We start from the raw sequence: 72,089 nt of genomic DNA on the forward strand, positions 1-72,089 counted from the left end.
AAAAAACAGAATTTAGTACTATAAAATTTAAATTTTAATGGCCTGCATTAAAAACAGCTATTCAGCCCAATAGACAAGACAGCAAACAGAAATCCCTTAAGTTAAAAACATAATCATGTGTGGACCTAATAATTCATTGTGCTTCTGTGAGCAATTGGTATAAGGTATGTCCAACAACTCACCACAAAGGAAGAAAGGCTCAGGCTGAGCCTTCAGCTAGGGGAGCGGATATCACCATTTTTTTGAAGAGCTGGCACTCATTCATTGAGAGAATTCTTGATTAAAAGTAACTTTATTGGAGTACCATAATCGCCTTATGTGTTTTGTGTTCAGAGCCACTTAATCATAGGCCCACTGGTACCTTTCAGACCATGATATCTTCATATTTTCTGGTTGTGATATTGGTGTGTAGAGCATTGTGCCTGAGTGGATCGAGCACTACACATTAGAACTGCTTTCGGGTAATCTAATCCTACTCCCATGTAACTGGAGGAGTCCCAAGCTGGACTTGGATTTCTTACTATTAAGAACTATTGTGATATCTACTGGGAGCTGCTATCTTGCAACCTCCCCATTGTTCTGCTGAATGGCTGCTGGGAGGGGGGGGTATCACTCCAACTTGCAGCTCAGCAGTAAAGTGTGACTGAAGTTTATCAGAGCACAGGTCACATGGCTAGGGCACCCTGGGAAATGAAGAACATGGCTAGCTCCATTGGAAAAACAGATTACAATGCAGGGTTCTGCTGGAAAAGCTTTATTAAATTATGTGTTTTTAAAAAAAAACAATTTTTCCCATGGCAATATTCCTTTAAGTTCAACCTCTTAAGAAAAAGTTAATCCTAAATAAATTCTGAATGATCCAGAGGATCATTTGCATCAAAATAGAAAGTCCTCTTTTTTTTTAGTTTTTAAGTTTTTTTAAGTATTCTTAAAACGCTTTCTAATAACTGCCAAAAGTATCGTCCATTTCAACCACTTCAGGAATAGAATGCCATAAATTCATGGATCTTAAGGTGGCCATACACGAGGCGATTTCGCTCGTTGTGCGATGAACGATTATATCGACAAACGATCGTATGGCGATCGAGTTCCCATACGATATGCCATCCACGGGCAACGATAATTCGGGAAAGATTTTGTCGCATCATTATCGTAAAATACCTACGATCGTACATCTACGTACGATCGATGTCGTTGCTGGCAATCGTGACATGCACAGAGAACAATCCTTGAAAGACAAATGTCTGACACTCACACAAACTGGCAGATTTTATCGTTAAACGACCAAAATTTTTAAACCTGGCCGATCGATTTTGGGGACGATAATGTCAGCTCGTTTAGTGGGCCGACGATCGTTCGTACACCACCAACTATACGATAACTTAAAGGAAAAAGAAAGGTAAAGTCACTTGGGGGTGCCAAAATGTTAGGCACCCCCAAGTGACTTTAACCGCCTACCTTTTACCCCGGGCTGGTGCCGCTGTCAGGAGAAAACAGCACCAGCCCGGGGTAGCTGCCGGCGCTTCCTCCTTCCGGCTTCACTGCGCGCGCATGCGCAGTAGAGTGAAAAGCCGAACTTAAACATTTAAGTCGGCTTTTTCGCTCTACTGTGCATGCCCGGCCACCGGCAGTTTAGGAAGTGGAAGGCGGAAGGAGGAAGTGCTGCGCTCCAGGTGCCCCGGGCTGGTGCTATTTTCTCCTAACAGGGGCACCAGCCCGGGGTACAAGGTAAGCGGTTAAAGTCACTTGGGGGTGCTTAACATTTTGGCACCCCCAAGTGACTTTGCCTTTCCTTCCCCTTTAACGATAGCATCGGATCGTTCGGGAATCGGTCGTTTGTAAGTAAAAAATCGGTCCGTGTATGGCCACCTTTACTCTTTTACTTTTAGGTTAGATCTCTTTTCTAATCATCTCAAGTGATTCCCTTGTGTCCTTTGAAAAGGGCTACTAAGTAATAAGGCATCATAGACTTGTGGCATCTAAGAAAAAGAAACTATCAACCACATTTGTAACCAAAATATTTAATTTTTAATGAACCCACACGCTCAACCCATATCTTTTTACTGTTGACATACTGAAAACATTTTTGGAATTTGTTATTGCGGCTGAAGTAATCAATTCCTTAAATTAACAATCTTGACCACTGCATTCCACCACTTGTTATAATATTTATAGGTCACAGTTATACTTGATTTTTGCAAATCAGACAAAACTTTACTGTTCCTTTGTTTTGTTAGGAACTGTAATTTCCAAATTTTGGTACCAAGCATCGTTTTATTGCATTATTGTCATTTTTAGTTCATGACTAAATGGTAAACAATATTGCAATCTGAATTATTATATAACTGATCATAACTCAAATGTTATGCAATAGCACTTATGGTACGGTTATGGTATGCAATAGAAAAAGGTTCCACCAGCACACCCTTACCTCCTCCAATATTTAGTACTTGGTGCACGGCCCAGAGAGTTGGCGCTCCCAACAAAGTCCAATGAAAAATTTCCAGCCAGTACAACAAGTATGGTGCAAGCGGGGCTTAGCCCCTGCGTGTTTATTCAAGACAGCAACGTTTCTTGTCTTGAATAAACACGCAGGGGCTAAGCCCCGCTTGCACCATACTTGTTGTGCTGGCTGGAAATTTTTCATTGGACGGTTATGGTATGGTTTGCACACTTTCATGAGTTTGGGCCACTAGCCATGTTCCTAATATGTGATTCCCAAATAATAGCTTTTTGTGTTACTGCCTTACTGCTCTTCATGCATTATTTTGGCTTTTTATGAAGAGTATATTTATATTATTGTGCAAATAAATATGTATACATACTGACATTTATCAGTGGCTCATTCATAGTACTAGGAAAATAAATATTTGCTGCATAAGTCAGCTCAGATCTTTATTTCAACCTTAGTTTGGATTCTACTTGCAGAAAGCAGGTGTGAGGGCTTGAATGTTAAGTTCACAATGCAAAGGATTCAATGACCTTTACTGTCTGCTTGTATACATTTATCATGCCTAATTAGTGAAATCAAACCATGGGGGGAAAAGCATGGCCAACAAATATTACTGCTTATTTACTGTGTTATGTTTAATAAAGACTAGGTCAACATCCTTAATGGGCTGCTTGACCATTTCCCATTACATATACATAGTTTCAATTACTCAGGTCACTCATTGTTTTGATAACATTGACTTTTTTACAGTATTGTCAGCCAAATGTATTTAAGGATGAAACTATTAGAAACACAATTGGTGAATTAATGTCATGAGGACTGCTGCTGGCAGCTCATCAATGTTTTATATGCCACTCAGACAAATGAAACATAAGCCACCCTGAACAAGGGGACCTTTTGACACTTCAAAGGAAACCCCTATGGGTGGTTTCTTCTTGAAGCCTAACTAAACTGGCTCGATCTCCCCAGCTGGAAACTGCCAATGTCTCATTAACCCCTAAACAGGCCCTGCATGAGATTTTCTTTTCAGCTATAATTATGCCACGCACTCCTGTTATGCTGTACTGAATTGCAACACTGACACTGACACATAATAAACATCAGCCCTAATTGAAAAGCAGATTAGACTCTTGTGTTAATTAGCCAAAAAGCCCGCCTACTTGCATGCATTATGATTGCCTCTTAAATACTGAGGGTGATGAAATCCCTCAGAAAGATAAGACATACTTAATTGCAATAACCTGCAAATTAAGTTTAATTTACTTTAAATTTACCGGTTTAGCAGCCTCATTTGAGGGTGTTAATGTTGTAGCAAATTAATTATCTGAATTAGTCATGCCTGGTGGAGTTTTTAGCAGCATACCTCGTGTAGGCTATTAATAACAGGTAAATAAGCTGAATTATCATCTGAGTTACTATTCGAATACAGTAAATTCAGGTATGAAAAAAAAATGAACAAAGTGGCAGAACCAGCACCTATTACATTCTTATGGCACTAAGATTTGTATGCATAGTCAAAAAAAAGAAGCATCATTTTTGGTGAGATTAATTTTTTCTGGCAATGTTAGAATCCATTAAATGGGTTCTTCAGAAATTACTTTAGTATTAACACAAAGATGACAAAAGGATTGGAAATTGAATCGCTTTGCTCTGGTAGTCTAATTTGTGGTTTAGAACAAGCCAGACAGAGAGACTGGTTTGCTTAACCGCTGTCTATGCTCTGGTCTTGAAAGTTGTCAGAAAATGATTAGACGCACTACATGGAAAGCTCACTTTAATATAAAACCAAGCAAGTTAGATAGCAGTGCTAAGATTCATGAAAATCTATGTAGAAGAAAGGTTAAAAAATACTTCTAATCCAAACGTATACTGACTCAATCTATTTGTCAAAGACTGAGGGTTGTTGGGAATACAGTGTATGTTGCATATTTTCTAGTGAGTCTATGCATATTAATAGCAACACCTTTTGTAATGGACAAGCATTAATAAAACATAATATACTCCTAAGTTCATAGAATCAGAGTTGAAATTCATTCCGAAGGCTCTGTGCTGTTCATGAAAGTAAAGAGTCATTTCAGTGGGCCAATAAAGTTGGAAAACACAATCTTTTGGGATGGTGAGTTCAGGCACCAATGATGCCTTAGGACAATAGGAAAGGTTGAAGACTGCAACTGTCTAATGAAATTAAAGCTCAATCTAGAAAACAAATCTGCAAAGTGAAAAGGTGGGGGGTGATTGGTAAAGTAGGAGATAGAACCCGAAATTATAAAAATATATTAAAGAGGGAGAGATAAAATGAATGTGAAAGGAGAAGAAAGGGGAAAAGGACAAAACTCGAAGGGGTTGTCAATTTGGGATAGGAGAAAAAAAGGGGCAAAAAGACTGGAAAACAACAGAATATTAAAGAAATCAAAACAAAGAAAGGAGAATAGGACTGGTAAAGTGAAGGAAAGGAATGGGACAGGAGGAGTAGAGAAGGCAGAAGTATGCATAGAAGGAAACTAGGTAAGTGGGTAGGTCTGTATGATATTTGTTTTAGGTTTACTACTACGTATGAAATACAGTTCTTTGGATACCACACTTTGTTTTTGTACATCTTGCTTTAAGTACAACCATGGCTTTCAATTGTATGCCATCTTTTATTTACCCCCTTACCTTATAGAGCTTGCCATATTGCCTCTGTCATGATACACTGAATTAACACATTCCCATATATCAATTTGTGACATCACTATGTGCTTCATTTTTGAATGTTGGCATGTCTGGTTGGATGCCAATCTAGTGAGAAACAAATACAAGCATAAATACTGTGATTATGACTGGTTTTACTGTCAGCAATTGATTACCAATTTTCACAGGGAGGGAATTTTTCAAGGTGCAGAGCAGGGTGCAAAGTGAAGATATATATGTACATACATAGATACAAGGTAATAGACAACCCCCTACTTCCATCTTCATAGATTACTTCTTCACACTCCAACATCCTAAACTTTTTTTACTTGCTGCACCTATCCATTTCCTCCCCCATCCAATTAGACATTTGCAGAACCTTTAGCACTTCAAACATTCACCTCAAACCTACCTCTTCATAGAAAAGTAAAGCCTCATCAACTTTACCACCTTCCTAACCCCTTACCCATCTCTTACACACATTTATGGTTTAATACTGGTTTACCAACTTTCACTATGCTGTCAATATCTATATCACCGTACAGTACAATTGCAAACAGGGCATGTTCCTATTGTTTCTTAGAATGAAACTCACATGGAAACACTTCTTTTTAAAATATTAATGTACATAAAAAGTTACTTATAGGCCATATTTTTTGTAAGTGATTGTTACTTGAAGTTCCTAAACCTGACTGTTTTGCCAACCCGTCTGTCCCTTTTCAACCTGTTTCTTATGCTAACAGACTACAGCAGCACAAATACAGCAGCCTCCTTGTAGGTGAACTTGGGGGATCTAATAGATGAAGCATCAAGCATATACTTTTAAGGCAAAATTAAAAATAGCATGCAAAGACAATGTTATGATGGATGTAAAAAAAATGTTTAATTTCTGGTGTCAGTATCCCTTTAACACTATGCAATTGTAACAATATGTATCTGCTTTGCCTTTCTATCTCCTAAATCTGTAAAGCACTATGAGAGGATGACACTATATAAATAATGACTAGAATGTTTAAGTAAAAATTTGAAAAGATTAGCCTTCTCAATAACAAGGTCTTTTGTTAAAAAGCACAAACTCAATATCATTCTCCCTCAGTAGATCAACAATAGAGACCTAGATAGTGTTTCACAAGGTTACACATATACATTTTCACTTTGGGTGCCAGGGGTGGGACAGAGTTATAATCTACACCAGTGATCCTCAACCAGTGGCTCAAGGGCAACATGTTGCTCCCCAACCCCTTGGATGTTGCTCTCAGTGCCCCCAAACCAGGTAGTTTTTTTTAAATTCCTGACTTGGTGTCAAGTTTTGGTTGAATAAAAACAAGATTTATTACCAAATAAAGCCTCCAGTAAGCTGATAGTGTGCATAGAGTCTGCCTAATAGCCAATCTTAGCCCTTATTTGGCACCTCCATGAACTTTTATGATGCTTGTGTTACTCTCCAAGTCTTTTTACATTTGACTGTGGCTCACAAATAAGATTGGGGACCCCTGGTCTACTCCATGCAATTAAGCATACTAAGCACAACCTTACTGGGCAATACCCAGTTCTATAAATTATTAGTGTTTACTTTATGTTATCTAGAAATGCCTTGCCATTCACTTTCTAGTCTATGATTATCAGTTTTATGAGAACTAGTGCCTAGGATTCACCATCCCTATTGCCTGCTTAGCTGTATCGCTTAACTATCATAGAACTATCTATAAGAAATTGCATACTTTATTTGCACCCTACAAAAACTTAGCTAACTCTAATTTTTTGCTCACACAGGTTCATCTTGCAAAAGCTGTACCCCAAAATTCCCATAAGATCTTGCTGATCTGGCTCCAAAATATTGACTTAACATTTCAACAATTCTTCTAAAATGCTTATTGTATTATCAGTAAATCTTTCATTGATGTTCTGATTGTTAAGGCCCAGCTTTGTTCTTTTACCACACTCTGCAACATTTCTACCCCTTTTTTACTTCCCTCCATCTTTCCCTAGTTTTTAAAACATAACATTGTGGCTTTTAAGGCATTCCTGCTTGTTGCATGTCGGTCACACAGTCCTTAAGTAACTTTTTAAAACTGATATTGGTAACATTATTAAAGGATGGGGAATACAATTGACCAAATAAATGACAGGCGTTCTTTAAATCATTGTCTATACCGAATCCCGAAAGGGAAAAAATCATATTGGAAACGAAAATTTTGCAACTTTTTCATCGCCGTCGTGATTTTTTGTATTTGTCGCAACTTTTTCGTCGCCGTCGCGACTTTATCGTATTTTGCGCAACAATTTTGTCAGCGTCGCGATTTTTTCGTATTGAGCGATAGTAAATGGCGGAAAAGACAATCCGATTTTTTTGCGACAGTGACGAAAAAGTAGCGGAAAATATACGAAAAAGTTGCGATAGCAATGAAAAAATCGTGGGACATACGAAAAAGTCGCAACGGCGACGATAAAGTCACAAAAATACCAATCATTACGAAAAAACACATTCGGACACCTTCGGACTATTCGTGGATTAGTAAATCTCCCCCTAAGTATACTTTAAAAACGAAAAATAGAAAGAAACAGAATATAAACAGGCAATAATATATTTGTATTAAACACACATGAAGACTATTGATGTTTCATAATTGGCCATGGTCAAGATGATATTACTCTTTAATGTCTGTTCATTAGGTTAATGTACAAGTCAATAGAAACAAGAAAGTTCCTATTTCTGCACTTTAAACCTACACTCAGCAGAACATGTTTAGATTTGGGAATATTTTTGTCTATAGTTATTTTAAAGCAAATCTTATTTTAATATGCATAGTTTACAAATTACAATCATCTGTTAAATGCTTATATTGACTTAAAAAAACATAAAGTAATAGGAACAGATGCATCATGCATGTAACTTTAAATTCTATGAAACAGAAAGACAAGGGAGAATATAGCAATACTTGGCTAGAAATACAGCATTTTCTGCAGCCAGTTCTTTATATATAGAACTTATTTTCCAATATACTTTGGATTGCTCAGACTGTCAAATTACTTCCCAGACCTGTGCATGGGTCTTCATTCCCAACTTGATTAAAAAATAAGGTTTAATATTCTATTCTGATATTAAGCCAGAAATATGCTGAAAATAAAAACATCTAAAACCTTTCTTCAGGCTGAATGAATACAAATCAGTCCTAAATATACAGTAGCTATCAACCTGACCACAACTGTTTCATTTTACAGAGCGTTAATTAAGAAAAACAATCTTAAGGCCAGTCCAAAAAGCTAAATGTTAAGGATGCTTTTAAACAATAAAATGCATTCTCTTGCTAAACTCACAACTGTCAGGCTTCATTCAAACTAACGGCCCCTGACAGCCCTGATGCTCTTAAAAACTTGGGTATAGCTTTTGTGGTTGCAAACTTGTGTGTTAAAGCATGAAAGTGCTGTATTTTATTCTGGTAAAGTGAAAAATGCTGTTCAGCACCATCACACAGTGTGCACCAGTGGAACTCCTGCTACATAAATGATGCTTAATATGACACTTATGAAGTCAGGGTAATCAAAAAGATCTGTATGTTCTGATAGCTTTCAAGTTATTTGAGATATGAAAGTAAGAATGAAAGAAAGAAAACTTTGCTGTATCAGTTAAACCTGTCTTACTAAAGAATACAGTAATGAAAATTTGTAAGCATTTGGTTAAAGGTACAATAGCAATAAAGTACAGGTTTACCTTCTATAAAAAGAGATGCCATAAGATCTGATTGTAAAATTGCATGCTTTCAAAGGGTAGCAAATATCTTGAACTTAAATATTCAGAGCATAAGAAAAAAAGCGTTAGAAGGACTACCTCATTATGCTCTAACCAGCCTATTGGAAATATTCAGACTTAACGAGGTGTGCAGGCACTAATACAACAGTCATGGTGTTATGAAGAAATCTCTGTCCCCCCAAAACAGTAAATCCAGGCAAGGGTGTCAATGTTTTTTCCTGACAGTTCTGTATTTGGCTAGGGGTGTCTCAAAAAAAGACAAATCCCGAACAGAATCCTGGATTCAGTGCATCCCTAATATAGTGTAAGGAAAGACCAATACTAGCTGACTGTAGGAATCCCCCATTAGAACTGCTTTCATATAACCTATTGTTTCTCCTACTCCCATGTAACTGGAGGAGTCCCAAGCTGGATTTAAATTCCTTATTATTGAGTGCTATTCTGATATGTACTGGGAGCTGCTATCTTGCTGCCTTCCCATTGTTCTGCTGATCGGCTGCTCAGCAGTAAAGTGTAACTGAAATTTATCAGAGCATAGGTCACATGGCTGTGGCACCCTGGGAAATGAAGAATATGGCTAGCCCCATGTGAAATTTCAAAATAAATATAAAAATAACCTGTTTGTGTGGGAAAAACAGATTTCAATGCAGGATTCTGCTGGAGAAGCTCTATTAACTGATGCTTTTATGCTGTATATGTATATTTATGATTCCACAATTGCAGCACACCTTCTTATAGGCTAAATCCGTGGCGCAAGTGTCCATCCACAACCACAGACATACTGTATGTGGTATACTTTTAGAAAAAATAGAAAAAAGACACAGCACTCAACACATGCAGTTAATGTATATTGTGTTAATTATATAACCCTGTGGAGTTATCCAGAATGCTCGGAACATGGTTTTTTTTTGGATAAGGAATCTTTCTGTAATTTGGTTCCCCATACCTTATGTCTACTAAAAAAATCATTTAAACATTAAATAAACTCAATAAAAAAAAAGTCATTGCTTATTGCTTAGTTACCATCAAGTACAATGTACTGTTTTATTATTACTGAGAAAAGGGAAATAATTTTTAAAAATTTAATTATTTGATTAAAATGGAGATTATGGGAGATGGCCTTCCTGTAATTCAGGAGTGACCTCTTACCAGCTAAAGCCAAAAACCACTACTCACTATTAATACTTCTTGATCTTTCAGCTGTTTTTGACACTGTGGATCACCTTCTTCTTCTCAAGTCCCTCCACTCTCTTAAACTTTGTGTCCCCCGAAAGGTTGTTCTTGAACCCAATTGTATCCTCTTATGCGATTAAACTAATTGGGATCCAATAGTACATCTCCTTCTATATGAAACCAATGGAAAAGACTGAAACTCATCAATATATGGATATTCTGATCTAAAGGTTTACACAAAAAAGATGCAACCATGTGGATTTGTACTTCGAACTGCGTAGCAAAAAGCATATGGGGTTTCTTGTCTGTATCAAACACTCCTCTGTCACCTGTCACCTACTCGCCTAATGTCGTGCCATATTTGATTCTCTCCCTCATTTGTAACATATTCCCCATAGCATCCAATCACTTACTAATCTCTTGACCCTGAAAAATTGGCATTGACTTTTTTACGTGTGGGATTAAAGTTAGTATAATGGAGCAAGTGGTTGTGAACCTTGGGCCTAGAATAAAGCTGCTGTAGTAAAAAAAACCTTTCTCCTTCACCACTAATACAACTAAAAAATGTATTGATGTCTGGTGTGAAGTCATGGTATATGTTAGTGATCCCCAACCAATGACTTGCAAGCAACATGCTGCTCTCCGCCCCCTTTGATGTTGCTCCCAGTTGCTTGTGGGGCTCACCAAAGCTTTTTACATCTGAGTGTGGCTTACGAGTAAAAAAGGTGGGATATATATATATACACACATTCACACCATAAACGGCACTCACGGCATAAAGTCCATAGAGAAATACTTTATTGAGACTTCAGATCTACGCATTTCGATCCACAGGGGATCGTCGTCTATGGACTTTATGCTGTGAGTGCCGTTTATGGTGTGAATATGAGGTTTGAAGTGCACCCGACGTTTGATCATAACTGTTGGTGAGTGCCGATGTCTGGACTTTATATATATATATAAACAGTCCACGCGACAGCACTACACTCCAAACACCGCTGTTCTGCGGATGCCCCTGTGCACGGAATACCATATGTATACAAAAATAAAAATACATTTTTGCATATATATTTATATACATACACACACACACATACATGCCTGCCACTGGTTAGTAAAGTAATGTAACAGAAAAACTGTCAACAAATAGAAAAAAATCACTAAAGCTTACACACACATACGACACATCTGTAGTTAGCGGCAATATACAGTATGTATATATAATATTTGTTTTTAAATTTGACAAACAGTAATCAAATTTAATGAATTCACTCTGTACTTCACAAAAAAAGTGATTTAAATGAGCCCAGATGTCATTTTAAATATGTGTTGATTAACCAGCTTAGAAATACAGCGCAGATATAAAAGAGGTCAAGCTAACACCTGAAGGCTAATGTTGTTTAATGTAACAGAACGGAATCAATAAGTCTAACGCTTCCAATAAGGATGTTGCATTGTTTTGTTTAATACTTTACTAGTAAATAAGAGTGGTCTGTATTCTACTGTACACTTTATGGATTTATTATTTATGTTACAAATAAGTATTTGATCTAGAATCTGACATCAAAATAGAAGTGTACTCTCTTACTTTAAGCTTATCTCAGATTCCCTAATGAGAAACTCTCGAATGAGAAACATCCAACATTTTTCTGCAAAGAGCCCAAGCTAATACATAGAAGGAAATGAATTGATTAGATAGTGTTCTTATTGTTATTCATCACTTTATGGGGTAGGAAAAGACACACATTTAAAAAGCAGAGCCTACTTAACCATTTAACCTCAAAGTCCTTGAGAAGTCATTATTTACAAAACTTGTAATTTGTATTACAGATCTTAATTATATAGAACAGACAAATCAGCTAAATATTTGAATCCATCACAACTACACCACATTGCCACAATAAGATCCACCTAGAGGATAATGTGCACAACAGATTAGCAAAAGAAACATGTTTTCCACAACTTTGCTGCTGTGTATAATCTTTGAAGGGAGCATTTTATAAAGAAGAATTTATCCTTTATCCATAAAGAAGTAAGTTTGAGGTAAGCACATTAACATCGCTTAAAGGCCACATGAGTATGCAACATTTACAATTTGCCATATTAGATGCAGTTTAATACACTAATTTTATTTATTGCCAAAAAGCAATGGCAGCTCCAAAAATGCATGTCTTTTAAAGACCTCTCAGTATTTAAACTATGGCCAAGCACATAAACTTAACACCAACTACAAATGAGCATGATCCCAGATTAAAGTCATTACCAGATTAACAGACCCTATGCATGTAAAGCATCCACAATATGGGGTTTACCTACATGTGCTATGGTAGCTTGTCAATGTTTTTGAAAATACATGCACATATATATAACATATATACTAAATTACTTATGAAAGAGAGGACCAAGGAACCCCCCTCTTTTGTATGCTTGAAGCAGTATTATAGACACAGACTAATTTATGAGGCCATATAATAAGGGGTCCATTTACTAAACAATTTTGAGATTATTTCCTATTTTTTCTAAATGTTTTCTAACTTATAGAACATTTCAGAATGTATGAGAAAAGTTTGTTAAAACTCCACGACTTTTTCATGGTTTTTGTTAAATTTACACAAAAAATTGTATTTTGTGTAAAGACAGCAAACATTTCGGAATTCTGTAACACTTTGGTTACACTTTCCTCTGGACTATTTTTTCACCAGGTTTGATCTGTTGAAAACAGTCCTATGGATGGCTTCCAAAGCCAGACATGGAAGGCTTCAAAGCAAGAAAGGTTTTCATGGAGTTTACAAACTTTGTGACTTTCGTAACACAATTATGATATTTTCATACAACGATAAAAGCATTGTCAAGACAATTTAGAACATCAGAAATTATTGTGGTAACTCAGAATTTTTCCATATCGTATTTTAAGCCCAGAAAAAAATCGTATCTTAGTAAATTTGCTCTTATGTGTAGGGAATGTAGAGTTCAACGTCTAACTAGTGATTACATGCCTATTTGTGTTTGTACTATAAAATATATTATGTACAATTTCACTTGCAATTTGCATCCCCATTTGCACACTCTAGGTATAACTAAGAAACAAAGTCACTATGCAGAATAACACCGCTATTTGATAGAGAAGGAAAAAGATCCCAAATGCATTACTTAATTATCCAGAAATCATATTTATTTCTTTATGGTTCTTCCTTTAAAGGGTGTGTGAATTGTGTAAATGGGTATGCTTCCCAGTGATTTGCCATTCCAGTGCACTGCACACTGTAAAAATGGCCTGTAATTTAATTTTTGTTCGATTTTCATGCCTTTGGCTTTCCTACTGGGAAAAGTTGTGTGAAAATCTATTTCATTTACAAGATAGTTATTAAACCAAACAACAATAACTTGTGGTGAAATCCCTTTTTTCGTATTATTTTTTTATTTTAGCACTGTCTAATAGAATGAAATAAAAGAAAGAAAGTTTCACTATAAACCACAAAAGAAAACAATAATTAGCCACATACATAAGGCATTTACATTCCTTTTAATAAAAATATCTATTTGAGCAAAAATTCAAGAAAAATTGTAAAAAGCCAAACTAAAAAGCGGTTTTCTATATATATAGGGATTGGTTTATCAATGTTCAAATTTGAATTTTTTCTGCATTATTAATTTTTTCTGCAAAAACTCTGAATTCTGGTTTCTGAAACTCAAATGTTCCATATTTATTAAGTGCAAGAATTCATAAAAACTTGAATGTCGAATGAAAAACTTGAAACTTCGCCATCTGAAGGCTTGTGAGGTTATGTAGAAGTCAGTGGGAGCTGTCCAAGGTAAAATGTATGTGATTTTTCAAATCAAGTTGAAATTTTTTTTGAGATTTTGTAGACACATTCGGCCGAATCCAGGCTTTTTTTGGATTTGGATTTGGATTTGGTTTCGGCTGAATCCGCGGTCCCAGACAAACCAAATCCGAATCCTAATTAGAATAAATTAGCATATGCTAATTAGCATTCGGAAAGGGTTCAATTGTTAGGTAAAAAAAATGCCACGTGCTTCTTGTGCACAATTTTTAACCCCTTCTGATCCTAATTACCACATGTTAATTAGGATTCGGATTCAGAATTCGGCCGAACCCCCGAAACCACTCTGAAGGATTCGGCCGAATAACGAACCGAATCTGAAAAAAGTAGGTTTGGTTTATTCCTAATTAAAAATGATGGGTAGAATATGAATTTGATGCATTTAAGTTTTTTTCATGGTTTAATTCAATTTAGTCCTTTCTATTTGAAAAACTTTAACTATTAACTGTAAATCTTTAACTATGGGAGACTTTCAATAAAAACAAAAATTTACATTTTTAAAGATGCCTGTAAAAGAGTACAGATGCTTTTTCAGGCAGCCTGATGAATGCTGGAATGGGGTGCTTGATATCCTATTGCAATGTAAACCTATGTTAAGCTGTTTTTTGGTGCTTTCCTGTCATATTTTTGGGCTACCTAGAATGTAGCATCTAAATTGCCCCAAACAGCCCTGCGTACATTACCCTAATACCTATACAAAATTATTAATATATAATATATATAATTTACTGGTAGCCATAAGTGCATAACAGTGGCAGAACAATTGTGAAACCTCTGAAGAACTTCACAACTGACAATTCTCATCTGACACAATGAAAAGTACATATTGCAACCAGACACAAAGAAGATCATTGCATTACTTTGATTGCTGTTATGACTTTTCCCACCTCTTACTGAAAATTCATATATATATATATATATATACTGTATATATATATATATATATATATATATATATACTGTATATATGATATGGCTGGGAAATTAATTGTAAGACATTGCATGCATTACATACAATATGAAGGTAATATTCATGTAATAATAATATGAATTGCATGAAAATAATATATGTAAGGAACATGAACCTTTTAGAATTTAGAGGACTCTCTAACCACAATATTTGTTATAGAAAGAATTTTCTAAACATGTAACTAATTGCCTTGTTGCATAATCTGTATAATGTCTAAGGATCATATTGAGGCAAATGTTCTCTTTACAGATACATTAGAAACAGAATATGTGGGTTTATGGGCAGTTGCCAGCACACTTTTTTTTTTGTTCAACACAAAGGCAGGAAGAAAGACACCCCTGGGGCAAAATAAAATCCAAACAGAATATGATGCTTTTGTTACAATAAAATTAACAATGAAATCATTGATTACAGTTAATTAATCAGTCACACTGAGCAAAAGCAGGAGAGGTTTGTTAAAGAGCGATGATATGTTAACACGCTGGTGAGAAGTTTGTTTCATTGAATTATATGTTTCATCTCGCTGGGCCTTACTTAACCGTAATCTCATTTTCATGTATTAAATCTTAAAAGCACTCCTCTAGCTTTGTTTCATAGGTCACTAGGGAAATTCCATTAAGGTGCCCCAAAATAGACATGCCTGCATTATATTAATGAAAAGGAAAATCAAGGTGGTTTCCAATTGGTAGCCTAGTATGTTTTAGTGGTTTGATATGGATACTAAAGAGTTTATGATGTGACAGATGTTTCACTGCACTATTGTGAAATGAATAGATTATGAGAAGTAATTAGATGTACATTGGAATCAATGCTGTTATCATCGAGGCCTTCAGGCTATGCAGTAGATGAGAGTCATGGCAGCAGGTGGTCCAATGGCTCAGAGACAGGAAGACACACCGCAGGAGACTGAGTGACAGGTTTCACAGATCCAGGGGGTGAGAGATCTGAGCTAGTGCCTGCATTTGTAATCTTTATTCATGTATAAATAATAACAACTACACTATGACTTAGTACGCAATGTCATGGACCCTGCAACCCCTCCCCGTCAAATTTATAACATGCCTTGTTTTCTCTTGTTGAGACACAAGTAGATAGAGATGCACAGAAAGATATATGTGGGATTTTAGAATATTGTACTACTGCATAATGAAAAGGGTAGGAGAAACTTGGTAAAGCGGCTGCAATACTAGCCATGACTTTTTCATATATTTAGGGACATTGTTTATGCCCTTTGCATCAACAAAAAAAGTCTTTAGGCAAAGATATGTCTTGCAATGAAATAGTTAAAAAGGGGTGTAAAATACATTACATGTATCTAAAGCTCTGTGGGGTGCTTGCTTGTGAATGAACATTATAGCATTATGCAGCACAGTTATGGAAATGATTTTAATGGTATTTATATGTGTGTACTGTCTTAAACCTGCCACTAATTCCATAACGTACGTCATTATTTTAACCCATCTCAGACCAGTGGTAACACATTGAAGTCAATCTAAAAAATTCATATGGAGAAGTATTTCGTGCATGAAAAGTTGTGTAAAAAGACAATATCATTACACAGTACACTAACATATGGCATGGTGTTATTCTGGCAATGTATAGTGTATTCAAGTACCTATTTTATTTGTAAAAATGATCCCTAATGTTCGGTACGGATCTGTAACTGTACATAAATAAACCTTTAGGCTTTTTTCACATTACTTAATTACCCCTGCACTGTGTATATCGCTACAGGGGGTACTTCTATAGCTACATAGACTTAAGGTTTAGTCTTGCTGGAAAACTAAAAGTTGTATTATTTGCCAAAATTGATGTCTTTTGCGTTGCTTTGGAATGATATTTCGTTGAAGGAAAACTGCCCATACACTTGAACTGTTTGTTTTGCAAGGTCAACAAACAAGCAGATCTTGGCCTGAGCTGACTGTCTATGTACTGGATAAAATTAGTCTGATCTTTGGTCCAGGGGCCTACAATCCAGTCATACTGTGGCCTATGGACTCCTGTCTAGCAAGGACTACATCAATACACTGATTGGCAAGATTTCCAGCACTGCCTAAAACATACAAAGTGAATTTTAGTCCAGATGTTGATCAGACAGAGAGACTCCATTTTCAGATATCTGAGCATATTGGCTGAAGATAACTACACTCATAGGTAATACCCAGGCAGATCTTTGGATTATATAATCAAAGGGCCCTATCCTGACTTCAGAGTGGCCAGTGACATATGCCAGTGCTTCTTACAGCTAAGCAGATCTTCCATTTTGAACTATTACTCTCATGTGAATGGATTAGCAAACAAAGCAATTGTCCTGTGGCCCCACACAATATTTTTGAAAATGCTGTTTGTATAGATGTAAGTGAGACTTGCCATCATATAGTGCCTCTAAAATCCAAAAGAACGAATAGTTTCATATGTATTTATACTATGGTGTATAAAGCATATCACCCTGCAGTCTTCAAATAAAATAAACTGTACAAAGTATGCAACAGCTTTCATAATCTTGTGTCTATCATTGCTCTCTTTTGTATTTTTCCTCTGACGTTTTACCATACTTCTACTCCCATCCCACCCATTGCTGTGGTAATTATGTGAAATTGTACAGGACATTTAGCTACAGAATCTCTACACAAACAAGATATTGTATTTGTAAATGGCTGGTAAAAGTTCTATGGATTCACTTTTTTTGTTTACATTCCCATTTATACTGATCATGGGGCTTATGGATGCAGACTGAAAAGCAAATTCAACTGACTAAATAACGAAACATATAAATGTTTAATCATACATGGTTTGTAGGATTTGTTCTACTATATTAGGTGCTTACAGTCGTTTTTTTGTATTTTTATGATGAATGGGCAACTTCTTCTCTGTGTTGACATATATTGGGCTAACCACCTTGGACATACAAGTGTATATGTTAACAATTTTTTGTTACTGTTCACTTAAAATATAGCTTTACAAGAGTCAATGGATGATTTTTACTCATTAGGACAAAATATGGCTCCCCCTGAGATGAAAAAATGCAGTAACTGGTATTAGACTGGCATAGCCGATAAATCACTAGCTAGGGCCAGCACCAGTATTACAGATTTATCAGCAATGTACTTGACAGAAATTTGTAATGCATAATGTAATTACATTTTACTAAGAAACTTCCTGTTCAATGGTTAATCAGTTTTGAGATATACTATGGGGCTATTTACTATAGTGTGTAAGACAACATTACCAGTGATGTTGCTCATAGCAACTAATAAGCATGTAGATTTTAATGGTCACATACAAGTTAGAAAACAAAAGCAAAGATCTGATTGGTTGCTATGGGCAACATCACCAGTGATGTTGGCTTACACAATATGCTCGTATATACTTACTAATCTTTTACACCAAGGTCTTATCACACTCACAACAACCCTAGATATTATTGAAAATCTCAGTTACTACAGTCCTTAATCAAAACACGATAAAATTAAATATAACTAGGTTTGAGCATCTTTAAAAATGCTTACATGGGATTGGTAGTTCAGAGACATCAGACAAACCAGGTAAGTAATGATGAGACAAAGCCACTGAATGAGGTGGTGCAAAGGCCGCAGCTTGTTTATTTTAAAGCATATTAAATCAATTAAAAAAACAACTTAGAAAAACTTCTTATGAAATTAATCAGCCTCTGTTAGACTCAGCAGGCTGACCACAACATATCAAACCAAAATCTGCCATAAACAGGCCAGACTTACCATGTTTACCATTTAGCATTACTTTTCCTCAACGCCAGCTGCGACAATAATTCAATTGTGATTTTTTTTTTTTTTTTAATCTATGTATAGAAAAAAAGAAGGGTGGGAGGGAGAGATCAAGTGCAGCCCACACTTGCTCCTCAGACTTGGCGATGGAAAGGGGTAAGCCCGCGCAGCAGCGTGACTTTTAACCACTCGGGTGATTCACCCGCCGCTGCACCACCAATGCCCGCTCTCCCCAGCACTGCCGACCCCACCAGCCAATAGCGCGCCCCCCCCCTTTGCAGCCCAGACCATTAGCCCCTTCACACCAACCCCATGTGCACACAGTTGGCATACACCCCCTGCACCCTTCTAATACTGTAAAAAGAATAATTATACACTTGAAATTAGAGGAATTGCATACCAAATACCAGTTGTTGCATTCCTTGCTGTCTAATAGTGATGAGCGAACTTCCGCATTTCGCCATTGGCGAATTGTTTTGCCAAACGTCCTCAAAAATTAGCCATGGAAAAATTAGTTGCGCATCAAAAAAAGTTGCTGCAAAATAGGCATGGTCGCTGCAAAAAAAGACCGGGCAACAACAAAGTCTCACAACGACTTTTCAGGGATTTTTCGGCATTTCGCAAATTTTTCCATGAAACAAAATGGGACAGATTCGCTCATCACTACTGTTTAATGTAAAACATCTGATTTGTTTACTAGACCTAGGCAAACTTTCAGGATACAAATATTCATATTTTTAACATAATGTAGACCCCTCCCACAATTCCAGCATAACTTCAGCAGTTCTCTGAGCTGCACCACAGTAGTACTTTCAATATGACGTAAAGCGAGGGAAAGTTGCATGTAGCATTTTTAGAGTGGTGTCACTTGTAGAGCTTACTGGGTGCAAGTCTGGGCAGCTTATTTGCACTGCCTGCTGTGGGAATACTGGAGTTACTGCCAGGTCCAGCTTGATGATAGCAACATGGTTCTCCAGTGTCAATAGATACAGTTGTGCACTATTCATCAGAAGAGAAAGGATTTACGCATTGACAACCATGTGCAAATGCAGGAGCATGTTTGGCAGCAAACCTTAATAAATTGCATCAATTTATATTAAAGCACCTGCACACGGTGCATTTGTGGATGAGCTTTATAATGTTGTCCCTGACTTATTAACAAGTATCTCAATAATACACCCAAAAGTAAATAAAATGGGCAGTTGCATATAGTGAGACAAGAATTACGTCTGATAAATGTTCTATTATGTGGTCTGTGATATATTTTATTCAATTCTCTTTAAAGCGGCTTTAAAAAAGCTGTTTCAATCTCCAGTCTTGGTGAGAAGTACTCAGTATGTGCAAGTTCTCAGCCATTCGGTTAAATGTTGGAGACTGTAGCATGCTCATCTTTTATCCCGTCACAAAAGCAGAATACAAAATGTGTTCACTTTACACTAAAACAAAAAGAGGTATTTTAGTATAACTGCCTGCAGTCTACAATTAGAGGTTGCCCTACTAATTACCAATTATTATGACTCATGGAATCAGATTCCTCATTAACCATATCACTATATTGTCTGTTAGGAAAGAAATTCGCAAAAATGCTAATTTACTCAATGAGAACATTAAATGAGCTCTACCCAGGATCCTTTGAGCTCCTGCCAGGGCAATACTGTTCTCTGTCCAACACCTGCCCTGTATTTCCCCTCCAGCTGAATGTTTCATTCTGTTTCAGACTAGCATCCTAATTGACCTGCTCATGATCTCTGCCACAATTAACATATGCTTTTCAGTAATGGCTGGTTAAAGATCTCAAACTGACACGATTGACAAATTCTAATAGAGATGCTACACCCTGGGAAGACAAGTGCTTATAGTTCTTCCTCTGTGACACTTTCTTATAATTTAATCATATATTCTGAAACGAATAGCTTAATAAAGCAATCAAAACAATTTCGCTACAAACAAGATCACCCCAAACATTCCTATATTTAGAAAATGTCTAAATACATGTATAATACATGTTGTTTGGATGCTAATTAAATTAGATGCCCAAGCAGGGTAAGGCTGGGACAGGGACTTTAAAGGGATACCATCATCAGAATAAAAAGTGTTTTGTTTGCCTGAAAATAATGGGTAATGTGTAAAACAGCTCGAGAAGAAAAACATTTCTTTACTTTGGCATTGGATTTTTTAATGTTAGCATGAAGGAATATATTTATTTGGTCCTCAGATGACTGTCTCTACTTTCTTTAAAGCAAAACCCGGTATGTCCTGTATTATGGCAGGGATTCTAGATGTACTGTCAGGATCAGAGCCATACAAGAGAATTCATTACACTTTATCTACTAGGCTCATTAACATTTACAACAGTCCTGCCTAGATAATCCTGTGACTGATTTAACAATTGCCATTGGAATATATCAAAAAAGCTCAGCTGAGGCAGAGTAAATAGAAGCAAAGAATTACAAGCAAGGCAGATTTATCAAAATGTTAATTTAGAGCTTAATACATAAAAACACTCATCCACGGTCTGTTCATTCCTATGGGATTTTTAGAAGCATATTTATCAATGGGTGAAAGTTAGAACTCAAACTTAAACTCATTTGATAAATACGCTTCAAAAAATCCCAAAGGAATAAATTGAACATGGGTGAGTTTATGGGGCGTATTTATTATACTGTGTAAAACTAATTCGCCGAAAAAACGGAGTAAAAAGCTGTGTAAAATAAATGGAAATGGTCGCCATCTGAATGCCGGATATTACGCTGTTATTTTCCATAAGTTCCGGTGGAAGAACAAACACATAAAAAATTACACCGTTTTTTCGCCATTTTTACAAGGCAAAGCCTGGCGATGTGTGGCGAATTTTCTCACCATTTTTTACACCGCATAATAAATTTGCCCCTATATGTATTCAGCTCTTCACGTTTTGATAAATCTGCCCCTAAATGCTGTTATATTACATTCTCTGGAACTCAATGAAAAGTACCAGTTTAAAAATCTAGAAAAAAAAAATTATATATATTTTACTGTTTTTCAGGAACATTTTTTATTTCCATTTATTGACCATAAGCCAATTACATAAGCCAATTACAAGCTCAACAAGGGGAAATACTGATCTTCATCTGTATTCTCTGTATGGTAGGACATAATTGGCAGTAGCTAAAGTTACTATGAGATATATATATATGTGGGTAGTGATGAGCGAATCTGTCCTGTTTCCCTTCACCATAAAATTTGTGAAACAGTAAGAAATGCGGAAATTTGCTGCGAATCCATGTCTGGTGAAAAAATTCACTCATCACTATATGTGGGCATATAAGTCTTATGTATTTACGTCTCCCATAGACAATAGAACACACGGTACCCATTAACTGTACATTGGTTCAGCAGAACAGGCAAAACAGCAGACGTTCAGTTGAGGCACTTGGATTTGTATGAATGTTGAGGAGGAGCAGAAAGTGACGTGCAGTGGGGGTGAAGAGACTCGAGTGCAGCGTGCAAAAGAGGCAGCGCCATCTTGAAAGAAGAAGCGGAGCAGCGTCCCTCCCACCCGCCCTATAGGAGAGGTTATAGGTCATATGGGGGACTCACTTGGGTCCAAAATGTTTGTTGTCACAGCGGGCGGTGAAATGCTTGCCCTGGGGGCCTATGGCCATGGATTGTTATGGCTGAATAGCCGACTGGTGCTGATGCAGGCCCTTGTCGGCATGGGTCTCGCAAGACAGGTGACAAGTTGGTTGCCTGGTTCTCACTTGCCCATCTGCTCCCTACGGGGTTGGGTGGCCGGCATGCCAGGTAGCCCAGAAAGGAGTATAGCAATAGTGGTTTGGGCAAGCATTCCTTGGATATGTTAAGTTAAAACAAGTTAATACATTGATGATGTTAATATAATGTATTTTGATCTGTAAATAAAGCTGTGACCTTCTCTATCCTAAAACCTGGATGTCTTTATTGTGTCTCGGGGGGGAAAGGGTTCCAGGCATGGATATACGCGTGGTAAGTGTAAGGGTAAGTTGTGGTATGCTTCTTGTGGAGACTTGATGCTGCCCTTGTCAGAGGGACACAAGGTGCTGGGTAGAAAAAGGTCATAGATTTTATTTTACAAACTAAAAGTACAGGTTATACATTTTCTCACATTAGCCTTAAATAGAAGCCAAACAAGGCCAGATCACTGGTTTGGCACTGTCAGGTTCTTGACTTGCTATATGAAGATCCTGTCTATACAATATATCAGGAACAGATATCAGATAATATTTGTTTACCCACATAATATGTGTTTTTTTTCTTTACAAAGAGTGATGATGTCCAGCCCATCTATTTAAGCTTTAGATGCTCTCGGGAACCTGACCTCAGGGCTGACAGCTCCATAATTATTATGAGAGTGGCTTGTGTTAGTAATGCATCCTAACCCTAGAAAGGATTAAGTGTGTAACCATATATATTGTACAGAAGGATGTGATCCTTAACTCTCTGATGATGGTGTCAACAAACTAAGAGCCTTCAGAGATCAGGCCCCTGCTATTCTCTTACAGACATTGTTCTGAACCTGGAACTGCAGTTCAGTCAGTGGAGTTTGGCATTTTAGCATCTTTTCGAACCTGTATTTCCTACCCACCTTCATCGACCTACTGTATAATGATTTGAAGAAATTGTCAAAATAATTTCACTGAATGCATTTTGTCCAATTTTGACAATTAAAACACATTTCTTTAGAGAAACTGACCCTCATCTAGCAAATAATTCGCAAATCTTGAGTCTCATACCGCTTCACCTTTAAATTGTAAGCTCAAAAAGGTTGTATTTACCTCCTGTACCAATTAATTCTTGTTGTATGTTTGATGTGTACGCCCTTCTATTAAACAATGTTGGGGAATATGTTGTTGCTTAATGAATAAAATAACAATAATAATGCAATCCTAGATCAGATAGGCTAGACAGAACAAATCAGTAAGATCTGCCTTGTTTTATCACTATCCCCTTTTAGTAACTTTTAGACACTCTGCACACTTGATTATTGTCAGCTAATGGAAGTGTGAGTTTTTAGGATATAATTAGTACATGACTGATTAATTTAAGTGAAAATGAGTCACAGCCCAAAAACCTTTTTTAAAAAAAGTTGGCACATAATCTATTTACAATGAGTTAAAAAATTCCTTACATCAGCTGATATAAATTGGCTACAGAGCAGAAAGGTTGTTTTTTAATTTAAAGCCAAAGAGGAGATGATTTATATATATAAGCAAAATTTAGCAAAATTATAAGGCATTTATCGTTCCATGACTATATAAAGGCACAAGGCTGGAGGCCAAATGCTTTTATACAGGTCAGTGAACTCCAACGTGTCTTCTAATATCCTTACATTTTACAACAGGGGGTACATTATTTATTATAACACACAAGTTATAATGAACCAAGCATCAATTATTACTGAGCACTGTTTATAAGGATATCATTTACACTATATTTATGGCTCTTGGGTAAAATATATATATATATATATATACAGTATATAGGTATTTATTTAGTTTGTTGTGAGGCAGGTTAACAAACAAAAACAAAGATATCAACAAGCTACAATTTTACTTTGTGTAAAGTTAGAACGATTGTTTGATTTAACATGAAAAATAATCGTTTTTTTCTCAAAAAGAACAAACCCCAGATCACAAGTAGGAACAGATTGTGGACAAAGTCTTCAAGATCAAAGTAGAGCCAAAGGCAAAAGGCATTTCAGAAGATTAGACAATCCATGCAGCCCTAAAGCAACGTAGCTGCTGTAGTAAATATAAATGAATGCCAAAGCCATCAGCATGCCTGTGAAGACAACAAGCTAAGCAGCAAGATGCTATTATTTCAGAAATGTTTTCTATGCCATCTGGGCTCTATAATGGGCCTGCTTACCCACTACAGACATGTTTGTATGCCATCTGGATCTTTTACTAGCCAGATCTACCAATCACATATCCATGCATGGAGGCAACAGACATTGTATTTTAGTTTTCATTTTTGTCCGGTCGGCAGATTAATAAAGAAGTTGCAGTATGTAGTTTTGTGTTTAAATAACAGAAGATCAAGCAATATCTTAATAACAATACCATGAATAAAGTTATGAAGAAGTTATGAAGAAAATTAAAAGTAAAAATATAAATTTGAATCAGTGTGTGAGACATAGCTCTGATGGCTCACCTTTTATTACTAAGTATCACTGCCAGGCACAGTAAAATAGCTTTGTAAAGCAAAAATTGGACCTCTGATAATTAGAAGTTTTTCCCAAAAAGGAAGAACTGCTAATTTGGGAAGGTTATGCACTAGTTGCTACACAAAGGTCAGTCAGGAGAGGGTAATATCAATGTATCTATCCTCATCTGACAAAAAAATTCTAACCTTCCAATTTTCAATAGAAGATAATAAAAAGCTGCCAACTCAGAGTCTCCAGTTGACCATTTATTGGCCAATATATTGGGGTCTGCCAAACTGATATCTGGCTGAAAAGTGATCAGAAATCTATCACCTTTAGACTAAAGCACATGGGCAGGTGGGCAGCTAGGAAATCAATGATGATAGGAAAACTTAGTTCAGTACAACAAAAACAATGCTCTGCAACATAGATCAGTCGTGTATAGAATAATTATGTTATCTGAAAAATTGAGCAGTATAAGATAAACAGGACCTTTAGTTGACCATAAATAGGTTACAATAATAAACACAAGACACACAGCTTTTGCCCCATTTGTGTTTAGGCTGTATTGATTTTCCTCTAAGGTTAATAAATGAGCCTGCACCCTCTTGGGCCATGGTTACCCTTAGGTTTCCCAAATGACAGTAGCATTGTGTATGGATGACTAGTGCTAATAAATACAGTAGTGGTTAGATATTATTTGAAAAATGCTATATAATATGTAGTTCAAAAGAATACTTTGATCCATGTTCTAAAACCATACAGTGTATTTGTTTATTGTAGGCAGTTAGAGATACAATCACATGTAAATTTCAATACAGGTATGGGATCCAGTATCCGAAAACCCGTTATCCAGAAAGTTCCGAATTACGGAATGGCCGTCTCCCTTAGACTTCATTATAAGCAAATAATTCTAATTTTTTAAAATGATTTTCATTTCAAAAAATGTAATCTCTTATCTCTGTAATAATAAAACAGAACATTGTACTTGATCCCAACTAAGATATAATTAATCCTTATTGGAGGCAAAACAATCCTATTGGGTTTATTCATTATTCAAATTATTTTTTAGCAGACTTATGTTATGGAGATCCAAATTATGGAAAGACCCCTTATCTGGAAAACCCCAGGCCCCGAGCATTCTGGATAATAGGTGCCATACCTGTATATAAATAATATGAATTTAGGTTTGGTAATCCCAAAACAAATGTCAGTATCTGTCATCCTCCATAGTGATAAATCTACAAATTCTAGTGATGCAGCCATAGCTCAAACATCTAAAGGAAAACATGTGGGCAATCAAACGATGCAGGAACCGCTTGAGAAATAAAAGACATACCATTTTACATAGGAAATGTATGTAGATTTATATTAAATGCCATGAATCCTAATTTTAGCGATCAATCTACTATGCACACAAATATCTTCCAAAAGTTATTAAATTTTGGTCTGAAATTTAAACTAGATTCTTGTGTCACAGAAGGCAAAGATCTACTGAATGCACTATGGAAATCATATGAAAACAAGACATTGTTTGCAGTGGAGTCTGGATAATCCCTCTGTTTATTGGAGGGTCATCTCACTTGCACTGCCAGCATCAAGAGTTGACCTAAGCAAATTGTCCAATTTAAGCAAAAATGAATGATTTTGTTATCATAATTATGTTTGCCCATGTGTAAAAAAAAAATGAAACCTATTGGTAGTTGTAAATCACCCCAACAAAAAAAAAACCTAGACAAGCACACACACTATACACTGTTCTTATTATGAAAAGACTGAAATGCATTCTAAGGATACATATTACATAGTTTAATTATAGTGGAAGTGCAATTAATCTATTGATATTTATTGCAAATACGCATACACAAAGTATTCATCAATGCACATATGAAAAATACAATAAGGAACAGGATGGGCCTATATAGAAAGATAAGTGATAAAAATTAACAGTGACTATACATACAGTGGCTTGCAAAAGTATTCGGCCCCCTTGAACTTTTCCAATAACTGCAAAGTGGGGTGTGCGTAATTACTCAGCCCCCTGAGTCAATACTTTGTAGAACCCCCTTTTGCTGCAATTACAGCTGCCAGTCTTTTAGGGTATGTCTCTACCAGCTTTGCACATCTACAGACTGAAATCCTTGCCCATTCTTCTTTGCAAAACAGCTCCAGCTCAGTCAGGTTAGATGGACAGCATTTGTGAACAGCAGTTTTCAGATCTTGCCACAGATTCTCGATTGGATTTAGATCTGGACTGTGACTGGGCCATTCTAACACATGGATATGTTTTGTTTTAAACCATTCCATTGTTGCCCTGGCTTTATGTTTAGGGTCGTTGTCCTGCTGGAAGGTGAACCTCCGCCCCAGTCTCAAGTCTTTTGCAGACTCCAAGAGGTTTTCTTCCAAGATTGCCCTGTATTTGGCTCCATCCATCTTCCCATCAACTCTGACCAGCTTCCCTGTCCCTGCTGAAGAGAAGCCCCCCCAGAGCATGATGCTGCCACCACCATATTTGACAGTGGGGATGGTGTGTTCAGAGTGATGTGCAGTGTTAGTTTTCCCGCCACACATAGCGTTTTGCATTTTGGCCAAAAAGTTCCATTTTGGTCTCAGAGCACCTTCTTCCACATGTTTGCTGGGTCCCCCCATGGCTTGTGGCAAACTGCAAACGGGACTTCTTATGGTTTTCTGTTAACAATGGCTTTCTTCTTGCCACTCTTCCATAAAGGCCAACTTTGTGCAGTGCACGACTAATAGTTGTCCTATGGACAGATTCCCCCACCTGAGCTGTAGATCTCTGCAGCTCCCCCAGAGTCACCATGGGCCTCTTGGCTGCATTTCTGATCAGCGCTCTCCTTGTTCGGCCTGTGAGTTTAGGTGGACGGCCTTGTCTTGGTAGGTTTACAGTTGTGCCATACTCCTTCCATTTCTGAATGATGGCTTGAACAGTGCTCCGTGGGATGTTCAAGGCTTTGGAAATCTTTTTGTAGCCTAAGCCTGCTTTAAATTTCTCAATAACTTTACCCCTGACCTGTCTGGTGTGTTCTTTGGACTTCATGGTGTTATTGCTCCCAATATTCTCTTAGACAACCTCTGAGGCCATCACAGAGCAGCTGTATTTGTACTGACATTAGATTACACACAGGTGCACTCTATTTAGTCATTAGCACTCATCAGGCAATGTCTATGGGCAACTGACTGCACTCAGACCAAAGGGGGCTGAATAATTACGCACACCCCACTTTGCAGTTATTTATTTGTAAAAAATGTTTGGAATCATGTATGATTTTCGTTCCACTTCTCACGTGTACACCACTTTGTATTGGTCTTTCACGTAGAATTCCAATAAAATTGATTCATGTTTGTGGCTGTAATGTGACAAAATGTGGCAAAGTTCAAGGGGGCCGAATACTTTTGCAAGCCACTGTATGTAGGCAATAGTTTTTTGGCTGCTGGGGTCAGTGACCCCCCCCCCCCCCCCCCCCCGATTTAAAAGCAGGAGAAAGTTGAAGGCAAATAATTAAAAAAACTATAAAAAAAGAGGACCAATTGAAAAGTTGCAAAGAAGAGGCCATTCTATAACATTAAAATGAACCATAACTTCTACAGCTTCCTTATACATTCTACAAAGCGACTGAGTTTACCTGCAACTTGTTTTTAAGGTTAAAACTCCCATATGATTGCTCTTCTGGAGGTTTTAACCTTGTAAAGCAAAGCAAGATAACAAATGTAGATTATCCCACCTCTACCCATGATTTACCCCAATTCTATGGATAAGAAATTGAATGAAATTAAAACAGTACATTTTTTCTTTTTTTCAGCGTGGTTGCTACTGCTTGTTCAGGGCTCAGAAGAGACATTATTGACAGGAGGAATTCTTATTCCTTGGCTCCAGCACTGCCCAATGGCACATAAAGTAAAGTAAATCAGACTTCCAATTTTTATCCAGTTGCATTCGAGATAATTACTTAAAGTAACTCAACTCCAAATTTCAGTTTATGACAGCTGTCAGAATCAGTCAGTCTATTGATCTTTCAGAACACGTACTTTAATTTGTCAATCATTTGTCGTGGACTTAGTGTAATAACTATCATTGGGTCAATAAATAGCAGTATTTTTTAAATGTTAACTGCCTACTACAATAATGTGTGTCATATACTGTACATAGCGATATATACTATATACATATGCTATGAAAATGACTTTTCCTAGAAAAAAAAATATTCCCTAAATAGTTTTTGCACAACAACTATACACAATGGCCACGCTCACACAAGCACCCATCTCATTTGAGAGTCCTTTCTGAATATTTTTGCACAATGTGCATCTCACCATGATTCCAAAAAAAAAAAAGAACAGAGCAGTGCAATAGTGAAGTATTTAGGGGAAAACATGAGCAAATAAATATGCACTGTGCAGAGTTTATAAATGAGCCCCACTGTTTATTTTGTAAATAAATATTACGTTTGGAAGCAGCTGTCATTCAGGATTTGATTTTCTTTCGCCTTTCTGCGTTATTATTCCCTTACACACTGTTCTGTACCACTCCACTCTTCACTCCACTCTTCAGAGTCTCTACAGAGTTCCATTGGTCCAAATAACAGGCAGCACACCCATGTACATATTGAAGGGGGGCAACGCCTTTGGCCCCTACTTTTCCACAGCACGTGTCTAATGAGAAAGGTGAAGAAGTAGAAATATTGACCATTCTGCAACAACCTTAAACCAGCCCTGCCTATGCCTTGGAATCCTAATCTATATGAAATACCAATACTCACACAATATGCCTGGTGCAGATGTAATACCCATAACTAAAATAAATGGAGCTCTCAATTTGATCAGCATGTCAGAGGCTTTGCAATGATTTTAGTACCCCATAGTATCCCAGGATATTTCCGAAATATTCCATATCGACAGAACAATATTCAACTGACAACTTAACCCAGAAAAGTCTGAGCCAATGATGTGCTACTCATACTCATGCAATTTACTATACATGCACTGATGACTGTATTTTTCTTGTTTGCAAACCAATTTTTCTTTATGCCAAGGTAAAGTACTAACAGAAAGAAGCAAAATCTAATGATGGCACTGTATATGCAGCATGCAAAGTTTTCTCTTGTTAACTTCTTTTTATAATGACATTTGACTGTAGATATTACCAAGAGCTTTTTTTCTATTTATTGAAATCCCCTAAACTTGTTCACTATTATGAGAAGTTTCTTCCTCTGAACTTTTGTTCTGCCTTCTTTTTCATATTTAATGCAGATGTGCTCTCCCTAAGATACTCACCTTCCTATACTAGCTGCCTTGTCTGAGGGAAAACATGCCGGTGATCAACAGAATAACTGACAGTGTATAAAGAATCATATCCTTATGGATTTATAAAGTTTATAACTGAAATATATAGTGAAACTACTTCTGTCAAGAGTGCCTGTCAAAATAGCTCCAGACAAGACATCCATACCATTTGCCTTTACTGCTCACCACTTTGTGAGTGAATACTGATGCCTTGCATTTCCAGCTGTAATTACTCTACACTGCTTGAATATAGTGCAGACTTGAATGCGTTTAAAGCAGCTATGCCCTCTGAAAAACAATTCTTTTTCATTTGGACTTCAGCTTTGCAAGAGCTTGTCTATGTTTGCCTTTGATGTGTTAGTTTCCCCACTTTCCTTTAAACTGCTGTACTTTTCCTTCTTTGTATTGGGTGCTACTGGATTGTAACCTTCAGCAAACAGTACGCTTATATGTGTCTTATAGTAAGAACAAAAACTTCCAACACGGGGGGGGGGGGGGATAAATCACAAGCTTTTGGTTTTCATCATATAATGCATTGACATCTTATGGAAGGTTTAAACTCTATTTGATATGGTACTTAGTTCCCCCTCCAATTAAAATAACACAAATTGCTAGTAGTAACACAGAGAATTAAAGCTAAATAAGTACAGTATGCACCTGACTGACACCTAAAGCAAGCACCTGATAAAATGTAACCAATCCGATTTTAGAGTAACTATGAAAGCTTCTTTTCAGTTTGATATTAATTTTAACCCAGAAAAAAACTAATTTCCATGAATGGCAGTTATTTGTCAAAAGATCTGAACTGAAAAAGCACAAACAAAATAAAGCTTTGGAAAAGTCATGAAAGCCTAAACCATTTTGACTCGTCCCACGTAGTGCAGATTCTGGGGCAGCTGCTGCCTGAGGCCTCTGAGCAGGCCAAGAGAGGGGAGGAAGGAGACTAATCTCCCCGAAATACCATGCCACCGGCTAGAATGTAAATTCGCCGGTGGGATGGCATACACGGCATGGCGATTTGCCAAAATCGCCAAAGTTGCCTTAAGAGGAAACTTCGGCGATTTCGGCGCCATGTATGCCATCCCACCTGTGATTTACATTCAAGCCAGTGGGATGGCATTTCGGGGAGATTAGTCTCCCATGACAACGGAGATTTGATGCGCGGTGACTATTCTCCCAGTCTGTCACAGCCCTAAACTGGGATTTTGAGCATAGGAAGACATGAAGGTATGTTAACTGCCCCCTATAGCTGAACTAGTATGTGAAGAAATCCAAGCATACCACAAGGCCTAGAAGTAAAACTGTTAATGTTACTTTTGGTAAGATCTTATTATACAAGCCACATGCTATAAAACGGCATTAATGAAATAAAAACACTTACAAAGCCATTTATGTGCTGTAAATCTAATTTACCAAAATACACCAGGCTCTCTTAGTTGCCTCTGGGTGGTCCATGTCGACCTGCATGCATCTTGCTGGTTTATTTCTATTAGTTAATTAACCCAGGAGAATGTCCATTGCTACACGTGACTTTAGTTATTGTCAACATTTAAAAAGCCCCCATATTGCACAACTGAATAAAATGAAAAAGCAGAAAGCCTTCCTTTAAAGCAAACTCCAGAGCAATGCCACTGCCTCATTTTGAAATTAGTTTGCTCTGTTAATCCTTCTAACAATCTCAATTGGAATTTTTGAAAATGAAGAATATGAATTATTACTATTTAATCATTTATACAAACATTTGTCTTAAAAGGCAACACCATTGTTTTGAATAAATATTTATTTGGTGTTTGCTTTGCGATTGATTTTTTTTTTAATAGCAAGTTACAAAAGCACATAAAACTAATGCAAAACAAACTAAAGTAAATCTAGTTCCAATAGTCACTTGTGTAGTAAGAACATTATGTCATTAATTTGTATTCATTATAGACATTTCATGATGGTGCTGTCCGCTCCAAACAAAATAAATCTTTAGAAAAGAAAAATAAATCTTCATTTTTGCATTTTTCAGTAGGGAGAGGAATAAGAACTGAGAAAAGGCCTAGTTGGGGAGCTGTGAGGAAATAGGTAGGGGGCGCTAGAGAGGAGAAGGAGAGAAAGACAAGTCTTTAAGACAGGGACTGTTAAAGTACAGGGCACAATCCAGGCACAGTTGGAAGTGCAGGGCCGAGAAAATGCAGACTAGAGACAATTTGGAGGACGGAGCGGGTGAAGACTAGAACCAGGACAAGACAGGATGGAGCTGGTGAAGACTAGGATCAGGACAGAACAGGACGGCATGGGCAAAGCAGGACTTGAGTAGGACTGGAGCACGACTGGACTGTGCTCCAGTCCTACTCTTAAGCATCCTATGTTAGATTTATCAGAATGTGAGCTTAATACTAGTGATAAGTGAATGTGTCCCGTTTCGCTTCACCATAAATTTCAGGACACAGCAAGTAAATTCCCGAAACAGCAAAAAATCCGCGAAACGCATTTGTTGCAAAAAAATTTTTGTCGGCCATGTCTTTTCTGGTTGGCCATGTTTTTTATGCGACGCGCCCATTTTTGCCGCAACTGTGCCCAATTTGAAGCAACCGCGCATCATTTTACTTGACCGTGCCCATTTTGACGCACACCAAACTCACCCATGTTCTATTCATTCCTATGCGATTTTTAGATTTATAAAATAGTGAACTCTAACTTTAACTCAGAGTAGCTGGTGCACAACACAGGAATGAGAGAATGACACAAAGTATATTAGCCAAAAAAATTACAAACAGTAACATAACATACCTGCTTTTAGGAAAACATTTTGTAGACATTTTGTATACTAACTTTACTAAATGACATTAAGTAATCTAATATTTAATGTACCCTATATATGAACCAAGACTTTCAGCAAAATAAATGAGCTGCTGTTGTCCTTTCTTTTGAGATAAGTAAACATTCTTTTCCTTTGATAAGGCTACTTGGGGAATGTAATAAAAATAGGTAATAGAAAAAATAGTTGCAATGCGAAAATGCATTCATGTGCGCAGAGCAATTAGCCTTTGCACGGATTTATTATAGCTTTTGCGAACACAGAAACTGTTTAGCGACCACAATGGGACCAACAATGGAAAGTTTGCGCCACTGCACAGTGTATGTAACAAAGCTTCTTAATGGAAAAGTTACTTTTGCTCCAAAAAATTATGCAAACCTTCAACCATGCCATAAACGGTTTGAATGTGCAATTAGTATTTGAAATGCAGTAACTGTCTTGTCTTCTATTACTGACTTTTCTTACACTCCCTTATAAGATCCTGTGGAAAGTACCAACTCAGTTTTGCGTCCAATAAAGGGAAATAGTGTTTTCAGTCTCCCAGCACATGTGGATATTTGCCAGCTAGGCCCAGTGCTTTCTCGGCAATATTCTTATTGCATATTTCTTTTGTGCTTATTGCTTATGTACAGCAGCACTATTAATGTAATATTTATCTATTAATGTAATATTTATCTAGAAAAAACATACGGCACCTATGTATGTGGGTTTGCCTTATCTCCAGCAGCTATATTTTAGAACTGAAATAAAAATTGTTGTAGTCAGCCAGTTTTATGGGGGACTTTATAACAATACATAATTTGTATCAATTTGCTGCTGAGACATATGGCATTTGTATCTGTATACAGATTTTATAGACTTTCTGTAGAAAAGTCATGACTTTGGTGTATTTCTCTGAAAAATATCCTGAAATCAATACTTGTTTTTAGCAAAGAGTGCTTGATCGGTAATTGATGCTGTGTATGATACATCTCTTTCATTAAACTTTTTTTGAGAAAATGTGTTTTGACTAAGAGCTAAGGCACACAAGGCATTTTGATCAGCATTACTGGGTAATCAAATTAATGGTACCTCCATGTATTGGTTTAATGAAAGAAAGAAAGAAAGAAAGAAAGAAAGAAAGAAAGAAAGAAAGAAAGAAAGAAAGAAAGAAAGATCCCCAAGGATATTTATAAATGGCTAAAAAAGTGTGCTTTTAGGTAGAATATATTTTTCTTTAATAACGGTCTTTCATTAGTAACGGTCAGTAGGAGCTGTCCTAAGCTAAATGTAAACTATTTATTTAATTCAAGTTTGTAAAAAAATTTTTTAACTTATTGACCCATTTAAAAAGATAAGCAAACAATAAATTATAAGCATTCAAGTACAAAAAAATTCCCAAAATTACACAAATATGAATTTTCATAAAGGGGCCTCCCCTAATCAACAACAACAACACAGTCACAGTTAGCAACAAAAACCATCTCACTAATATACTGTGTTGTACTATTATTAAGTTCTGCCAGTAGGTGTCAGTATACATGTTTTGTGTTTATTAAGTTTTTCATTAACCTGTGCATTCTGGGAAGAGTCTCCAGGATGTGATGCTATTTCCTGTTTCCCTTTTCTTGTTGTAAGATGAATAAAGTATCAGCCATGCTTGCAGCATCATCCTGATCGGTAAGAGTCCTGACTGTTACTGCAACTCCTGATTAACCAGATACTCTGCTAACAATTGTCATAGGCTCAAACACTACTGTTATTTACTTTTGCTTGCAAATACATGACTTTACCTACTCAAATGTAATATTTCTTGTACAGATGTATAGATGAACAGCAGAAAAATAAACTCTATATAGACACAAAAGCACCAAGGACTAATGGACAAAGATAAAGGAAGAGGTCCACTTGGAGTACAAGTAATGGGCACAAGAGCAGTTATCTGAGGAAGCTTGGGGGCAGATTTATCAAACTGTGAGATGAGAGCTCACCATGGAAAAATTCACCCACTTTCTATTCATTCCTATGGGATTTTCACAAGCCTTTTTGTCAAAAGGTGAACCCTAACTTTCACTCATTGATAAACACACTTTTAAAAATCCCATAGTGGGTACATTTTTCTGTGGTGAGCTCTCATCTCCCATTTTGACAAATCTGCCCCTTGATGTCAATTGAAGACACATCATTTTTAATATGAGAAAGTATGGGACATACAGTATTTATCAAAGAGTGATATTAGAGCTTGCCTCTAATTTTACCATGTCCTATTTATTTCTGTGGGGGTTTCAGAGGCGTATTTATTCTTTATTTATATATTACTTATTCTCAATTTCACCCATTAATAAATGGGTCTTTAAAATCCCATAGAAACAAACAGAAAGTCACAGTGGCAAGCTTTAATTTCATTCTTTGATAAATATGCCCTTAAGTGTAAGTATGTGACAGTGCAGGGTGCGTATGAGATTAACCTGCAGAGTGAATGGGTATTGCTTTAGATTGGCCTTAGTTTAAGTGATGTAAATTACAATGATACAAAGATGCATCCAAATCATCATAATACCCAACATTTGTACACAGCCCATTTTTATGAGCAAATGGAACCTGTATAGATGCTCAACCTCTAGTTTAGAACATATAGCTTTTTGCTCTAATTACTGGGTAGAAGTCAAGCACATCTGCAAGCTGGGTCTAGAGAGGGCCATTTACCTACCACACTGCAGATTTGGCACAAAAACCCTTTCATTAAGTTTTCGCATTAACTTGTGCTCTTTACACTTCTGTATGGTTGGGCTTGACATGGCTGCCTTACTCCTGCCTTCTGTGCCTATTGACACAAAATAACCCTACTGCTACAACCTCATCTAAACCCTGTGGTGCCTACCATATTGGAGAACTTTCAGCGCAATTGCATGTGAATGACCCTCCATTTTTCAGACTGACGAGTTAGATCAAAGTAACAAGACATCATTTCAGAACTTGCATCTATTACTACACAGTGTGGAGTGGCCTTCCTGTAATCTGGAGCTTTCTGAATAAAGGATTCCAAATAACGTATCACATATCTGTATTATGTACCCATTGAACACATTAGTACCAAATAACATCATTTCTAAAAAGTCTAAATTAGTAGTACTTTTGTGATGTGTATTGATGTCTTCTTGATGTCATATTTTTCCATCTTAAACCTGACATAAAACTCAGAGAATCCATCTTGCCAGGTCTCTTTTAGTATCTAAATGGAAGAATTCTTGCTTGCCAGGAAGAGAGATATTGATTGCAAAAGGTGGATTGAATCAAAGTAATGAAGACAAGCAAAATTATCTCAATGACAGGGTCTATGAGAAAGAGCTGGATTGATTCCCACAGCCTATGTGTAAGGCATGTCTTTCAGCTCGCTGATAACCTGCTGTGCTCCTTGCTGTCTGTACATAGCACACTAATTCTTTACTTTGCTCTGTTTCTGGATGTTGCTATTTGCTTTCTCCCTTGAACTTTGTCTGAATTTTGTACTTGTGTATCTTGTTAGCTGTCCAGCCTGACCTTGGGCCCATTGTTTGTCACTTGATCTGACTACTGCATTGAACTTTAACCACACTTTGTCATCCACTTTCTGGGGTCCCGAAAGGGCATTGGTGATGACTAGTACCTGTGGATCTCACCTATCTCAATGCAGGTGTGAGAATAGCAACTTCAGTCTCTTCAGTGTGTCCAAAAGTAACCAGGGCATAGCATCAGGTATTTGAAAGCTATGTCTACCTACACCCTCTTATTTTACTTGACAGTCTACATCTACAAGCTAAAGATTACTGTTATTGTTAAAATGTAAGTCATGCCTATAATTTTAAATGTATTACATACTGTTTGAAATAAATCAATAAACGCAAGCTTTAAAAACTCTGAGAATCTTGGTCCTAAAGAGCTGTAATTAGTTTAAAAGTCCTGCAGCATTGCAAAGACTGTGATGGCTGGTATTGTGAAAAGCAAAAAAAAAAGTACCAAATATTAGACTTTTGGAACAGCCGTAATGATGGTAGCACTTTCACATCGGTGGGGCCACAGAGATAGGCATCATGGCAGCAATGGCTTTTATATTGACCCAGTATTTGTTGATAGTGGAACATTTAACATTCTTACATAATGTAAAAAATGTAACATTTGTGTATGACTTTTTGGCAGATATATTTGATCTCAAAATAAAGCTGTACATGATATTGGTAACACAGCCAGTGTAAATGACAACATATTTAGCCAATCTATACATGTAATCAGCAAGTATAGCTTATCGCATCTGAGCACATTTTTCCCTTTGAATGTCTTTAACTTACTGATGTAGCTTGGGTAACAAAAATAGCAACCTGCCCTAAAAGAAATACACAGTTTATTACTCAATATGCACTTATCTTCAAAGGTAGAACCAAAGGCAAAATGTCAATGTTAAGTGCTTCACCAAGCTGATTTTCGTATATAGCCTGTAGGTGAATTTACAAAAGGCTTTGCAGATTTATTGTTTCAAAATCAAAGAAGCAGACCAAAGTGCAAGTCTTGAATATAAAAAACACAAAATATAAAAGACGCAGGACCAACAAAACTCATCTGCTGCGTTTACTTGAAATTCATGACAAAATGGAAAATTCCAAAGGTAATTGACTGCATAAAAGGAGATCCAGCTCAGTTTATTAATAAAAAAACATTTCAGAGATAAAAACAATTCACCTTGCTACAGCATGGCAGCTTCAGAAGCACTGCATTTTTATTTTCTCTCTAATACATGCTCCATAAGGGTCACTTCAACTAATAAGGTGATGACTTTGTTGTTGAAAAGTCCCTGATTCTACATATTTGAACACTCTATACCTTGTTAAGAAATATATAGGTTTGTTTCTAATTTGTGCACATGTTCAAGGAAGGAAAACTTCAGGAAAGAAGCCACTGTTTTTTCAAGAATTATAAATATGTAGAAGGAAAACTTCTTTTATATCCTGAAGCCAGGTGTAAATGCAAGACTAATCTTCCCTTTCTGCTTCTTTCCTTTTCCCATTATAATTACATTTATTGCAAAAACTCCAACATTGCTTTGGAGTTTTGTACAGAACATGTGGCATATAAATAGCTTGTCAGCTCCACCTATTTTGGATCGTCTTTTTTGGGCCTCTTTTTGAGTCTATTAGTTTGCTCCGGTAAGGCCGTCCTTGCATTACAAGTCTGCTTTACATGAAAAAAAAAAAACACAGATGCATCAAATTCATATTTAACCCATCATTTTCAATGTGTCTACAAACTCTCAATTTTCTTTAAAAACTTTGAAAAAGTTTGAATTTAAAAAAAACACTGAAGGGGGCATTTACTGTTATTTTTTTGGGTTGGGCTTTTTGTTGCAGAAAACCTGAAAAAGTTGTAGAAAAACACTCAAATTTTCCAAGGTTTATTATTTGACAAAACTAACACAAATTTTGAATCTAAATATATACCAGCTAAAACCTGTCGAAAGTCAATAGCATACGTCCCTTTTACAACTGGAAGTTCTTTCTTTGCTTCATGGTTTTAGAGGTTTTCAGGTTTTTTGACATTGGCTTTTGTGCAACAATATGAAAAAGTTGCGAAATTGTGTTGCGTCTTGGGGTAAATTTATCAAGGAACTATTCGGAAGCCCTGTTGATAAGGCATGAGCAAGCTGCAGTGTTCATTTCAGCAGGTAACACTTGAATTCTGTGAAAAATGCTGCATTATGAGTAAAAAATGTTGCATTTTGCAAATTAACCTTGCTTTGAAAATTAGCCTTATGGTAATTATTTGATTTATTTGTAACTCCTTAAAAGTTGCATTAATATACATGTTGTGTACAAAATTCACAAAAGAGCCCCCAGCCTTCAGCAGTATTAGGCTAATGGCAGATGAGTCATTTTTCCACTTGCATTTCTACAGCATACAGATTTTGCCATAATAAAGTTAAAATATGCATTTTCACACTTTGTTGTGTTTGTGCTAATCAGCTGATCCAACACCCATTCAGTAGGGAAGTGGAACAGCTTTTCTCCAGTGGTGACCCATTTGCCATTAGCCATTAGGATACAGTATACACCATTTTATGGCTGTTTCTACTGCTAAAATCTCTCCAGTAAACCTTAGTATTCAACAAAGTATTCTTAATTCTATAATCCCTTGCTACATTATTTGTCACTTGTAAGTAATCTGAATGATAAACAAGCAAGCAATTTTTTTGTTTGTATATATTTAAATCTATTCTTTTTTTAACTTTTTAGTACTTTTTGTTCCAGATTTTTTTAATAAGTAGAGAGACAAACCATTATTCCTGAATAGCTTTAACCCACTGTTAAATAAATGAATCTGCCTTTCTTCTGTGCACAGGAAATGCATATCCAAAGTCTGATACTTTCTATTTGTAAGACAACCAGGTTGTAAAATCCCAAATTTAAAGAGTTAATTAAAATATGTTGGTAGTGATGAGAGAATCTGTCCCATTTCGATGTGCTTAAAATTTTGCGAAACTTTGAAAAGATTTGTGAAATGGCAAAAAATATACAAGCAATCTGCAATCTGTATGTTAGATTCACAATGGTTCAATCTGTAGAATCCATCTAGTAATAAGGGAACTATAGGTGGAGCAATTTGATGCACACGAATGACGTGTTTATAAGGCATTTTGGCTATATTCAGGGTAGAATGCTTCCGCTTGCCGCTTCCAGACTGCCAGTCTCTAAAGATAACCGCTCACCAGCTATTTTTTTGCAATGCTGACAGAGAAATCAAAGGCAATCAATATACCTTCAACAGCTGGCAGACATGTAGCAGTGGATGTAACAGATCAGCTTATAGTGTATGGGACAGAGTACATCTACATTTTCCTTGTACACTTGCCCCAATATGCCATATACAGAGCACTTAACATACAGAGGTAGAAAAATAATAGAAATACCACAAGGAAAAAGATGTTAATAACAAAGTAAATCATTTTAAAAAGAAGCTACATAGATAGGTCATATCAGGCATGTTAGATAGACTGCAAGTTAGCAGTATAGGTCAACTATAAAAAGGTCTTAACAATCGGGTATTTTCTTTTTTGTGACTTTTGAAAGCAACGTAAGGCAATTTACAGTGTTCAAAAGAGGGCTGAACTGCAAATGCATTGGTCACAAAAGCTACACAACTATTTAATGTGTCAAGTGCAACAAGTCTCAAAAATCATGGCAACAAATGCCAAACCCACATAAACTGCACTCACAAAGAGGAGCGGAGGACACAAACAGAAGCTTACTGACAGACACACAGGAACATGAGAAGGCCAATTACTACATTTCTGAAATTAACTTTTTTGGGAAAAAAAACATGATTATGTTTTGGTATATTTATGAAAAAACTTAGAGCATAAAAACTTGATCTCCAAAAGACTGCAATAAAATCAGATTGTTCCTTTCTTTTGTACACATTTGACTGTTTGAAAAAAAAAACTTAAATAAAATGACTTTAACCAAGCGAATATATCTCCATTTAGTACTTTATATTGACTTTACTATGAAAACTTTTTTTAGTTATAGTTAATACATTTTCAACATTTTTCAAGATATTCCCAGATGTTTCAAGTTCATAAAACTTGGAAAAATGTGATCTCAAATTTTACTAAATCTGTCACTTGGTCGCTAAATGCTACAAAACATCAGCTTAGAAAAATAGCCTTCACAAAGCTGTTTGCAGCAGCTCCATCCCATCCCCAGGGGTAAGGGACGTCAAATCTAAACCTGAAGAGTAAAAGGTCAAATTTAGGAAAACTTTATCCAAGGAAGTGGGGCACTGCATCTTATGTATCTTATTATTTAAGACATAATAAGGAAGTGCATTAGTTGTATAGAAAAATCCTGTACTGCAGTTGATGGCCTTGAAATTAAATGGGAAATATACTATGGATGTATAAACACATCTTAGGCATGGTCTGAAACTCAATTACAGACTAAAATATAGTACTAAAAGATATCCTGTCAATTACTAATAATTGATGATCCGTATACTGATGGAAAATAATCTATTGGGGGTTAACTTGGTCTTGCCTCTCACAAACTCATCTTTCTAAATGTTTTCCTGCCACTCTTTTACTTATAATTATTTTTCCACATTTATACATTTCTATGGTTCATAGGCAAACACAGTAAACACAGTTACATGGGGTAATGCTTTTGATAGCAATGATATGTGTTTTGGTAGCTCATAATTAATATTCTTTACTGGGTGATGTTGTCAGAAATGCTAAAAAGTGTATTTTCCAGCCCTTCAGATCTAGGCAATATAGACATTCTTTAGAAAACATTCCTATTTAATTAATTATCTGTCTTCTTTGAACAATTAGTACGTAACACAAAGGAAATATTTCAAGGCCTACATGACATCTATATATATCCAATTCTTTGGCATTACTAGAAGGCTTTCATAAACAGGTAATGACATTTGTTAGATAAAAATGACATAGATAAGGTTTTCATTGTGTTGATATTTTACCATATTTATACACCTATTTCTATAATGCTTATAATGACTTAATATTGAATACATTTATACATTCATCCTCTATTTTTTTTGTATTTGTTTGTAATTTTTAACATCTAAAAAAAATACAGGTAAATTACATAAATAATGCAAACAGAAAATACTGCTGTTTATTTACAAACTCTTTTTTCAAAATGCCTATATAGACCTAAAACTCCATATTTCAATTACCCATTGAGGAAATTCAACAGACAATCCCTGAAATTAATTGCAAAACCTTTTTGGAGCACAAGATGATTAGGCTTGCCCTGAAATGCAGGCAAGGTTATTGCTTGATTTGTCATCCACAATACTACATCCAACATACTTTGCTTATAAGAACCACAGGACTTCCCTCTGTGAAGTAAGAGTGCAGGTAGGAGCTACTCTCTCTTCTCCCAAGCACCAGTACTGGTACCATAATTATCCTTGCCTTCCACACTGGCCCAACCAGCCCTCCCCCTGTCTATCTAAGGAGCTGACCAGGCACTGTGTTTGGAAGAAACTGGCAACATGGGAGCTTTTTTTTAATTGTCATAGCATAGTGGAAAGGAGCTTCTTTAAAAAGATGTATCTGCTACTGAAGACCTAAAAACAGCATCGTCAGTAGTTAGACGGATCTTCAGTGGAAATGTTGTGCTTTATTTTAGCAAATGCACAAGGAACACAACATAATTGCAAAGGTGCAATACATGCTTTTACCTGCAGAGGGTCAGCAGTAACCCAAGCACAATCCTGAAGCCCTAGAACTGCCTTTTACAAAGGCTTAATCTGCAGCTTTTATAGCGCCAATCTGCTCTATGCTGCCCCCAGGTCAGCATGTACTATGTCTAAGAGCTCTAGGTAAGTGCTTCATAAAACTTTACTTTGTACAAACAATTGCAATGTTCTACATAAAAACAAAGTTTTTTATGAACACACTTTTGTATGCCCATATGGCAAACATAGCTTTTAATAAAAAGTTGTTTCAGCACCATTTAAAACATACTTCAAACAAAGTAGGCCTCAGTTTAACAGAAGCTAAAACAGTTGCAAAGTTTCCACTTTTAAAACACACACACACATATATACAGGTATATATATATATATATATATATATATATATATATATACACAGACTATACTCCAGTTATTTATACAAATTATTGGCCGAATTCACCCCATCACAATGCATTTCACCAAGTTTTGCCTTTTGCAATTTTTTTGTCATTTTTTCAAAGCAACATGTACCAGTTTCACTCATCACTACTCATATTTTATTTGGATGTATAAAACCCATTGGGTTGGCACTAGGCTTTCAACGACACACTGAAATATTCTTAGAAAAATTGCTTTAATTTTGCATACTTCTCGGCAAAAATCAATTTCTCCTTCTTCAAGAATCTAGCTAGGGACCCTGCCTACAATTTTGTAGAAAATTGAATACAAATAAAAAAAAAAACAATAAGTAAAAAAAAATCAGTTGGTAGAATACAGTGTAAATATTTTACCTTTGCCCTAAATCTGGATTATTCTAAATTGAACGATACATTCAGGAAAAACTAAATCTGAGGCTTTGTGTCTCATATAATAAATTCCATTTGCAGTTTAAAGATGAGCTTTGTTCTGTTCCCTCATGTTGCCTGCACTGCCATCAACTTTTGTTAATTGCACACATTTGAGCTCTTCCTTCTGAGTGAAATGACTAATATAATTTGATCACATATTCCCAAGTTATACCTGCACATTTGCACTTCTACCAGAAATGCAAAATGATATTCTCCAAAAAGAGCTAATGGATGTTCATGAGCAATTCTTTCCATAGTTTGCACACCATGTGCGATTTATGCAGAAGTTCGGAAGTGGGACAGATTTGGGTGGATGGGTGGCCATTTAACAAGAGTAAATGTATTTTACATTAAATATTAATTATAAGAATAGTGCAGCTTTTATAAGAAAAGAAAAAGAGAAGAGTGTCTGTGAAGCTGTCTAAAGGCACGCTGGATGACAACGAGTTAAGAGCATGAATTATTTTTCTTTCTTTTTTTTTTTTTTGAATCTTTGATTACGTATGATAGGAAGTAGTCTGAAGAGAATGGGTATATAAACTGGCTCCAGCCATCTGTGGCTGTCAGACTAGGAAGGATCCTTTTCAATTAGTGCTGTAAAATAAAATACTTTTTAAAGGAAATAAACACTGCAAGAGCTAAGATTCATGCTTTCAAATATATACAAGGTTTGAATTTTTAATTAGGACTGCTAATTACAGTCATCAGAAAAAAAGAGCAGAATAGATTTTACCTTGCATTTAGCAGACAAGACTTCAACCCCAGTGTATTTTTCAATTTCATTAATATTTTATGAAAATGGCCCTTGCAACTTCAGCCTATTCTATGCCTTCAAGAAAACTGCCCTACATTACAGATTCCAATGCCTCTAAGCCATGTACATTAGGAAGATGACAAAATGCAAAACAGCATCTTGTCAGCCATTGCATCAATTGATTCTATTACATAGTGTAAAAACAGTTGGGTGTGAGTTATAATCTTACTGACACTAATGATGAAACAAGACACTGGCTCGGAGCAGTCATTAGCTGTGTGCCAGAAATTAATGATTCTAATATTTTTGGACAAATTAACCTTAATGAACTGACCTAGTGTATAATGCTGATCTAATACACTGAAGGATAGTGAATTATTAAGTTACTGCACACAAACACATGCATGCAAACAATATGAACGAATAAAGGGTAAATAACAAAAGCATATTATTTTAATTGATTATAACCTGTTATTGATATGATAGATTTAGACAGACCAGAAAAAGATTTTTTTTTTTCTTAAAGAGCAAGTGGTGTACCTGTTTTAATGGGAAACCAATTATTTGACATTTGCAAATGTACAGGTATGAGGTGATTGATGGAAAGAACAGACATAACATACAATGGCAAAGTAGGCCTAAGTAAGAGTGACAATATACTGAAGCCTTATACTGGGTAGATGTAGCTTTTAGCAAAAATCCAAGCAAATTAGCTATTTTTTTGTTATTGAAGTCAAATTTAGAGTTCAGTTCAGAAAAAGCACAGTAAGAGTATTTGTAGTGAAGCAGAACCTGTCAAGGCTGTATGCACACAGTTATTACAATTGGCTAGCAATGAATGCTACTCTGACCAAAAAGAGAGATCAGAACCCTGTTTAATGTTCTGTCTGTCACCATGGTTGCAGTGTACCTTCTCTAAAAATGATCTGCCCCATGGCATAGAATTCCCATCACTGTCTGTTAGGCTATAAAGTGCATAATAATCCTAGTCATTCTCTAACATGCCATAGAATGGAATCTTTCCAGTAACTTTGCTCCCATTACTGTGGTAACTTTCACCTGACCTGTCACATCATTCGCTATATAAAACATAAATAGGCTACTTTTGGTCCGATTCATTTTAATGCTTCATTAACGATATGCTGTAGTTTCTTGGAATTCTGTGAATATTTCTCTTGTAAAAGTTCATTTTTGTTCGTTACAAACAATATGCCTGTTCAAATGCACAAGGCAGAAGACTGGAGCACAGGGGACAGGATATCCTGAAAACTTTAGTGTGTCCTGTCCCCGGTGCTCCATATGTGAGCTACATGTGCAATCCTGGGGGGAGGGGGACAGCCTCCGGGTGCCCTAAAGAGAAATCCGGCTTTGCCAACAGGCTCTTAACTTCTTTAACACTTACATTTTTTAAAAACTTTTGTAGGGACCTATAGGGTTAACAGTCTCACTTTGGCCTGCATCTGTTAAACCAGTTGGATGTTCCACTGGGCCTGGAATCATCAAGGGCCCAGTAAAGCATCTTGCCCCAGAGGGACCATTACTTTTGGATTAATGGTCAAGGAGCAGGCACCCCATGAACTTGGATCTAGTAAGTGCAGGATATATTGGGTAATAGCACATTCTAGAAATATGAGTCAGCTTTAGTTAGCAAGAGCAGCGTTCTGGCTCCAACCAGGAGAGATAGCTGGGAGTATTCTCCTTTACAGGCTCTGGTGCCTTAGTGAAGGGACCGCAGTAGCGACAGTGGTATCAGGCATAGTGTTCTCCCTGATCCACGTCTGCTGTTTAGGATCTGGTCCATTAAGTTGGAAACCCTAAGGATAAAGATTGCTTACCAACTACTTTTCACAGTGGCGCATCATTATTACTCTTGCTCTGCATTGAACTTGCCATTTCATCTGCTCTAACTCGGTACTGTGAGTATTGAATACCCTTGGCTAATAAACTGGTTCTGTTTGAGTTTTATGCTAAAGAACTCATGCCATCCTTCTTTATCATTATTACGTCTGACAGTGGGAGGTGTATTTCTACTTCCATGAATCACTATTTGGACTTGTCTGTATTACAGCCAAAAGGGTTACACATTATTATCTGTATCACCCTGATACATATCTGTCTATTAAATTTTAGCCCCCATTAAGTTTGCCAAGGAGCAGTAACCAATAGCAACCAATGAGATGTTTGCTTTTTAACAGTTGACCAGTAAATTCTACCTGCTGATTGGTTGCTATAGGTTACTGCTCCTGGGCAAACTTGGTGCCTTTCATTACATAACCCAATAAATATCTTGAATGTTGATTCCAGGTAGCATAAAAATGCATGTGGCATCAATCTTTCCTGGTCTCAGGTATGCTTGGAGAATATTCCTTAACATTTAAAATTCAAACAAACCCAAAGACTTTTGATTATAATACTGACTAGAATCATGGTATATCTTGATTGCAGCTATTTATATTAAGTAAGGCAGTAATAACATGAATGAGATTTCAGTAATATGGATGAGTTAATTTTCCAGGATTGAAAATAAGTGCTATTAGTATATATTAGTAAATATGTAGATTTGCAGATATTTTCTGGTTACATTGTCGTCCTTCTAATGGCAGTTTCACTGTGCATATACTGTCACCCCTACATTTATTCTGTTACTGTTCCATAAACCCACAATCAGGAGGTCTTAAGCTTGCCATACATGTTTTAGAGAATGTTCGGATATTGATCATACATTTTAATGCAATGATCTAAAACTAACATTCAGCTTTAAATTGTAGGATTAGTCGGAAAAATAACAAATTGGACGATGTTCTGGCCATTAATGGACAGACAACACTTGCAAAACTTGTATATAGTATACCTGTAGTATTGGCAACAGAACATCAGGAAAAGAAGATTGATTGTCGGATTGACTTAACAACCAATCTCCATAGCACTAAAATTGTCGGGACGATTATTTGGAGCCCACACGCTGTCCAAAAATACATTAAATTAAAACCATCAGACATATTCTTATTTTTACTTAAACCTCTATGTAATGTTATGTAAATATTAAACTAAAGTACTCAGAACAGTCAAAGCGTTAATAAAACAGTCATATCACCAAGGGTGAAATTTATCAACGTTCAGGTTTGGTTTTGTTTAACCATTTTAGTTTTTATGTGCTAAAAAAACTTAAATTCAAATTATGGCTCAAAAACTTAAATGTCTGGTACAGGTATGGGATCCCTTATCCGGAAACCCGTTATCCAGAAAGCTCCGAATTACTGAAAGCCCATCTCCCATAGACTCCATTTTAATCAAATAATTTAGAATTTTAAAACTGATTTCCTTTTTCTCTGTAATAATAAAACAGAACCTTGTACTTGATCCCGACTAAGATATAATTACCCCTTATTGGAGGAAAAACAATCCTATTGGGTTTTATTAATGTTTTATTGATTGTTTAGTATACTTAAGGTATGGAGATCCAAATTATGGAAAGATCGCTTATCCGGAATACCCTTGCTCCCGAGCATTCTGGATAATGTGTCCTATACCTGTATTTATTAAATGCAAAAAAACCCAAAAACTTGAATGTAAAATCAAAAATCTAAAAGCTTAGGAGTTTCTATAGAAGTCAATGGGAGTTGCCCTAGGCAAAGTCAAGCCATATTTTCAATCTGAGATATTCAAGTGTTTGAGTTTTTTTCGAGTTTGTAAACTTTTAGGTATTCAAGTTTTACTTATTAATAAATATTTGTCCTGTGTGTGTTTATAATTATGAATATAAATATATATTTAACATTCAAAAGTAATTGGCAATTGTTTTCATGTTGAGTTGATACTCTTGTGGAGCCACAACTTTGGTGACGGCAAAAAATTTTTTTTCACAAATTGAGAGTTTCTATTTGCAAAATTACCAGCACACAGTGCTCAAACAAACTCCCATCTCATTTGCAATCTATTTGTGAATATTAGTGCACAATGTGCACCTCAACATGATTCATAAAGAAACGATGGGCACAGCAGTGCAATAAGTGTTTAGGGGAAAATATGGGCCAAACAATCATACATGTGAATAAACATATGCAGTACAAAGTTTATAAATGACCCCTACTATCCTTCTTAAAGGAGAACTAAACCCTAAAGGTGAATATTCTAAACTGACTGCACTTGCTTAAAATTTTAGCAGTAATGATATAGGTCTTTACAATTGTCATAAGAGCTTCCTATCTTGGCTTCCCATCAGATCTCAGCTGTGAGCAGCTGTTGAGAAGCTGAGCTTAGGGGTTGTAGAAAATTATCGTGCAGGAAATGAAATATGTGTTCAGCTACGCCCAACTGTTGCACCCTAGGCATGTGCCTCTTCTGGCTACCCCTAGTTCTGGCCCTCCTAAAGAGCTGTGGTTGCCTTTAGCCCAAAACATAATGTACAACATTTCTAGCCTATTTCTTTAGTTAAGCTTTAGTTCTCCTTTAATGTCAGAGTTTAAAACCCTATCCCTAATTCCTATACAGGGGGGCAGTCTTAAATAGGTACCAACTATTTACTTTACTAGGCCCTGTTCCCTCCCTAGTGACAAGCCAATCGTAGGTTGGAACGTCTCCCTTATATCACTTACTAGTTATTGATTGGTTGATAATTGTTGTTTTCATTTGCACCAGTATTGACACTGTAGATTATTTAGGCTACTTAACTGACTGCTCAGTATGTACTTTTTGATCCAGGTTTGTCTTCTTAGCTTTAATGCTATGAATATAACTCAGAATATTAGTGGAAAGAAACGTGGTTAAAGGCATGGCCAAAAAATTATCACTGCAAACACTGCTAAGGTAAAGGTTTTTCCTCCTTACCTAAAAAAATCCCAGGACAAAGCCCAGGATGATGGCTAAATTCAGCGGTAATTTGTTTCAAATTTCAAGTTTTTGAGTTCACCAACTGATAAATACACTTCTTAAAATCCTATAGGAATGAATAGACCATGGGTGAGTGTTTATGTATTAAACTCTAAACTCACATTTTGCTAAACCTGCCCCTTAGTCTGGCAGCATAAATCCAGACATACCATAGGTATGGGTAGCTCAATTTACTGAGAACTCCAATCATAGCTGGTTTGCCACGCCTCATGATATACGGGTATATGGCCCACAGATATAATAAATGTATAATCAATATACTTGTCTGCTTTTTCACTGGGCAATCTCTTTTGCTAAGAGAAGCCCTAAGAATTTTCCTTTATAATCAAGTAAACACCTGTTGCCCTCTAAAAGGGTAAAAATAATATATATAATTTCCTATTGCTCAGTACACACGGTAAGCAATGCTTTTATACTTTACTGAGTTCAAGTGAAAGCAATTGGATGATAAACTTATTAAACAATGGACCATATATTCCTTTTAACCAGGACTAGCACCTGTCCATGGTTGCAAATATAATTACCCTCAATAACTTGTGTCAGAGAGCTACTTAACATTTAAGAGTTTGTAGTGCTTTTTATCTACACACCATCATCAAATAAACAAATTCAATTAAAAAAAAAGCTAAAAAAAAAAGAGAAATGTTGCGCTTTTCAATGATTCCCAGTAATAGTCTGTTAGTTTAACTGTGACTTGCTTTTATGCTAAGGCTATAAAACTGAATTTTCAATGGGAACTGTCAACTTTATTTATGACAGAGATGTACTAGTTAGAAATTCAGAGTGACTTCTGCATTGGCAGTATGATATATTGAATACAGACAAATAAAATTCTTTCAAGTTTCGACTACAACTCTACTTAAATAATTTACGTTTCACTTTTTTCCCCTCCTCAAACTTGCCTGACAGTTTTGTTGATAAGTGCACTTTTTTGCTGTTCATCAACCTTGCAACTGGCAGGAAAATATAAAAAAGTCTACTCTTTTTGGTTAGATATATTATTGAATAATGTTTTTCCACACTAACATATTTTTCTCATTATGCACCTTTTATTGTTTTCAAAAGTTTGCATAGGGGGCGTAGCATTTTATTCTGACCGTGAGCACAATGACATGCTTTTGCCACTACAGTTTCCTTCAATAAGTCTAATTTTTAGGAACTGGAGGGTGCAACAAGGTAGTAACACAAGGTGCTTATAGTCAGATCATTGCAAGCCTTCCACTGATTTGTTTAAATCTCAAACAGAATACTAGAGGCAGAGGAGGTAGGCATTACATTTAAATCAATGAAATATGGATGCAGATATCATATCTATTAGCTTTATTTTGTTTATTAAGGGCTAAACTCAGAGTGATTTTGTCAGATAGCGTCGGCTGGACAAAACACATCAGACAAGTCAGGTTTAGTCGCATGGGTAAAAATATTATGGGACTGATACCAAAATTGGATATGTAAACTACATGTAAACTTTTGGCATCCAACACAACACACCTGTTGAACACTGCATCTGCAACTGATGGTGTAGGAAAGACTTTTTTTTCTCATTGAAATTCATTGACTGTTGGTTTTTTTCACTTGAAAAAGGGCTTTGCCCTAAACATGTAGTGGAATACACTAATAAACACTAATTTGCAGCAAAGCCCTGCCTTGTCAGGTGTCTTCCATTATCTTATATGATGTCTACATGCAATTAGTGCTATAACAGGAGCACAGGAGTGATAGCTTGCCTGAATGAGGTAGCTGGATTTGGAAAGAACTTGAATTTTTACTATTGAGTACTATTCTCATATTTAACACTAGGTGGGGCATGGGAACACTTGTAGCAATACAGGTGTCAGGAAGCTGCTATCCTGTTACCTGCAGCAGTAAAAATGACTAAAGTTTATCAGCGCACAAGTCACTAGAGATGTAGCGAACTGTTCGCCGGCGAACAAATTTGCGCGAACATCGGGTGTTGGGTTTGCGCCGCATTTTCCGCCACGTTTTTTATTGTCGCAAAAGTATTGTACAATACGCCACACAAGTCACACATGGCGTTTTTCCGCAAAACCCGTTTTCAGAGAAGTTTTTGCCCTTGATCCCCCTCCTGCATGCCACAGGTCGTGGCACCCTTTAAACAACTTTAAAATCAGTTTTCTGGCCAGAAATGGCTTTTCTAGGTTTTAATGTTCGCCTTCCCATTGAAGTCTATGGGGTTCGCAAAGTTTGCGAATATTCGCGGGTTTTGGCGTAAGTTCGCGAACATGTTCGCAAACTTTTTTTTTTAGGTTTGTTACATCCCTACAAGTCACATGGCTGAGGGCACCTAGGAAACTAATAATATGTTTAGTCCTATGTCATATTTCAAAATTAAATATAAAAAAGGACAGGGAAGCAGAAAAAATAACAGAAATTATACCACACTAATGGAATATTAATATTGTGTGTGTGCTGTAATTGGGATTGCATGGAACTTGTCATAAGGGGTGTGTAGTGCAGCTCCAAAAGCCTTTGAATCATTTTATTCAGGTACATAGATAATTAATACAGGTTTATAATTCTAACTGGAAGAATGGATGGATTATATTAATTGAATGTTGGTAAAAGTTCAATTCTTAAAGTTTGAAAAAAAGTTAAACTGTTAAATAAACATATTTCAGTCTGGCTTCCATCATTAATAGATTAGGATCATATATTGTGGTAAAATAACATAAATAAAAGGACAAAAGACAGTTTCAGTTCACTGGTGTTTAATGTAGAGAAAGCTCTTGAAAGGAAAGTAATTTCACACCCAGCTGAACCTTTTTTGCATTTATTATGCTTTTTAGTGGTGAGAAAACTAACAAATCAAAGTGATCAAAAGGGGCTCTTTTTTCTTTTTCTCTAAATCTGAATCTAACACTAAAGCTCAGTGAGGAAACATGACTTTATCTAAGTGGTTCAGTTCCTGTTGTCTACATGTATTGTCTCATGACACACGTTGTGTTTGTAGAGTTCATAGGGAAATTATAAAATATGTTCTGAATTAAAGGACACCTGTCACACACTAATATTAATTCAAGGAATTATAATTAATAAGAATACACCATATATATAGTTTCTAGTGGAAAGGGCACCTGTCGCCCTAAAATTGTTTCCTGTGCATGGTAGCATGGTAGAATATTGCACAGGAAGCCCTGTTCTTAACACTTACCATATCCTGTACTGTACCTTTTGGCGCTCCCTAACATGCACATGAGAATTACATGCACATTTTAAGGTTGGATAGGGGACAGCTACATACTAACCCCTGCTTGCCTCTTGTGAATAATGAGCTGCTGCATGAAAGCAGAAATGTATTCATTGGGGTGGCAAAGGTGGACCAAAGTGGAGCACCTATGGGCTATGGATTCCCAACATGGGGTAGGGTTCATAGTGAACAAAAACATAGTGGTTGCATGTTGTTAATGAGCCCTATTGTCTCGCTTCCCTGACCACCAATCGGCAAGCTGGATTGGTCCTTGTGTTGACATTTTTCTATTTGCCTGTAGGACCAAGGTAGTCAGTTTTAACAAGAAAAAATAAACTAGGCACAGAGGTGCAAGCTTATAAAAAAAATATGACCACAAGTAAAGAAATATGACCAACAGATGGAGGCATATTTATTATTGCTCAAGCCTTTGGGCTTAAACGGTTATAGAAAGCACAAGTACGTTTAGAAACTCACTTTCTATAACCGATTGTTCGAGCTCGGAAACTTGAGCAATAAAAAATATGTCTTCATAGGCTACTTTGGCTTGCTGCTTAACTGATTTTTTCCCACAAGCAGGTTACAAAATATAAATAAAAGGTTTGTCAGGTTTTTTTTTCAAAAACCTGCTTAGGTAAAAAAAACAAAAAAAAACACAGAAATATATTTCAAAATCTGTTTGGCAGCAAGCCAAAGTAATCGGTTTTAGAAAATGCAAGCAAGTTCAGGAACTCCCTCTTACTTTCTATAGCCAATAAGCTCTGTAGTCTATAGGCTTTAAAAACAATAAATAGCCCTGCAGCGAGTAATAATAAATAATAAATAGTCCTGCAGCGAGTCAGGTACCTGCAGGTTTACCTACAAGAAAAGAGGATTGCAGGTAGATTTTTCGGTTGCTGGTATATATGGGTCCCAGGTCTATGGGTCAGGTTGCAGGCCGTATCCTTATTTCTTATCTTGTATTGTATTACCTATATTAAATATATTTTGCTCTTTTTAAAAAAATTTAATGTTTTTTTCTACCCCTGCCCACTTCTGATGTCACTTTCAGTTTGCAGCAACAGCACTTCCTGTGTAATTGTGGTCGGTGGGTCACAGATTGGGTTGCAGATAAAGAAGTTGCAGGTTGAGTTGGGTACTGTGTCAAATTAGTAAAAATCTGGATTTCGGGTCCGGACTGCGCAGTTGGTTGGTTGGTTCCACACAGAAAGGGAAAGTAGAAGGGGGAGAGGGAACATTAAGTAACACAAAAACATCATAATTCACCTTATATATAGTCTGTAAATAGGTTCCAATATAAATGTCAACATATGTAACAACACAGGGGTATATTAGAAAGAGAGTAAGTAGTCCCATCTTGCTAGTGTTAGTAAGGTATTTGTTACCTATATTGTACCTTTTTTTAAAAGCATAACCATTTGCAGAGAGTTAATAAGCCATTTGAGAAGCACTTCCATTATACCATTATGTAATCATGCAGAACACCAAACCCAGTTGTACTTTGATTGCTTGCTATTCCAGTTGTATCTACTGATAGTCCTTTGCACTGGATTTTTTTTATGGTAATTACTGCATTTGTATTGTATGTTTCTTCTCATTATTGTACTGCTCTATTCCACCCTACTTTTACTTATACAACCTTTATTGCCCTCATAGTTACTTGAGATATCCCAGAATTTAGAATTTGTTAAAGTTAGATGTACATGAATCCATAAGTGATCCAATGTACATATTTTCAAAAACTTGTACAGGTATGTTCAGTTTAAACAATGTAGGGTGTTCCTAAGCATGAAATTGAAATAAAAATAAATGAATTATTGTAATGGATTATAGCCAGAAAGCTTCACAAAATACAAAGCCCCAAATGTAAGTGAATCAAATCACTTTTAGCAGTACTCAACAGTTATACAATACAGTATTGATTCAATAAACAGACAATGCCTCCTAGACTCCTAAATAACGTATATACTCAAGTATAAGCCGATCCGAATATAAGCTGAGGTACCTAATTTTACCTAAAAAAAATTGGAAAAGCTTATTGACTCGAGTATAAGCCTGGGGTGGGAAATGCAGCAGCTACTGCTAAGTTTCAATAATCAAAATAAATACCATTAATTGATGCCTCAATGACATTAATTGAGGCATCAGTGGGGTATATGTTTTTAAATATTTATTTAAAAGAAAATCAGTAAACTAGCTCTAGTGGAGAAAAGGGTGAACAAAAATAATATGGTATCAACAATGATACCTTAAATGTACTACCCCTTTAGCGCAATCAGCAACCAAGCTAAAACACAAAGAGTTAAAATCCTTCAAAACTATATATAGTTTATATAGAATATAAAGTGCAATGTCTAGTGCAGAATGGGACAGGTGAGGATGGTAGATGAAGATGAATATGGGAGCGGGCCAAAGGACTGGAGGGTCTGGTTGCGGGAGGCCTAATTTGTACACAAAGGACAGAGGGTGCTAGTCTGGAGGGACCCATGGCACCCGACTCGAGTATAAGCCAAGGGTCACTTTTTCAGCGCATTTTGGGTGCTGAAAAACTAGGCTTATACTCGAGTATATACAATCATTCTCTTTGTTACACAATCACACAAACATACACAGAGCTGCTAACCTAAAGGACCATGTAGTTTATTAATGTTAGACATGTAGAATACTATAAAATTAAAAACACACTATAAAGGGCAGTATGCAATGAAAGAGCAAATTAAATAAAAATTTGCAACCGCAAAGTGCAAAAGTTCTAGGAGGAAAACATTTTAAGATCTCATTTGATCAATTTTTGCTTTTATATATGGGTAGACGATGGGGGAGATTATTAAATGCTTTATTTGAATGTGTTTTGTGGGGTGCAAATAAAAAGTACATTGTTTCTGTGCAGGGTGCTAGATTGTCTAAATTTCTGTTTACTTTATCTTAGTTGCCTAATTTTTAGTGAGTTTGAATATGAGATTTTGTAAACGATTGTTTTGCCTTCTGTTTGTGGTAAATTTAGAAATGTACCTATTCTTATGCAGCAAAAAAATGCATGTTTCGAATTCCATATCCAATGTACAACACAATGTATAAAAAAAAAACAAACAAACAGTTTATTTAATCTGGTACTCATTACAACTTATAGTTTATTGGGGTTATGTAATACAAGGCACTAAGTTTATCCAGGAGCAGTAACCCATAGCTTCCAATCAGCAGGTAGAATTTGCTGGTCACCTGTTTAAAAGCCAGCAGCTTATTTGTTTGCTATGTGTTTCTCCTACTGGGCAAACTTAGTGCCTTATATCACATATGGGGGTACGTGTTCACATTGAACAAAAACAGCAATTGCACTCTCAGCACTAGTAATGTGGCCCCCTTGAACTGCTCAAACACAAAAGAGAAGTGCCTGATGGGTACAAAGCAACTGTCTCAGGTATTAGCAGCCCCTGAAATGCCCCTAAATACTCATAACTTAGCAAGCTTAAGGGGTAATGTAATAACTAGCCATATGTTTGATACTTGTCTGGTAACATATAGCAACCAAACAGTAGCTAGCATTTACTTCTCACCAGTTTTAAAACAAAAATCTGATTGGTTGCTTTGAGTAACTAGATGTGGGCAAATGTTTTTACACTTTTTATTACATTGCCATGTAAACTCATAAGGAGTAGTATTGTTATTACCATGGAACGAATATGATTTGCCTTGAATGACTTGTTTCATACGTTTTTTGTGCAAACTAAATATGGTTTTAGCTTATTTAAACTCTTTTTAACAACTATTAACAACTCTATATTTTAATATTAAGTATAGCAACAAAAAGTTAATGGTAGGGTATGTACCACCAAGGGCTTTAGCACTACTGGTAGGTTCTGACCTTAGAAATCTACTAACACATACCCCCAAGTGGGTAAACGTTAAAGGAAAGAAAAACAAAGGAAATAAAGCAAACGTACAAGCACACGGGTTCCTCCTACGCTGTATGCATCAAATCACAATGTCCCACTGTTATACTAACATCAACAACTTGCTCAGAAATGTGTGGGAAGCATTTACTATACATGCAGAATTATGCTGTAAAGTTTCAATTTAGTTCTTACCATGACATCGCAAAGGACCCTTTATCAGTTGGATAACAGAAAGAACCTCAAACATGCATCTAAACTAGACAAAATCAAAAAATACTGATTCAAGAATACAGTAACTTTATGCCAACACTAGATGGTTTCACTGTGAATACTTTGTAGGTCTGTAAGTGTTGCTTACACAAGTATGGAAGCTATGGCAATATGAGTCAAAAAAGAGACAGCCTCCAACATAACTGTGGAAAGGAGAGCCCTTGAGTCCATGTAATCATAAATGATCATGTTATTAAAGAAACTAAACACACCCCATAGTCTAGCAGCAAATGGCATTGCTGGTTCCCATAGAAACTCAGCTCCTAACCTCCTCTCCTGAGCTCAGTTTTACCATTACAGTGCTCAAACAAAGTAGAACTTTTATAAAAGACAATTCTGCCACCCATTTGGGTGGGGGAGACCTTCCCAGCTGATATACATTGTAGGAAAATGTAGGCTTTGCATGTCCTTTAATCACTTAGATTTCCTTTTCCTCCTGTAACCCACTCGGCCCCCTCCCTCAGGAATTTGCTTTGGCTGTTGGCTTGTGGGCATGCTCAGTTGTTCTAAACTCAGATTACTAAATACGCCCCCAGTCTAACAGCCAGTGAAGAGATGGCATTGCTGGTTCCCATAGAAACTCAGCTCCATTTGTCTGCTTCCATTTTTTCTCCTAAACCTCTATCCTGAGCTCAGCTCAAACAAAGCAGAACTTTTATCAGAGACAGTTGTGCCTGTGTGAGCCTGTATTCTTGATGAAATGTATGCTGAATAAGGGTCTGTGTGTATGCTGTTTGAAGATTTAAATGTATCTGATTATGTATCAGAGGAAAAAATGGCCACCGGGTGAAAGCTGCTATTTGCTTTAGGAAAATGTGATGGTGCTGGCAAACGGAGGGGATATATGCAGTACAAATGATGCTATTTGGGTGGGGGAGATGTGCCCAACTGATATACATTGTAGGCAAATGTAGGCTTTACATGTCCTTTAAGGGATGCATGGAGTGTAAAATAGTTGGCTTAATTAATCACATTTTATCTTGGGTATAATGTTATGTCATTTCCTGTCTATCATACGTTGCTACAGGTAAAATACTCTATGAGCTCTGCACTAACGTATACAACTTGCACACTGTACATATGGAAAAGATCTATCCAAAATTTGCAATGGGATGTTTTATAAAAGTATTATCTAGAGCCAAACTTAATACTGTGGTCAGTTAAATAGAAGTATCCTTGTGATGGCCCTCTATTGTTTAAATAAAAAAGCAGTTCTGTGCTTTTTGCCTAGTATTAAAAATACTGATGAAGTTAGAAGCCTCACACAGGGGTTTATAGTAAGTCAAAATAACATTTTATGGAAAAACATGTTCTGGAGCGTAAGGTCATTCCAAATGATAGACAGTTATTGAGCCATGATCTGGCCCGGGTCTCCTGGGTTACAAATGTCTATATATAACAACAAAAAAGGCTAATTCTTGGAGACAAAACAAGGCAAGAAACATTGAAAGGAAAAAAAATCAATTCTTCAAGGAATATAAAGCATAAAGTGGTTCAGTAATAAATGCAGGTATTGAAATGTATACAACATAGAATTATCAGTTTATTTGATCATTTCCTGATGAATGGGATGACACAGAAAGCTAATAAATAATGAGGAGCCTGCAAAATCCAGTGTGCCTTCCCCGGGGGTAGCATGTCTTCTGAACCTAGGGAGGGTTCATACTCAACCTTATAACATATATTTTATTTTGCATTAGTACCTCAGGGGTAGTCATGAGAGGATCAGAAAAAATCTGCAATATCAAGACTATCCTGCAGTGCTTTGGGGACTGGGGCTTTATGTAATTTCAGAGTTATGTCAACAAGTAAGGGCAAGAGGAGTTCCTTATGATTCTCCCTGTTAAAATCTGATGCCAGAGAACCCTAGAAATTATTTCCTCTATGCCATCAGCAACTATTACTCTGTGAGGCTACAGTATTTTTGTTATTGTTACTTTTTGTAACTTTCTTTTCTGTTCAGACCCTTTGCTATTCATATACCAGTCTCTCATTCAAATCACTCTGTGGTAGTTAAGGTAACTTGAATCCTAGCAACCAAATAGCTGCTGAAACTCCAAAACTGGAGAGCTCTTGAATTGAAAATGAAATAACTAAAATAAACCACAAATACAAAAATAAAGACCAAATTTTCTCAGAATATTACTCTCTACATCAGGGATCCCCAACCTTTCATACCCGGGAGCAATATTTAAATGAAAAAAGTGTTGGGGAGCAACACAAGCATGAAAAAGGTTACTGGGGGTGCCAATAAGAGCTATAATTGGCTACCTAATAGCCCCTATGTGGACCGGCAGCCTACAGAAGGCTCTGTTTGGCATTATACTTGTCCACTTGGAGCAACATCCAAGGGGTTGCTGAGCAACATGGTAATCGTAAGCCACTGGTTGGGGATCACTGCTCTACATCATACTGAACATTAACTCAAAGGTGAACAATCCTTTTAGGGTTTATTACTTCATGCAACACTTTTTTTTCCCAACTTTCAGGTGTTTTTCTAAGATTCTTATTGGAACAAATCTGTTTTTGCATCTTGTCCAACTACATACACCAATACACATGTATTGGTGTATGTAGTTGGACAACATGCAAAAACAGATTTGTTCCAATAAGAATCTTAGAAAAACACCTGAATGAGTATCTTAGAAAAACACCTGAATGATGTTCTATAAGCAACACTTCAACCTCAGTTAAAACCATAAAACCATTCTAGTCCCAGCCAATGTTTGTTTATGTATATACAGTATATGTTTATACACTGAAAGGATGCAAAGTACAACATGTATGTTCTTTTGCCTATACTGCGCTGTGCTTGGCCTAATTTATACCAATTACTGTCAGGTGCAAATCTGTGTTACTTTAAAAATGAGTGCTGACAGTAAATGTGGAGATCCACATGCACATCCCTTACTTGCATCCCATTCAATAAGCACTAGAAGGATTGACCATGGCAGGTGCAGAGTGCAAGGCTCCTTTGTGCCATCAAAGGCACTATTGGCACATGGGTATAGAGTGCAGCTGCTTCCACAGGGACTGTGGACACACATTATTTAAGCTGAGTGAAAATGGGCAAAATGTTTACAGTGCATAGAACTTGCATCAGGCATTAATAGAGTAATCCTTCAGCCCCCCCCCCATATTAAAAGATAATGTATAATTCAGAAAATAATGACCTTTTTATAGTGGAAAAATCACTTGCACTTCAAGTATGTGTGTTATAATTTTATAAATCATCCACAATAAATTGCTTCATGTATTTAAACAACCATAGTAGGATATGAAAGGGAAGCATAATCTACCGTATAAATAACACACCTTTTATGGAAATACTGGAGATAGCTTCATTAGGAAAAGAAGGGCCTGTCCCAAGAAGCATACAGTTTAATTATAAGCCAATACAGTCTAGATTTCATTTGTCTAAAAAAGTTTAAACTCTGTGCTTGTTGGAGGATATACTGCCAGTACAACAGTGGCACCTACAGAAGTGGGTTTATAATAGAATAAGGGTAATGGCTATAACAGAGTATTAAAGCGAAGATGATACCTTCTAGTTAAACATTCTACTAGTTAAACATTCTACTAACAGGTACACTGTCCTTTATGACAGGGTGGTAAACATCACTTTATTCATATGCCAAACTATAGCATAAGAAGCCATATTAGGGAAATAACATATTTCTTTTCTGCAATAAACAAGGAGACAATGCTTTTCCAGCTGTTTTTTCCCACTAGTAATGTGTAATGTAGGAAGACAGGAATAAGCAGAGTAGAAAGCGCCTGTCAGCTCTGTTTCCCACTCTCCTTGATTAGCATGAAACATTAATAGGGAGCTCAGAAACCTGGACTGAAATGGGCTTTGCCTGGAAATATGTCTGTCTTCAAAAGCATCTTTTTTTTTTCCTCTGAAACAAAGCAGGATTGTAAAGAATATTTCATAGCATGTGTACGGTATTTCATGCAAAGAAAAATGATTTTAATAAGAGCAGCAATACCATGGCATTTGTGTAATGCTCCAAACAAGGTTCTGTTATCTCTCCCAGGGAGTCTGACTGTGTAGAATATCACACACTTGTATAATGTGTTTTTTAAACTAAACTGTAACAGGAAAAAACATATTTACACTGAATATAAATATGTATAAAAACATACATGCCAAAATCTGAATTAGCTTTGCTACAGTATTCCGCTTCTTAGAGAAAACCGTTTTGAAGCAGTTCCTCTAGGCTACACCCAAGGTTAAATAAAAATCAGATAAATCTGCGATATCACTGATTTTTTTAAAAAGATCCCATAAAAAAGATTTTTTATAAAATGGTACAATGGACTACAATGGACTGAAATGAACTGGATTTTTATTATTTTATACAGGTCAATGTAAACACAAAATATATTTATTTTATCATTGTATCTATCTATATGGATATTTAGCATCTTCTACACAAACGCTCAAGGCAGAGGCATTGCAATCCAGTCGACTTTTATTGCTCAGTGTCATTTGCCTTTCACACATAATGGTTACATTTTGGAAAGAACAGTCGAGGAAGCTGTATGGCAATTCCTAAAAACCTGGCTCATGTTATTTATAGCACAGTTCATAAAAAATTACTGCCTTCCTTGAAAATGCTCCTTCTGAATAATGTGCATTTGTCCTGTTAACTTCTAAAAGGCCAGTAGCAATGAGCAGCTTTGCAAGTAAAAACCCAAGATGTGTTCATGTAATAACTGACCATTTTTTCCTATACGTTTGCATATATCTGATCCTGCCCTGAATGTCTTCATGAATGTTCCAAACAGCTCTTGTCTAAAGATTCTATATTTATTGTTTGGCAGACAGTATATCAAAGCTGTACAGTCTCTGCATGCCAATCAGATGCAAAACAGTATCTGAGAAGTGTGTTGCTGCTACCCTAAGTTTGAAGCTCAATGAAACTAGCATTATGTATTTTCTCAATGCACCATGCATTTTAAGTAAAATACTATCAGCCTCCAACCCTGGCAATCTTTAATAGGATCTCATCAATTATTTGTAGGAAAGAAATTGAAATTGCTAATGGTATAAGGATATTTCTATATTTTATTGCATTCCTTTCTTCAATTTTTTAATGGGGGAAGGGGCACACAGGTATTTAAAATATTCAGAAACAACTATACCGTCTGTATGTCTCTCTCTAATATAAATGTATATTTAGGTGTAGTTATGTATCTGTTCACAAAGATTCATATATACAGAAAACATTAGCTAACTATCCGTAGTGGCATGCAATACAGTACATAGGTGACTAATATCAGAAATGTATAGTAACTTCATGCCAAAAAGTTAACATAAAAACCATCAAACAAGTGCATCACAAAGTATGCCATTAAAGGTAAAGCCTCCCTGACTTTCAAAAGATTTACAATCCATTTAAATCTCTGCACATTTCATTCAAAATATTACTTGTAAGTATCCAGGAGTCTCCCCTTTGACCCTAAACATGTCTTAGCAGACATTCACACTCATTGCACATAAGAATGCACCAGCAGTGACCGTGAATGAGGGACAGAGAAAAGCCAGTCACATTTAAGCAGACAACAAATGCTGCAAAACCTTGACCAAGTGACTGAGTCATCTGAACAGCAGAACCTCGAGCACCGGAACGACAAGTTTCACTCAGACCTGTGCTAGAAAATAGCCGGGAAGCAAAGAGCTGTTTGTCGCATGCAGCACTCTCCTTATCGAATAACAGAAGATTTTAGTATCTACAGCACAGAAGAGATGGCACACTTACTGTAACGTCCCATGGAGCAGAGTTCACAGCTAGACAGAGGCTCTTTGCATTCCACTCACTGAAAAAGGGTTAACCACCACGAAGGAAAGAATATACCAGACATTAGCAGGCAGCCTACTTAGATAATACATATTTCCACTTATGATAAATCCTGGATAAACCTGTATTTCTATTTAAACACCTTGCAGAGTAAAGCCTAGCACTGCATCTGGTTGCCAAAGCACAATCAATATAGAAGGAGCAGTATTTTATGATTGGAGAAGTTGTTGTGTTTTTGGTGGTGAAATTCATTATTTAGTATCTGAACCCTCAGCATTTCAGTATCATTTATTCATAAAGTCCCTTTTTGCCAGGAGGAAATGGATACAGCTATAGAGAGAGAGAGAGAGAGAGAGAGAGAGAGAGAGAGTGTAAGAGAGAGAGAGAGAGAGTGAGAGAAGGGAAGGGAGTGAAGCGGATTGATGATATTGATCAGGTACCATCTTGAAACAAAGGCTAGGTGCTCTATTTTAGTTGACAACTGTGACAGATAAAAAAACAAGCAAGTGAGGGGGAAGGCTAAGGCCTTGAACATCACAAGCTTTAAAGAGCGTTTGAAGAAACCATTATGACAAGCAGGTCTAGGCGAGCTGCTGCAAAAGATGTATTCAGAAGAATCATTAAAAAATGATGCTTTGTTTGCCTTGTGAATATGAGGATTCAAGCGTTCCGCAATACACTCTTCTGTCAATGAGATTTGATTTTTAGATTTTACAGAGAAAAGAATTTTCTTTCCAAAAATACAGAGTAAATAAGAAATAAACAAACAGTGCGATTTGTTGGGTCATTTTAGTAGAAGTACAAAACACCTGTCACTATTTATTTACTGCGCGCGCAGCTCTCGGGCACCTGAAAGATAAAGAAATATGCAAAGATCAAAAACTGTTTGGTTGCTTTTATACTGCTGGGGTGGAACCAAGTTAATGCATTTTTCCTTTGCTTCTTTATTTGTTTGTTTTTTACTTTAGTTTTGTTTCAGAATGTTTGATTTTTGTTAAGTAACCTCTTTTTTAATAAATCAAACACACAATCTCACTGTGCATAATATAAATATTAATGCTGCATGATGTATAAGAGCAAATTGGACATTATTATTATGTTATATAATCATTATTATATTAACGGGTGGGAAATGCACTCCATAACATAGCATGATTTGACTACATATAATACTAAGGGGCACATTCATTAAAGTACGACAGGTCCGAATACGTTTTTTGCGTATTTTGCGCATTGTCTGTGATATTTTCGTCAATTTGTGTGACTTTTTTGTACTTTGCAACAATTTGCATGACGAGTTGTGCAACAAAATCGTATTAGTCGCAACGAGTACAAAAATTTTCGGATTCATTCAAGCTTCGTTATGACTTTCCTTGGGCCGGGTTGGAGCTGCAGAGTGCCATTGAGTCCTATGGGAGGCTTCCAAAAACACACACAGAAGGATCAGAATCAGAAAGTTTTTCGCACTGTTTACGATCGTTGGATACAAAAAATTTCGATCGTACCACAATATTTTCGTACAACCATGATGCAAATTTTTGCGCAATTAACACACATCAGAAATTATCGTGGTTTTTTTCCAGTCATGCTTTTTATTGGCCTAAGGGGCACATTTACTAAAATGCATTTTTTTCTGGCCTTGAAAAGCGGTATTGTATAAATTTGGAGTAACCAAAATAATTTCTGAAGTTCTAAAATGTCTCGAAATTGCTTTTATCATTCATACAAAAACCTCGCAATTGTGTTCCGAAAGTCACAATATTTTTGTGCCAAAAAGTTTGTTATGGCACAAAAACCTTTCTGGCTTTGATGCCTTACTTGTCTAGCTTTGGAAGCCTTCCATAGGACTCAATGGCATTCGGCAAATCTTACTTGCCGAAAAGATAGTCCCATTGTAAGTGTAACCAAAGCATTAACGAATTCTGTAATGTTCTTATTCCTTGCAAAAAGTGCAATTTGTTAGTGGAAATTTACCAAAAAACTTGTGGAATTTTAGCGAAATGTTCTATAATTTAGAAAAAATACGAATTTATCTCAAAATTGTTTAGTAAATGGGCTCCTAGGTGTTTTTTTAGCTGTCCATGCAGCTAGAAAGAAAGTACAACTGCAAAAACATTTTACAAAATATTTTGCAAAGTGCTTGTCTATGGCGAAGTGAAGTTACTACATTGTACTTAGTAGAAACTACTTCTGGGAGTATCCAAGACTTAAAGACACATTCAGGGTACCAGTAGCTCTAGGGTTTACTTGTGTCAATAGGCACACTTGCATACACTAGTTACAAATAGGTGTTCAGCATAATAATGCAGGTTTAAGTTTAAGTGCCCTAAGTGTAAGTTTAAGTGCCCTAGATTGCGTCAATATAGACGCAGCCTTCAGGCACACTTGCAATCATAAATGAGCAGTAGTGATGAGCACATTTTTTTGCTAGGCATGGATTCACTGCTAAATTCCCATTTCACCATTGGCAAAAACATTTTTTGTGAAACTGCTGCAAAAATTCGCAACAACAAAAATTTACCAAGTGAGGAAAAGTCACAGTTGCATCAAAAAAGGTCACATCAAAAACATTGTGGTTGTGCCAAAAAAGTCACACATGTCAAAAAAAGTTGTGCGGCAAAAAAATCACAAGCATCAAAAAGGTTGTGCAGTAGCCACATTTGGTAAATTTTCCGCCATCTCACGATTTTTTCAGCAGTTTTGGGAATTTTCTGCCAATGTGAAACAGGACAGATTCACTTATCACTAATGAGCAGACATATATTTTTAGAATTACAAATCCTGGCAAATTCAAGATGGGGGAATAAGTCTATTTAGTACATACTGCAAATCTTTGCTAAAAATTCACAGTTCTAATAACATTTCAAACAATCCCTCAAAGCTTGTAATTTACAGCACCTACCACATGTCCTTAGTCACTAAGGCAAAACCTCATTGCTATGAATGCCAGGATTTTACTGAGGAGTCTGATGCCTGCTATGCCGGATTGCAAAACTATATAGGCAAAATATTAAAAATTATACACAAAATATTAAGAGGAAAAAAGAAGTACACATGAACATCTAATAATGCAATAAAAATACTTAAAATCCAAAACAACCAATTTAAGTAATACGCACAATGAGATTTGTGGTCAAAATCTTCGTTCCACTAGTCTCAGAATGCAATTAACAAATGCAATTATATTGTTCATTTTAGTCACACTGGACAATAAAACAAAATTTAGGTTAAAAAACGTTGATGCAGTAAAAAAAGTGAAAACATTGTATTTGTGTATACCCTTGTCAATAAAGAAAATACTAACCATATTGGGCAGGATGCCCAGTTGTACACACCCCGGGTTGTCCCTAGTGGTGAGCATAAAATTCGCGAAACAGCAAGAAATGCTAAACGCATTTGTTGCGCGATTTTTTTGACGCCCACACCTTTTTTGGTCGCCCGCGGCTATTTTTTTGTCGCCCGCATATATTTTTGTCACCGCCGCTATTTTTTTTGTTGCCTGAATCCTTTTTTGGTGCGACCGGCCCCATTTGGACGTGCAACAAAAAAAATTCAGCGCACCAAATTTTTCCACTGCGAATTTTCACAGAAGTTTCACGAAACAATTCGCCAATGGCGAAATTCGCTGCGAATTCATGCCTGGACAAGAAATTCACTCATAACTAGTTGTCACCTTGGTTAAACAGCAGTCAAATCCAGCCCAGTATTAACAGGAAATCACTCACTGAATCCTGTCCATAATCCGGGAAATTCTCCCCGAATCCATAGCTTGGGGTGCACTTGTCAGATTTTTTTTTGGTGCTCTGTAAGTGTGTAAAATCCACCCCCTCCCCCAAAATATTTACCCACTAACCTTACTGATTAAATAATATCCTCAAGTGAGAGAGTTAACTCATTACTCATTACTCATATCTACACAATAAGGAACTCTGCCTCCCAGCTGTGCCAGTTCTGTCATGAGGCAGGCAGAAAAACTTTACTTTACTAGGGGTATCTTCAATTTGTCCATTTACTAACCATCAGATTTTTTTTCTTCCGATTCAGATTTTTAGTGCTAAAAGTCGCAGAAAAAAAAGTTGCAACATTTCAGGGATTTACTATGCATCAAAGCGGCTAAAAATCTGAATCTGTCAATTCGCCAGCTAAAACTTGCCGAGATAATCAATGGCAAAGTCAGTGGCAGATGCCCCTTCCCTTTTCTGGAGGATCCTTCTTTTGCTTTAAAACTTCAGAGGTTTTGGAATCTTGATGCTGAATTTTTGTGCCACAATTCGAAAAAGTTGCAGTTTTCATGTGACAATTAGGAATTTTCACAACTTTTTGGCAATTTTTCCCGCTCAGTCTTTTTTATCTCTGATTTTTTGGTAAATGCCAGACATTCATGGAAACAATTTGTTCAAATTTTAAAACAGAAAAAAAGTGAGGGGCAGATTTATCAAACTAAGATTTTCGTACGTTTAAAAAGCACAATACAAAAAAATCTGATTCTTTTGTATCGTGCTTTTTAAAGTACGAAAAATTCATATTTGAAAATCCGAAAAAAAACGTATCTGACCGTATAATGGCCGAAAAGTAAGATTTTTTTTTTATCTGAACGATTGCAAAATGCAGGAAAACCTTTCTGACTTTGATCCTTCTGTGCATGATTTTGGAAGCCTCCCATAGGAATCAATGGCACTCTGCAGCTCCAACCTGGCCCAAGGAAAGTCTCCCATAGGGCTCAATGGCACTCTGCAGCTCCAACCTGGCCCAAGGAAAGTCTCCCATAGGGCTCAATGGCACTCTGCAGCTCCAACCTGGCCCAAGGAAAGTCTCCCATAGAGCTCAATGGCACTCTGCAGCTCCAACCTGGCCCAAGGAAAGTCTCCCATAGAGCTCAATGGCACTCTGCAGCTCCAACCTGGCCCAAGGAAAGTCTCCCATAGGAATCAATGGCACTCTGCAGCTCCAACCTGGCCCAAGGAAAGTCTCCCATAGGGTTCAATGGCACTCTGCAGCTCCAACCTGGCCCAAGGAAAGTCTCCCATAGGGCTCAATGGCACTCTGCAGCTCCAACCTGGCCCAAGGAAAGTCTCCCATAGGGCTCAATGGCACTCTGCAGCTCCAACCTGGCCCAAGGAAAGTCTCCCATAGGGCTCAATGGCACTCTGCAGCTCCAACCTGGCCCAAGGAAAGTCTCCCATAGGGCTCAATGGCACTCTGCAGCTCCAACCCGGCCCAAGGAAAGTCTCCCATAGGGCTCAATGGCACTCTGCAGCTCCAACCTGGCCCAAGGAAAGTCACGATACTAAAGCTTGAATGAATCCAAAACTTTCATACTCGGCACGACAATAACATTTTGTTGCACTTTTTGACACTTTATGCTTATGACCTGCAGTAGTTACAAGATGGTATAAAGGTTTTAACTTATTCATGTGCTATATCTGATGCCACATTATAAGCCCAATCATTTTGGTTTTACAGGGTCTGCATTGTCGTTACTGGTTAGTCTTATTTTTTTGAGCCCAAAACCTGCTGGGAATTTGAACTTGCCTTGGTGCTGCAAATTGGTGCTTATCTTTTGTAACTGAAATTATGTAGTGATGGATTAAAAGTGGCCTAAATATTTTAGGTGGAACAGTTATTAATACAGGGTAAAACATACAGGGTTGATCATGCTGATTCCTTCAGTGATTTTCTTTTCTGTTTGGAAATTTTTCATTGATCAAGCCCCTAACAATATCAAACCCAAGATATTTGATGTCTATATTGTCCGATGGATGGGGTAAGGAGCCGTATCACTATGGTGTTTTTGATAGTAGAGTTACTATTACCAGTATAGAAACAATAAGAGTTTTTAGTTGAAAAAAAAATCATGCTGCATTTTTAACCAAATGGTATTGCTGTTTACAAACATTAGAAGGCCCATTTACTAAAATTTGTATATTTGTGTATTTTTTAGTTTTTTGAAACCACAAATAAATAATTTCCACAAATGACAGTCATTTATGAAAAAATCTAAACTGAAAACGCACAAACTGAATAAGTGAAAACTGCAACTTTTTTAGCTTGTCGCATGAAAACCGTGACTTTTTCCTATTGTCACACAAAAGCCAATGTAAAAAAAATTCAAAACCAAGAAGCAAAGAAAGATCTTCCAGTTGTAAAAGGGATATCTGCCATTGACTCCTACATGATCTGAACAGGTTTCAGATGGAGTATTTTTGCATTTGTCACTGTTTTGTTGCATAATAAATAGCGGCAAAATTGGGTTTCAGTGCAAAAAACTTGAACCAAAAAAATGAGCCCCCTTAAAGTACATTAGAATTCACTATACATTCATCATTGTATTTTTTTCTTTGTGTTAATGTTCCTACACTAGGGGGCACATTTACTAACCCACGAACGGGCCGAATGCGTCCGATTGCATTTTTTTCGTAATGATCGGTATTTTGTGATTTTTCGGAAAATTGTCGCGACTTTTTCGTAGCCATTCCGAAAGTTGCGCAAAATCTGGCGATTTTTTCGTAGCGTTAAAACTTGTGCGAAAAGTCGCCTTTTTCGCAGCTTTCGCGCCGAGTACGAAACATTCGGATTCATTCAAGCTTCAGTATGGTGACTTTTCTTGGGCCAGGTTGGAGCTGCAGGGTGCCATTGAGTCCTATGGGAGGCTTCCAAAATCATGCTAAGTCTGAAAGTTTCGCCCGCCGCTTACGAGCGCTCAATACGAAAAAGTCACGACAAGATACGAGCGAATCGTAATGGCTACGAAAAACTCACGTTTTTTTGCGCAAATCGTATTGGTAACGAAAAAGTCGTGACAATTCCCGAAAAGTCGTAAAGGCGCCGAAAAAATCGCAAAAAATACGAAAAAGTCGCAAAATGTTCGTTTTCCAATCGGAATTTTTCCAATTCGGATTTGTGGGTTAGTAAATGTTCCCCCAGTAGTGCACACGCACGGCAAGGAGGAATCCACATTATTTCCTATTTTTTTAAAAAAAATTCTGTATTTAGATTCAAATGTAATAATTAGTAATAAGCAAATCTGTCCCATTTGGCTTCGCTGAAAATTTCGCAAATCTTTCAAAAGATTCACAAAACTGCTAAAATTTTGTTTGTCAAAAAATTCTTTTGGCGCAGGCGACAATTTTTTTGCCGTGGGTGACAATTTTTTAACGCGCATCCATGCCTGGCAAAACATTTTGCCCATCACTAGTAATAATGCTAGACCTGATATGCAATTGCAAAAGATAATTTGATTGCTGAGCCATATAACCATAACATATTTCTTGTGAGTAGTCAAGTAAGCAGACAACTGTTTACCAAAACATGAATCTTTCCAAGATACACTTATATGTGTGTGCCAGAAATCCAAACAGGAATTATGATTTTCGGCCTGCAAATTACTCTTTTATAAACTAAGTTTTTATTGCATATTAAATAAATATTACTCTTCGAGGCTTTGAGGTCTGTTTTTCCTTTAATGCAAGGCAGGGTTCATACGAAATAGCTTTAAGTAATGATTGCTCAGTAGACAAAGCATTTTCCCTTCCATCATAAAAGGATGGTAAATATGGAACTCCAGCAGTGACTTTTATAGCTTCTGGGTATTTCTCTTCTCTTGTGATCTTATGTCCACTTATTTTGTTTTGTGTTGTTGTGAGGTCAACAGACTTTGATCAGTAACAGTGATGAGGGACTTCCCTTTTATCTTCAGGCCAGAACTGTGGGGACTACCCTTCATTTGAGTAAATATCTAAAGAGATGCATTTGGTTAATGTTATATTAATGATGATATGAATTAATAAAGCTCAAAAATACACTTTCTTTTCTACAAAAAGTTGACTATATTATATTTAATTATAATAGCTAAATATCCTACTATAGTATCAATAATAAATGAGTATCGCTTACTAGTGATGAGTGAATCTGTCCCGTTTTGCTTTGCCAAAAATTTGTGAAATGCATTGTCAATGTACGGCAATTTTTTTCTTACATGCGGGACGATTTTTTCTCACTCCAAATGCATTCAAGTCAATGGGAATTTTTTTCTCAGTCCTACTGTGCAACTTTTTAGGTGACAAATTTTTCTTATGTGCAACAACTGTGACACAACTTTTTTTAAGCACGTTACTTTGATTAACTTTTAGTATGATGTAGAGAGTAATACACTGAGACAACTTGCAATTGGTCTTCATTTATTTTATTGTTTCTAGGTTTTTTTTAGTTATTTCATTTTCAGTTCAGGAGCTCTCCAGTTTGGGTCTTCAGTAGTTATTTGGTTGCTAGGGTCCAATTTACCTTAGCAACCATGGAGTGGTTTGGAGGAGACACTGTTATATGAATAGGAGAGGGCTTGAATAGAAAAGAAAGTTGTAGCCTCAGAGAAATAGTTTTTTGGTTGCTGGGGTCAGTGACCCCTAATTAAAAACTGCAAAGAGTTGTAAGAAGGCGGCAAATGATTCAAAAAGTACAACAAATAAATAATGAAGACCAATTGAAAAGTTGCTTAGAATAGGTAATTCTATAACATACTAGAAGTTAGCTTAGTGGTGACCCACCCCTTTAAAGTCAATGGGAATTTTTTGTTGCTGTGAAAAATTTGCTGATGGGGAAATGTTGAATTTTGCTGCAAATCCGTGCAAATCCGAAAAATGAAAATGTTTGCTTACATTTTTCATTATAACGTGCCTATCATAGTCACAGACTAGGGTCAGTTTCATCGGGAGCCATACCTGCTTATATGTTTTTGGAGTATTGGAGGAAACCACCAAAGACACAGGGAGAGCAAACAAATTCCTTTCAGGTTGTCCTGTTTGAAATAGGCCTCAGGACCTGAACACTATTGGGCAGACATGTAAACCACTAAAACAATAACATAATTAGAAGTCAACAAAAGTCAACAAATGCAATATAAATACATTAAAATGAAAAAGTAATATTTTAAGTAAGTAGTTTAAGTAATTCCAACTAGATTTGTTTAAAGTCTAGTTTTGTTTTGGTTTTCTACCTTGTATACCATTCAAATGTGTAGATGTATCTATGGGACTTTTTTTTTTTTTGGCCTGTTCTATGCAGAATTTTGCCATGCTCATTATATGGATTACAATGGGTGCTTATGACACCATGGCTTGAATTGTCTTTGAGTTTTATTTTTTCCTAAATGAAGAAAGAATGAAATTGCATTGTCTATCATTCTCTACAGTGGTCAGTGAATGTCTAACCGCGAAATCCTCTTGGCCTCACCAGGCATATTTGTACATACATCATACAGAGAACTCATTGCAGAACCCTCTTGCACTCATCAGGTTACTCACACTGGGTACTTTTGGTAACTTCCCTTGGCTCTCACAGCAAGATACATGGTAACCCATGGCACTTTTGAAAGCCTAGATAACTCCCTCCACAGGTGCCAAAGGTCCCCATAAATTTGTATACATAAACCCTAAGCCTCAAACTCCAGTAGACATTTCTACAAGTAAAAGCAGACCTAGGGGCACATTTACTTACTCACGAATGGGCCGAATGCGTCCGATTTTCGTAATGATCGGTATTTGGCGATTTTTTGGAAAATTGTCGCGACTTTTTCATTGCCATTCCGAATGTTGCGCAAAATCTGGTGATTTTTTCGTAGCGTTAAAACTTGCGCGAAAAGGCGCGCCTTTTTCGCAGCTTTCGCGCCGAGTGCAAAACATTCGGATTCATTCAAGCATCAGTATGGTGACTTTTCTTGGGCCAGGTTGGAGCTGCTGGGTGCCATTGAGTCCTATGGGAGGCTTCCAAAATCATGCTAAGTCTGAAAGTTTCGGCCGCCGCTTACGAGCGCTCAATACGAAAAAGTCGCGACAAGATACGAGCGAATCGTAATGGCTACAAAAAACTCGCGTTTTTTCGCGCAAGTCGTAATGGCTACAAAAAACTCGCGTTTTTTTGCGCAAATCGTATTGGTAACGAAAAAGTCGCAACAATTTCCGAAAAGTCGTAAAGGCGCCGAAAAAATCACAAAAAATACGAAAAAGTCGCAAAATGTTCGTTTTCCAATCGGAATTTTTCCAATTCGGATTCAAATTCGTGTCTTAGTAAATCAGCCCCCTTGTGTATATAAGAACTGCCTTTTAACACTTGTAACATGAATTGTGTGTGTAAAAAAAACAAAAAACATACTTTGCCATATACCTAATACAAAAAGTATATTTCATCTGAATTTTTAATAATAATAATTACAAATATAAGACTTTGAGAAATTATGGCATATTGCAATATAGCACCAGTTTTTATTATCAAGTTTTATACTACTAAACTGGCAAGTTCATTCTCTGGTTGATGTCTCTGAGAGCAAACAGCGAAATATATATATCATAA

This window comes from Xenopus tropicalis, chromosome 2 (genome assembly GCF_000004195.4).
Source record: "Xenopus tropicalis strain Nigerian chromosome 2, UCB_Xtro_10.0, whole genome shotgun sequence".
Taxonomy (NCBI): Eukaryota; Metazoa; Chordata; class Amphibia; order Anura; family Pipidae; genus Xenopus; species Xenopus tropicalis.